At 40.5% G+C, this 72,089-nt stretch overlaps 1 protein-coding gene across 2 annotated transcripts; it reads left to right on the top strand.

Annotated features, from left to right (window-relative positions):
- Positions 1-31,879: 31,879 nt before the first annotated feature.
- LOC131245923 (ethylene-insensitive protein 2.2-like) lies at positions 31,880-65,566 on the top strand. Of its 2 annotated transcripts, none has more exons than XM_058245702.1 (8): positions 31,880-32,069; positions 34,297-35,192; positions 35,536-35,622; positions 36,132-36,242; positions 36,328-36,540; positions 37,380-37,556; positions 61,454-64,105; positions 64,765-65,566. In XM_058245702.1, exons 2-8 carry the CDS (start codon positions 34,944-34,946, stop codon positions 65,146-65,148), a joined length of 3,873 nt encoding a protein of 1,290 aa, XP_058101685.1. In that variant the 5' UTR covers positions 31,880-32,069; positions 34,297-34,943; the 3' UTR covers positions 65,149-65,566. The 2 variants fall into 2 exon arrangements, with proteins under 2 accessions (XP_058101685.1, XP_058101684.1); XM_058245701.1 differs by having other exon boundaries at positions 37,377-37,556.
- Positions 65,567-72,089: the final 6,523 nt, after the last annotated feature.

Genomic DNA, 72,089 nt, shown 5'->3' with positions numbered 1-72,089 from the left:
TTTGTCATATCATTTTATGTTATGAGCCTAAAAATGTGGCAAACCCAAACCCAAAGCTAAAGTGGATACACGCCACAAAAACCAGTGGAGATTGAATGCCTACAATTGAAAACTTCTCGGGGGTTACAAAAGTTTTGGATCAAGCGAATATTTCTTTTCCCTTCATCCAAGTCAATGTGACCTTATGAACATGTTGGATGGCAAGAAAACATCATGGTGGGCCCTAGGACGGTTTCAACATTGGCGTTATTGTCCCAACAGCTTTCTGTGGTGTGGTCCGCTTGAGCTTTGGATTTGCATCGTTTTTTGGCTTATGCCCTAAAATGATGTGGCAAAATGGATGGACGTGGTGGATATAACACATACAACCATGATAGTTCCAAAAAACTTTGCCGCATCCACACAGCAACTATGCAATTAGCCCTAAAAACTTTTACTGGAAGTTACTTTTAAAAAGGCAGAGTTGTCATTTAAAAAATTATTCTAACCTAAAATCAATTACCGCATCATGTCAAAATCAGTTACTGCTTTTGGCAAATACACCACTCTCAAAATAATTTTGTGATTAATTTCCAACTTTTTTAAGTGTGTTAAACTAACACACAAAATAGCATATTAAGTGACTAAAATCTGATTTTAAGATTTCCGTGACATATTAAGTGGTAAACAAAAAGCCCTTTGTGATTTTACGTTATTCAAGGTATTTGGTAAATCTATGTAATTATGTGCTTAATTTCAATTTTCAATGAAAAATAATTATTTTTAAAGCACCCCATCTCTTGACTTGTCACTTAACGTGGACTGCCATAGGTTATTTAGCTTTGTATCAATAATTTGAAATGACAACAATGCACTTCCTCTTCTTGAAAAATGACAATGTACTTTTGGGCCACCTCATAAGGTGTGATCATACATGTAAACCATTAATCTCGAAGTACTTGTCAATCCCTTCAAAACAAATGGTTACTTGTCTAGAACAAAAGTAGGACTGAAATCTTGACGTCAAAGTTGGTGTATTACTACACATTTGGACAACATGTGCGGTACTAACGATTTGACATTGTGGCCCATTTCTCAACATGTTTATAAACTCCTTTCATGACGTGGAGTGCACATCTTGTAGTACTCATAGATAGCTTTAAAAAAAGTGGTCACATGTCCTAAACGGAGATCAAAGCACGGATATTTTATACGTCGAAGTTGATGTATTGCTGTTGAAGTTGATGTATTGCTACACTTCAGGGCCACATATGTGGTAATAACTATTTGCCTTTATAGCTCAGTTTTTAAGGTGTCTCTAGACTTATTTCTCTAAGTGGAACATGGATAGATTCAAAACAAATAGTCACATATCCTAAACGGAAATCAGAGCACTAATATCTTTTATGTCAAATTTGGTGTGTCACACTGCCCATAGCCCAGATGTGCGGTAATAATGATTTGACTGTATGGCTGAGTTTCCAATGTATTTTTAGTCTCATTTTGAGATGTGGACCACACATCTTGCAATACTCATTTATAGATTCAAAATAAATAGTTGCACATCCTGAATAGAAATATGAGAGTTGAGATATCGGATGTACAAAATTATGCGTCATCACACACATTAACAATTTTTTTTTAAAATGTGAAATCCGACATCAATTGTTTGTCCCATTCTTTGACATTTTTTATCTCCTTTGGGAGATATTAGCATTCCATGACGTCTAGTACTTAGAGCTTTATGAAATCAAGAGGTCGGTCGTCCAGATCAGGGTATAGATCACAACAAAAATGGATGTTTAAGATGCCATATTCCTTTAGTGGACCACATTTCCTCATTCGCTGATCGGATTTGGATAAAAATTTATCTAAGTGGGTTTCTCAGTATGTTCTTTGAGATGATCTGGTCAGATTGGACCATGCCTAACCAAATACATCCAGATGAGATCGTGAAATATATATATATATATATATATATATATATATATATATATATATATATATATATATATATATATATATATATATATATATATATATATGATTCAATGACTTGGTTATTTTGATATTGACGATGCTCATTGAACACATCCGAAGGTTTGAAATGTTTAGATGGTGGTCCAATCAAGGAGACGTAAGCTATGAACATTTAAGATTGGTGCATGGTGAGATCAAAAGATTACCTATCACAATAAGCCTATATTCAGGCTCAATATTCGGGTAGTCTTAATTAGCATGGCACACCTACTAAATATTGGAGTCATTCATGAGATATCTTATGCGGATCTCACATGTGTATCCAATTGACTTTAGATATCTCCTTACCCACAATTAACCATTGAACTTCCTAAAATACAAAAGGGTTAAAACTTATAAATTTTGTCACATTCTTTCACTGGAATGCAGAAATGGAAAAGGGATTTTGACCATACTGACTTCGAAGTTTGGGCAAATTACCTAAAAAGTTACGACATTCCATATATCCCAAGAGTGGCCTTCCGACAAGCTTCTGAAAATTACTTGCACCAAAATACCCTTGTCCTTGTTTCAATAGTTGTACGGTTTTCTAGGGAATAAGAAGTTATGTCGTATTTAATGCCAAGAAAGTGATGTGTACGGAACCCTTTTTTGCGCGTGGGCAAGGACCAAACTCGTGGGGCCCACATTGATGTATGTGTATAATCCATGTCGCCCATCCTTTTTGCCGTGTCATTTTAGGGCTAGGGCCCAAATATCAGCCTGATCCAAAGCTCGTGTGGGTCACATAATAGAAAAAAATCATGATAATGGAACCCACTGTTGAAACTTTTTAGGCCAGGACTTTTTGGGTCCACGCCGAGCTGGCCGAGAAGGTAGACGGAATGAATCTCCCCATTGTAGGCCTTAGGCTATTGTACCAATGGCTATCCTGTCATTTGGTAGTAAAGGAAGTGAACATGTAACAACCGCGACCCATATAACATGAGAACCACGACCCATATGGGCCCACATTGAAGTATGTGTATAATCCATGCCGCCCATCCTTTTGTTGTATCATTTTAGGGTTACGACCTATATAACATGACAACCACAACCCATTTCACATGCAAACCACGAACCATGTTAATAACTACGATCCATGACAACCACGACCCATTTAACATCACAACCATGACCCATTTAACATGATAACTATGACCCATATTACATGACAACCACGACCCATATAACATGATAACCACGACCCATATAACATAACAACCATGACCCATGAAAACTACGACCCATATAACATAACAACCACGACTTTATGGGAAACCACGACCCATACAACGTAACAACCACGACCCATGTAACATTACAACCATGACCATAATTACAATACAATATGAATAACAGTTCTCTTCAACGGGCACCCAGCGAGCTGAAAAACTCCATTGAGAATGTCTTACTTTAGCCTGACCAAAAACTCTGTTGAGGAGGTCCGGCTTAAACAAGACATTCTCAATAGAGTTTTTCGGCTTGCTGGGTGCCCATTGAAGAGAACTGTTATTCATATTATATTGTAATTATGGTCGTGGTTGTCATGTTATATGGGTCGTGGTTGTTACGTTATATGGATCGTGGTTTCCCATGAAGTCGTGGTTGTTATGTTATATGAGTCGTGGTTGTCATGTAATATGGGTCAGCGACTCCATGAAAATTCTCAACAGAGTTTTTCATCTCGCTGGGTGCCCATTGAAATTGTCGAGTTGTCGGAGTTCGAAAATTGTCTTCAGAATTTTCTATGGAGGCTGTTGATCTGCAGGAAAATCATCAACATGACAACCACAACCCATATAACATGGATCGTAGTTATCATGTTATATGGGTCATGGTTGTCATGTTATATGGGTCGCGGTTGTTGCATGTTCAACACGACCCATATAACATGATAACTACGACCCATGACAACCATGACCCATATAACATGACAACCATGACTCATACCTTACGACAACCACGACCCGTACCGCATTACAACCACCTGATGCGAATTATGCTACTATACAGATATCGTTTGCATGATATCTACATATGTCATGTACTAACTTTGATGGAAGGTAAGGATCTTACAACCATGATCCTTACCACATTACAACCACGACGCTTGTGGTTGTCATGGTTCTCATTTCCTGCTCCTAGATTGCATGACAACCACGACTCATACATGCACATAAGATCCTTACCGTCCATCAAAGTTAGAAAAGTAACGTGCCTTTCTGTACCAAAGCTAGCCTGCATTTTTCGAATATGAGATAATTATTGATAGACTGCAGGAGCAAGAAATGCAGGCTATATGGGCCGTGGTTGTCATGAGGTAAGGTCGTGGTTGTTATGTTATACGAGTCGTGGTTGTCATATTATATGGGTCATGGTTGTCATGTTATATGTGTCATAGTTGCCATATGGGTCGTGATTATCATGTTATATGGGTCGTAGTTGCCATATGGGTCGTGGTTTGCATGGATCGTAGTTGCCATGTTATACGGGTCGTGGTTGTCATGTTGCCTGGATCATGGTTGTAGTTTTCAACATGTTCACTTTCTTTTCTACCAAACCATTGGTACCATAACTGAAGGCCCACAATGGGGTGATCCGATCCATCTGCCCTGTCGGCTAGCTCGTTGTGGGTCCAAAAAGTCCTGACTTGGGCAATATCCACGTCTATCCACCTTGTCGGCTGATATTTGGGCCTTACCCCTAAAATGACACGGCAAAAAGGATGGGCGACATGGATTATGGACGGCGTGGATGTCTTACTCCTAAAATGACATGACATGGATTATGGATGGCATAGATGCCTTACCCCTAAAATGACACAGCAAAAAGGATGGGCGGCATGGACTATGGACGGCATGGATGAAACACATAAGCACCGAGCACCAGTCATTGCCTGGTAGCGGGAGAGGTAGCCAATCCGTCACTTTCTTGGGAGAGTAGCTACTCCATCTCTCCAGGACCATACGACTTCTGAACCAAGGATCGGGGCATTTTTGTCCGAAAAAATATCCAAAGCTTGCTAATGGTCACTCTTAAGATAATTGGAAGGTTAAATCTTGTTAGGTAATTTGCCCAAACTTCGAGGTCGGTACTGTCAAAATCCCAAAGGAAAATATTAAAATTTTATTAGATTTGGCATATGTGTGCTAAATGTAGAAACATGGCAATAACAAGTTGCATCCCATACTCTAAAAAAGATAGAAATTGAGACAATATGGGTAAATATAAAAAATTGTCAATTTTCATATATTCTATGGTTCATGTTTACGAAACAAGTTTTTATGGAAAAAAAAAAGTATTTATTTTTAGATATCAGAACTTTATTTAAATAAATTACCAAACAAAATTTTCAGTACTTCTAAGTAATAAAATTTAGCTATCTAAGCTTTCAATACTTAAATTAATTTTCAGACCTTATTTTCAGTTTATCAAATGGCACCTTAGTTTTATAGGAGGATGAGAAGTGGAGTTGTACCCATAACAAAGCTCACCAACTCTTTATATTTCTTCCTTAATCATTAATGACTATAAATAAGTAATAATTATTTACTTTTGTAATTGTGTAGTGACATCACTTACATTTAATTATAATAATGATTTTACGATGTTGTTTGTTTCATCCAAAAAAAAAATGATATTTTATAGAGTAAAAATGTGATGATTACAATTTACTTTAACTGCTTACTTTGTAAGTGTATTTGACTCTCATTTACATGCCATAATTCCTATTTACACGGACACTAGAAATGATCATGATGTTTCATTTACTTCACATTTTGTAGGGAATTGGATGAAATTGGAAAACCAAATAGGCCCTTAAATCTTACTTAAAAGTATGGTACTTCATAGCTCCTTCTATTGTGCATTAATTCAACCACATTATTATGGGCCCGATCAAATGCTCTTTTAGATTATCCGAATGTCCAAATCCCTTGTTTGGAAATAAAGACCATTCATCAGCCACCTCTAAGCCAAACAATGAAACGAACATAGACCTATAAAATTAATAAACACTCTTAGCCCTTAAGGCCCGCACTAAAAGGGCCTTAAGCCACGTATGCTTATTACATAAGAGGGTGGATTGCATCCTACTCACACCCGGACAATAATGTGTGGGTTTTATTTATGCAATTCATCTATGTTTTTTTCAAATCAGCTTAAGGTATAAGTCTAGAAACGAGGTAGATCTAAAACTTAAGTGGACCACACCACACAAAACAATAATGATACTAACAACCACCATTGAAACCTTCTTATATGCCAGTGTAATATTTATTTGCCATCCCACCTGTTCACAAGATAACGCAGACTTGGACGAAGAGAAAACACAAATTTCAACTTGGTCCAAAACTTCCATAGCTTCCAGTAAGTTGTTAATGGTGGGAGTTTAATCCTGTGGTTCACTTGAGCCTTGGATATATCTCATTTTTAGGTTTGTACCCTAAATGATGGGGCGAAAATGGATGAACGGTATTGATAAAACCCATGCATCACAGTGGTCCCCACATAGCCCTACCTGGATAGATCATTGTCCAGGTGGTGGCAGGACACAATCCGGTTCCCGCGTAAAAAGCACCGCCATCAATAAAGCTCATAGCCGGCGTTGCTTTAGTGTATCTTGGAGCATGTAGTCTTTTTAAAAGTTCAGTTGAAAACAAGCTACGACGGCAATGCAAGCCTTTCTGGTCCCAAATCTCACACGCATGCTGTCCCATCGCGTTAACCCCATGCGCCGTATCACGCGGGGCACGCATTCTCTACCGGGAGCGGATTGAGTGCAGCCTCGGCCTTACCCAAGATGGTGCGGCCCTTACTGTGGGGTCCACCTTAGTATATATGTTGTATATCGGCTCCGTTCATCCGTTTTCTGGTATCATTTTGGGGTATGAGTCGAAAACTGAAGCAGATACAATTATCAGCTGAACCATACCATAGGATAGAGTAGTGATTGATTATTAATGGACTATAAAAAAAATTTGGATTAAGCTGATATTTGTTTTTCCCCATCATCCAAGTTTATGTGATCTCTTCTACAGGTTGGATGGAAATTAATCATCAGGGAAATATAACAGTGGGCCCTATTAAATTTTTAATGGTAGGGCGTACAATCACAAACTTTTCTCATAGTATGGTCCACCTTAGATTTGGATCTTCTTTATTTTTGGGCTCATGTCCTGAGATGATATTAAAAAATGGATGGACAGTATCCATATAGAATACATACACCAAGGTCGGCCGGCCCCATGGTAAAGGTCGCACCATCTTAGGTGATGCTAGGGCTGGGGGGCCAACCTTGATGGATGGGTAGTATATCCACATTGTCCACCCGTTTTCCAGCTCATTTTAGTATACGATCAGAAAAAATGAAGCAACTACAAATCTTAGGTGGACCACACTAGAGGAAAGGGTGGTGATTGAATACTTAGTATTAAAACTTCATAAGGCCCACCATAATGTTTATTTGTCATCCAATCTGTTGATAAGGTCACACAAAACTGGATGAAGGGAAGAAAGATCAGCTTGATCCAAAACGTTTGTGGCCCACGAGAAGTTTTTAATGGTCATTCACCATTGTTTCCTGTAGTTTGGTCCACTTGAGATCTGGATCAGCTTCATTTTTATATCATGCTTTAAAATGATCTGAAAAAACGGTTGGACAGTGTGGATATAATACACATACATCAAGGTGGGCCCCACGGTCAGGCCCCACCATGTTGGTTGAGGCCGGACCCCACCTAATCCGCTCCCTACTCCACCACATTGCCGTTATTCCAACTCTACCCATCACGATCTAAACGGTCTCTTGATCCACCAACCCGTAAGTTTGAGATCCGTGATTAATGATCCAGACCCTTCATCAAAGGGTATTCAGTACCAACATTAGATGGATGATGGTCAAAGATCTTGGAAGCTCCTTACCGTTAGATAAGTGGTTCAGAAATAGACGGTTGAGTCTGAAAAAAAAAAAAGTAAATATTAAACGCATAGGATCGTCCAATCTGAAAGAAATCCGGTAATACCCTGTCAACCATGCGGATAATTGGATAAACGGACTGGATCATAATCAGATGATGGATCTGGATTCTCACACAAGGAAAATGGATGGTTGAAAAGATCCGATTAACATGTCCACGTTCACTGTAGACAGTTGGGCCATTGGTGGCTGCATGGGCTTGACTTGCATGGAAGGGCACGCCCTGGGAATGTGCACACGCAGGAAGGGGAAGAGTACAGTGAGTTGACTCGAGTTTGCGAGAAGCTGCAGCACGGTTCTCACGATCACGTGCAATTTCTCACGTCAAAATCGCGAGTTACGTACCGTTCATGGCGAGAGCCGAGAGCAGAGGCATGGAAGAGCGGATCCGAGCTAGAATCACGAGCGTAAAGCCCCTCCCACACGGGACGGAATTTGATTAGGCGATGGGCCCGATGGAATACGGAAGCCAACCACATCGACGTGACCAGACTCGGTGGGCCCACCGTGATGTACGTGCTTTATCTACACCGTTCATCCGTTTTGCCAGCTCATTTTAAGGGATGAGCTCAATACTGAAGCATATCCAATGCTGAAGTGTACTACACCACAAGGAACAGTGGGGATTAAATGCCGACCATTGAAAATTTTATTGGGGGCTATAGAAGTCTTGGATTAAGCTTTTTTTTTTCCTTACACACACGCACACGTCCTCACACACTCACGCCATGGTAGGCTTTCACCAGAACCCTTGAAGTGTTGAAACTCCTGATAGTCAACCACCCGAGCAAGAGCAGGGATCCAGTTTTCAATGGTGAACGTCATTGTCCCACGGTTTCTGCAGTGTTGTTCCGTTGAGCTTTGGATGTGCTTCGATTCCGGGCTCGTGCTCCAAAACTAGAGTTGTGTGAACCGAGTTACCTTGGTTAACCCAAATTGGGTGACCTAATGAACAGATTACATGGTAAATAAACATTGGCCCTAGAAAGGTTTCAATGGTGATTTTTCTGTTTTCCCTTCGTTTAAATTTGGGTGACCCATGAACAGCCTTCATATCTAAGTTTGGGTGACCTAATGAACATATTGCATTGGGCTTAGAAAGGTTTCAACGGTGAAGGTCATTATCCCACAGTTTCTGCAGTGTGGTTCCATTAAGCTTTGGATGTGCTTCGATTCTGGGTTCGTGCTCCAAAACTAGAGTTGTATGTGAACCGAGTTACCTCGGTTAACTCGCTTGACTAGACTTTAAAAAGTTGGATTAGACATGGTCGAAACTAGCTTCGAGCCAAGTCGAGTTGATATTTTGGAGCTTGAAAAAATTTCAACCCGAGTCCCAACTAAACCGTTGAGCTTTGGATGTGCTTCGATTTCGGGCTCGTGCTCCAAAACTAGACTTGTATGTGAACCGAGTTACCTTGGTTAACCCAAATTGGGTGACCTAATGAACAGATTACATGGTAAACAAACATTGGCCCTAGAAAGGTTTCAATGGTGATTTTTCTGTTTTCCCTTCGTTTAAATTTGGGTGACCCATGAACAGCCTTCATATCTAAGTTTGGGTGACCTAATGAACATATTGCATTGGGCTTAGAAAGGTTTCAACGGTGAAGGTCATTATCCCACAGTTTCTGCAGTGTGGTTCCGTTAAGCTTTGGATGTGCTTCGATTCTGGGTTCGTGCTCCAAAACTAGAGTTGTATGTGAACCGAGTTACCTCGGTTAACTCGCTTGACTAGACTTTAAAAAGTTGGATTAGACATGGTCGAAACTGGTTTCGAGCCAAGTCGAGTTGATATTTTGGAGCTTTAAAAAATTTCAACCCGAGTCCCAACTAGGTCGAACTCAACTCGACTTGGGTCAGAACTTGACTCAAACTTGACTTGGTTCGAATCGATTAGACTAGGATCGAGTTCACTTGGTATAAATATTTTGAATATAATTATATATTTAAATAAATTATATATTATATATTATATATATTAAAAACTATAAAACCTAAACTTAAACTCAACTCATAGGCTTGAACTCGAACTCTGTTGGGGAAAAATATGACAAGTCCGGAGACCCAGTTATGGAATGAACCAACTCTACTGACACTGCCCGAGGGTCCGGGGTAATAGGTCGGACCGAGACAAGACGAAGCCTAAAGGAGAGACTAAGCTCAGATCGCAGGAAATGAATCCCGACCGAGACTTAAAGAGTCAAGAGCCATAGGCAAAATATATAAGACGCATAAAGTTGACTCGGCTAACGAGGTAGCAATGTCTAAAGGGGCCAATTAAGACCCGAATGCTAGAATTCACCTGACCGACCATAAAACTATCCCATATTAGAGCGGTTATAGCGTCGGCTATCGGATTAAGAAAGGATATCGGTTATGGATCGACTCCGTTTCATCCGACAGAAGGCAAAAAGCTTCATCCTTGCAGCCATCCGAGACTCATTTACTATTAGAGTCGGTTAAGGCCGAGCCGAGTAAGGAAGAGACAGTGTAAACCTAAAATATCGTCCCGAAAATCCAGTATAAGGATCTCTGATCCTGAGAATTTCGGGATCAGGTGAAATCCGTAAACAAATCAAATCAAATCTCCTAAGAATTGGGAAGAGAATTCCTGCACGTCGGGACTTCTCACTCCTATAAAAAAAGGACGTCTCCAGGATTAAAGGTAGGCAAAGAACACCTCAAAAAGACCTTCTTTCTTGTCCACTCATTGACTTAAGCATCGGAGGTTCCTCGGCTCTAGCCAGGATCCCCTTTACATCTTTCTTGTGCAGGTGGCGACGAATAAGGTGTATCAGGTTTTTTGCATCAACAAATTGGCGCCGTCTGTTGGAAACGGTACAAAAAGTCATGTTCTACGCTCTATTCAAAAGCTGTAAACGCGTTCTAATGGCGAGAACTAGAAGAACGGTTCAAGAAGAGCCAAATGAGGCCGTTGTCACTAGACCACCGGGTGTGAGCGTAGCCCAAGGAGCTCAAGATCAACTCGACGACCGCCAGGATTCCATTGCTCGTCCAGCAGCTCTGCTGCGCCAAGAAATACCCAGCGGAACCAAGGCAATGGGCGATTGGATAAAGAGGTCCAGAAACTCAGATCTGACATAAACGTCATGAAACAAATGTTGGAGCAGATGCATCGGTAACAAGTTCAGCCCTATGGTCAGACGACGAACGTCCCACGACAAGTCATCGACCCTGAGCCTATCACTCCGCGATCAGTCCCTTAGCGAAGTCAGCCCCATGGTCTGTCTAAGCCAGCGCCCGCTCATTCCGCGATTGTCGTGCTGCGCCCCACTGATCTCCGACACGAGATAGATCGACGAAGGCGCAGCCAGCCTCTGGTTGAGGGAATGATAAAAAGTGACGAGCCCTAGAAAGCTGACCTCCAGGACTTCAGGAAAGAAGTGCGGGGAGAGATTGCGGACATGAAACAGAGTCGGGGTGCACATCAAACCAGGTCCGAAACAAAGGCATCCCTGTTTGTGGAGGAGGTAATGCAGGCTCGACTATCGAAACGGTTTCATCTTCCACAAATTACACCTTTCACCGATAAAACCGACCCAACTGAACACATCGAATGCTTTTAAACATACATGGAATTGCATGATGCCTCGGATGCTGTGATATGCCGAGTTTTTTCCCTCACCTTAGCCGACGTAGTTCGAATTTAGTTCAAACAGCTGAAACTAAAGTCCATTAGCTCGTTTGCGGAGCTTAGTGATGCGTTCCTCACCAACTTCATTAGTGGGAAGAAGAAGTTGAAGCCTAGCGCATCTGAACAACATAGTTCAGAAGGAGGGAGAGCTACTAAAAGACTACATCAAGCGTTTCAATTTTGAGTCACTCGAAGTTCGGAAACATTCAGAGGAGACTGCACTCAATTCAATCATGCAAGGCGTTATGGACAAGCCGTTTCTGGCATCCCTGGACAAGAATCCGTCTATGACTCTGGCTGAGTTCATGACTCGGTCGGATAAGTACGCGGATGCCAAGGAAACACGGAACTTGCGTGAGGCCACCAAGAATGCAAAAGCCCCGGCCAAAGAATCAGTTAAAAAGGAAGTTGACTCGGTTGGAGGGAAGAAGCACAAGGACGACCGAACGTACGATAAACGTAAGTCCAGAAAACGACCCGACCGAAAGTTTTCAACCTATACCCAGGTTTTGATGGAGATTAAAAGTGAGAGATTCGTCAATTGGCTAGATAAACTCAGAGGCAATCCCAACCGACGGAGTAAGAATAAGTATTGCCACTATCATCGTGATCATGGGCATAATATAAGTGATTATTTTCATCTGAAAGAAGAGGTTGAAAGACTCATCCGAGAAGGCTGACTCAGAGAACACGTCGAAAGAACCAAGACGGCGGAAGAACGCCCGGGTGACGACCGACCCACGGAGGAAATCCGTACTATCATCGGTGGTCCCCGAGGCGGAGGTGACTCAAACAATGCTCGAAAAAATCACTCCAGGAGCCTCAGTCGACCTGAGTCCGAGATCCTGATCATAGCTCGACCTTTAAAAGAAAAAAGAGAGAAATTACTGTATCTCGTTCACTGATGAAGATGCTCGAGGCATTCACCATCCCCATGATGATGCATTAGTCATCACGCTAACCATCGCGAACCGAAGGGTGTTTCACATACTCGTCGACACAGGATCGTCTACTAACGTGCTGTTCACTCAGGCATTCGACAAAATGGGTGTTGAACGATCGGTATTTCGGCCGGTTTGTACCCCATTGATCGGATTCTCAGGAGGACAGACACTCCCAGAAGGAATCATCTCACTGCCACTTACTATTGAAAACCCTCCACATTAGGCGAAAGTAATGATCGACTTTCTAATAGTCGATCAATCATCCGTTTACAATGCTATACTCAGTCGACCCTCTCTAGGTCTCCTCCAGGCCATGGTATCTACATACCACATTTCCATAAAATTTCTGACTGAGCCGGGAGTAGGAGTCGTCAAAGGAGACCAGCAAGACGCAAGACGCAAGACGTTGCTACGCGATAGCCGTAAAAGCTCCAGCCGATGTATCCATGATTGAGTCACTAGATCCCCGGGTCGAAACTCACGAACGAGGACAACCGGTGGAAGACCTTATCTCAGTACCTTTAGTCGAGACAGATGAATCCAAAACGGTGCAAATTAGCTTGTCTCTATAATCACCCCTGAAAGACAATCTGATAGTCCTGCTCCGATGATATGCTGATGTATTTGCATGGAGTCATGAGGATATGCCAGGGATCGATCCTTCAGTGGTAACTCACCGACTCAACATCAATCCGACCTACCGGTCGATCCGATAGAAGCAACGTCCGCACGGCCTTGAAAGCTACGCTATCATTGAAGAAGAGGTCAGCAAGCTCCTCAAGGCTAAATTTATAGAAGAGATATACTACCCAGAATGGGTGGCTAATGTCGTACTTATGAAGAAAGCCAACGGGAAGTGAAAAGTCTGTATTGACTATACCAACCTAAACAATGCCTGCCCAAAAGGACAGCTTTCCTCTTCTGAGGATCGATCAGTTGATGAATAGCACTGCGGGGCACAAACTTCTTAGTTTTATGGATGCTTATTCTGGGTACAATCAAATTGTAATGCATCAATCTGATAAATCTAAGACTACCTTTGTCACTAACAAAGGTCTTTATTGTTACCGAGTGATGCCGTTTGGTTTGAAAAACTCTAGAGCAATATATCAAAGATTAGTGAACAAAATGTTTGCTCGGCAAATCGGGCGAACTATGAAAGTACACATTGACGACATGCTCGTCAAAAGTATATACGCAGCCGACCATATAGTCGACCTAGAAGAAATGTTCTTGATCTTACGCAAGTTTCAAATGAGTTGAATCCGAGCAAGTATGCCTTTGGCATGAGCTTAGGAAAGTTCTCCGGATTCTTGGTTAGCCAACGAGGGATCGAGGCAAATCCGGAGAAGATCAAGGCATTGCTCGACATGGAGTCTCTGAAAACAATCAAAGACATACAAAGGCTGACCGGACGAGTAGCCGCACTCAACCGCTTCCTCTCCCAAGCTACCGACAAATATCTCTCATTCTTCAAACAACTGAAGGGATGACAAACGGTGGATTGGACGGAAGAGTGCGAAGCAGCATTCCAAGAATTGAAATCTTACCTCGGATCTCCACCACTCTTGTCAAAACCTGAGCTAGGGGAGGCTCTGCTGTTGTATCTCGCCATGTCCGACGTAACGGTTAGCTCGGCTCTGATATGAGAGCACGAAGGAAGACAGCTGTCGGTCTATTACGTCAGCAAAGCACTATTACAGGCAGAGACAAGATATCTGTATCTAGAAAAGGTGGCCTTAGTCTTGGTAATCTCTTCGTGGTGGCTTCGGCCATACTTTCAAGCTCATACCATTGTCGTTATGACCGACCTCCCACTACGCTAGATTCTTCAAAAGCCCGAAGCATCCATTCGACTTACAAAGTGGGCGATCGAACTCAGCGAATTCGACATTCAATACAAGCCGAGAGTAGCAATCAAAGGGCAAGTCATGGCCAACTTCATTACTGAAGTGTCGATCCAATGACTGAGCATGCTACTGAGCCTATTGAGGAATCGACAACCTCTTCTCCCGAATCAGTGCCCGACCCAATCCCCTGGAAGTTGTATGTCAACGGCTCCTCCAACTCTAAGGCAAACAGGGTAAGAGTCGTCCTGAAAACTTCTGATCAAACCTACATGCAGTATGCCTTAAGACTTGGATTTCAAGCCTCGAACAATACAGCGGAATATGAAGCTTTATTGCTCGGCCTTCGACTCGCAAGCAGTTTGGGTGTTACTCATCTCAACGTCTTCAGCGATTCACAATTGGTCGTCAATCAAGTCACCGGTGTGTATCAAACACGTAAAGAACAATTAAAAGCATACATGGAGAAAGTCAAAGAGTTAATCGATGGATTTCAATAGTGTGTGGTTACTCGGATCCCTCGGCCAAAAAATACCAAAGCCGATCTACTAGCAAAACTTGCTTCTGTTGACGAAGACAACATACCCAGGTCCGTTCCAATCGAATACGTCATTAAGCCGAGTATCTCTGACCTGGTTAGCTCGACAGTACACACAATTGATTCGGAACCTACTTGGCTCGACCCGATCGTCTGATATCTCGACAATGGAGAGTTGCCCGAAAATCGTGCCGAGGCTCAACGATTGAAGATCCGATCATCCAACTACACCATTCTTAACGAGATGCTATATAAAAAAGATTTCTATACTTCTTTATTACGATGCTTAAATCCCGATGAAGCCAACTACATACTACGAGAGATCCACGAAGGGATATGTGGAAACCACTCAGGAGGGCGATCACTCGCACACAAGGTCTTATGTCAAGGATACTACTGGCCGACTATCCAACACGACGCTTGTAAACTCGTCCAGAGATGCGACAAATGCCAGTGATTCGCGGCCATTCCGAGACAGCCTCTTGAGGAACTAAATCCTATGAACGGCCCTTGGCCCTTCGCGCAGTGGGGAATCGACATTATTGGACCACTACCTATGGGAAAAGGCTAAACCAAGTTTGCTATCGTAGCAGTGGGCTACTTCATAAAGTAGGCCAAGGCAGAGCCATTGGCGAAGATAACCGAACAGAAGATCACGGACTTTGTATGGAAAAACATTGTCTGTCGGTTCGGGATACCCCGGACTATTATTACTGACAATGGGAAGCAATTCGACAATAGGAGCTATCGAGAGATGTGAAATAATCTTAGGATCAGAAATGTATACTCATTGCCCCATTATCCTCAGACGAACAGACAGGTCGAGGCGGTCAATAAGATCATCAAAAGTATCTCCGAACCAAGCTCGACCGAGCCAAAGGAGCATGGGCTGAAGAACTCTCGAAGATACTGTAGGCATACCGAGCCATGGCTCGAACGCTACAGGAGAAACACCTTTCTCCCTTGTTTATGGCTCGAAAGTCATCACCCCAGTCGAGATCGGGTTACCTTCAGCCCGAGTCAGTTCGTTTAATGAAGAGGATAATGAAGAACTCTTAGCCCTCAGACTTGATCTTGTGGACAAACAAAGGGAGAGAGCTCGGCTACGAATGGTGACTCGACAACAACAAGTAGCTCGGTTCTACAATGCCCGAGTCAAGGTCAGGCGTTTTCGAGTCGGGGACTTGGTCTTCCGAAAAACGTTCTTCATACCAAGGAAGTTGGCGCAGGCACACTGGGACCCAATTGGGAAGGACCTTATGTCATCTCAAACACCATCCGACCAGGAACAGACCGATTGGAAAACCTAACCGGGCAATTACTACCTCATCCATGGAATGCCGAGCATCTAAAAATCTACTACCCTTAGGTCGACCGAGTGAAGCGTTTGTGAAGACTTAAAAAAATGTAAACTGAGTCACATGAATAAAGAAAACCAAGTATATTCATTTATCTGTGTGTTTGTTACACCGAGTTACATCTTGCTTCGGCATTACATTGATGGAGTAAAATGGTTAAAGGTAAAAGAAAGGTTGGTCGTGACATGCGAGCTTCTTCCTCGGCTGTAGATACTCTCGAGCCTGCCCTGAAGCTTGGTCTGCTTAAAATGCTGGTGTAAGTACCAAAAAATCAAGCTCCAAGGTTCATCAGGAGCTAACTCAGGAGGTGGCTCAGACTCAGCTACTACCACCACTTGGTGCAACCTCTGGAGCTGCCTCGAACTTGACCTCGATACCAGCCGCAGCATCAATAGACCCAGCAGCCTCGACCTATGGACCTTCAGACCTAGAAGCACCTTCTTCGAATCCTGAGAGATCAAGGTCGGGAAAAGATTGCTTCATCAGCTGGATACAAGCTGTGTACCCCTCCTGATATAAGCGATCCATCTTATCCGAAAACTCTTGGGACTCAAGAAAGGCCTTTATGGCTTGGTCCTTGGCCTCATCTTTGGCCTGCTCAATGGCTGCTCTGGCCTCAGCCTTGACTCGGGCTAGATTATCCCTATAAGAGACATGAGCTTGACGGGCTCGCCGACTCTCCTCCTGAGCCTCTTTCAGTAGCAAGGCCGCGCGGGCACACTCGGCCTTGGCATCCTCAGTAGCTTTTCTGGCAAGACCCAAGTCGCCCGACAGCAAGCTGACCCGAGTCATAGTGCCTTCAAGCTGCTCCTCCAGCTAAGTGACTCGCTTCTCAGCATCAGCAAGATCCGAGCTACCCCTAAGCACGCAAGGGGCAAACTGCAAAAAGAAAACTTGAGGTCAGAACTAAGTCGCTGAGACGAGTGGTGAACTACTTAAGACAGCAAAGATCAAAGACCTTACCTCCAGCAGCACCTTTGCCGCGTAAGTAAGAACCCGCCTCGAGGAGGAGCTACAAAGGCCAGCATAATCCGTCTCTCCCCCATGAGAGATGGCCCAAGGGACCATGGCCGACACGTCCCGCTGAAGTGGTGAAGGCTCCTGTTGAGTCATCTCCTCCCTCGAGGTCTCCCCTCTCTGCTCCTCTCTCAGTTCCGAGACCCACTCTGCAACGGGTCTTGGATCAGGAGCCACCTGAGACTCGACAGGAACCGCGCCCACTTCTTCCGCCCTCTCTTCTGGTTCAGAGAGTATGACCACAGTCAGGATGACCACGGCAGAGGCGACCAGGGCGGATGGCCCCTTAGCCTTTGGAGTCATCTTCAGCTTCTTCGAAGGCTGAGTCTCTGATAGAAACGCCAACCTCGGAGGAGCCTTCATCTTGAAAGCTGGTTTCAGAAGGGGCTGAGCTTCAGCCATCTCTTTATCAGACAAAGCATAGAGTTAAATCCAGGAAGAATGTGTCAGAACAACCAGCGAATACCTATCACGGTCGAGTCTAAGCCTGAGAGAAGAAGATGCTCTGGCTGAAGAAGCATCTTCCAAGACCGATCCTCTGGACTTAGCGCCTTCAAATCCTTGATCCGAGTTATAGCACCGACTTCTAGCTTCGGCTTTTTCTTGGGGATATCTGTAAAACACGTTCAGTCAGACTCGAAAGTATCATAGCAAGAAAAGACAGGAAGGAAACGTCGAGTCACCTGCTTCAGAGAACGCTCGAGGAACACAATGTTCGAAGAGCCCATGCTCGACAGTCTCCCAGCGACCGCACGCCCAGAACCACCTCTCTCTCCTGTGCTTGTTGGAGGTAAGAGGGTCGGTTATTAACGGACTGCCCTTATTCCGCCAAGCGCACAAGAAGTACCAGTCGGCCTGTTGAGGGTTTAGTCGTACTTGATACAGATAAAGAAACTCATCGATAGTCAATGGAGGCTGCTCTATCTCAGCCCACAATACTGAGCATCCGAACAAGTTCCTCCACCCGTTCGAAACTATCTGCCCGGGAGCAATTTGGAGTTGGGAAAGAAAATCTCGAGCAACGGATTGAATGGGCAGATGTAAGCCATATTACATAGCGACTTGAAAAATCGTGACCATCCCAGCAGGAGGATGGTCGGGTAATTCACTCGGGAGGGGGAGACGAAGAATAACTGAGTTAGGGACATGGTACCCAACTCGAATTCTGTTCAAGTCCGCCTCAATTAAGACTGAAGGGACCAAACCCCTCTGTTCGTCTCTAGCCTCCCCTCCCTCCGCAGCCTCCCCTTCCTCGTCTGCCGATTCAACGGCCCATGCCGATCTTCTAAGAGGAACCGACTCACTGGCCCCCTTAATCTCTTCATCCTCTTCTTCCAGTTCCTCCCTAGGTAAATCGGGAGGGTTAGGTCTGCCTGGGGCAGCCACCAGAGACGCCTCTCCGTGAGAAGGGCCTACCGAAGCAGGATGTTCCACTAAAGTCCTAGACACTCTTTCAGAGAACTGGAAGGCTTTGTTAGCGCCAATCGCCATCTCCATCAACAATATGGGTGATTCGGAGACATTCCAGAGATGTCTTGTTTCGTCCTCATCACCGAAAATCTCCTCCCGGGACTTGAAGAATGCATTGTCATTAAGATTGAAAAGGAAAGGGAGGAAGAGAAAACCCACCAAAGAGGTGAAAAACACACAGACGGGGAAGCAAAAAGGAAAAGGAAGATGAAAACAATGGGAAAAATGGCGACAGAGAAGAAGAGGAATCGGGAGAAGGAGCTAACGCGTGAAAATGGGAAAGAGGTGTCCCGCTCCTCCTTTTATAGCCTTGCCACGTGGCAGAGGCATTTAAGGAGGAGTCGAATCGACTCTTGTTTCGACTCCTCCGCCCGACACGTGTAGCATGCCGACTGAAGCCATCATCACCCTCACCAAGCGTTCAGCGCTAATAAGTGTGAAAAATGCTCTGACAGCTGTTCGCTCGTGCGACCTCGAGCAACGGACCGATGCGCATTAAGGACGAGCTAAAGAGTATTAAATGCTCCATTATAACCCCGGTCTCCAGTGCAAACCGACTTAGAGATTTGTTACTCCTCAGCGTCAACACAATTGACACAAGGAGTAAGGGTGTAATATCCCAAGTAAATTTTGGTGGTATAATTTATTTATTTATTTATTTGGTTGTTCATTTTTTAAAAGAATTCTCCTATAAATATTAAAACTTGATACTAGTAACTATGATAGGATAACACTTTCCTTGGGTGAACCCTACATCATATTGTCATATATCCCTTATAACTTTTTAACCACTCATTCAATTGATAAACTATCCGTACACTTACTTATTCATATTTTAAGGAACCTAACCACCTGTTTATTTTTTTTTCAATCTTAAATTCTAAATATTTTATTATATAAATCAAGGGCCACAATTGCATAAGTCCACTTAACCGAATTCCTAACTTTCAGATTATGATATAATTTTCATAACTAAGATTCTTATCAGGTTAGATTTCATTAAACGTGATCATACATATCATAGGACCAATACCATAATTATGATTCAAATGGTATATGTTAAAAACGACATATATCTTTTAAATATTTTATCCGATCATAAAACCCTCCGTACATTTACCTTGAAATCACTAGATATATATTACATTCCATCTATAGGATTTTTGGACATCTCTATCATACCAAACAAAACGTCATATGATCAGATCCACCCATTTTTGGGACCCGAACAAATAGTTCGACATAACTATTATGATTCTTATATTTTTCTATAGAAATCATACCAATGAATTAAGATTCTAACAACTACAACTCAATCAATTTAGGCGTCAAGTAATCCTAGGATAAATACCCACATGTACAGACCTTTCTCAAAAAGTACTTTCTAGAGGCCCTGTCAAAAGAAAACCGTCTGGACATTTTGTAAATGGCTATATGAGAATTCCAATCATCTATTTTTTTTTTCCAAAAATGTCCATCAAGTGGGTACTTATTAAAATCTGACGGTAGAGATCACCCATGTTCAGTGACCCAATTACAAAATTGAATTCATCATTACGTAGCGCTTAAAAACCCTTAACTGGGAATTCGTTCATTTAAGTTAAATCTTCAAAATACGAGGTCCATCATCGATCTAAAACATCTAAGAGTGTAGATGTCCATGCACATAAACTATTCTTAAAACCATATTTGCACATGCCCATTTATATCCGAACTTATACCAAGACCTATTCACCTAATTTAAACCAAAATCCCTTATTTTCTACAATTAGATCCATTATCTCACCATCCATTGCAAATATGGATCATAACTCTCAAGTGGTCTATCTAAAAAAACTAACATTAATGGTTCATCATGAAGATCTTGTTATGCCCAACGCTCTTATCAGTCGGTTCTGAGAAAATATCTCTTACGAGACAATTAGACCCACAAATCAATGGTGATCTAGGCTTAGAAAGTTAGTTCCAATTTTATATTTTAAAAGAATGTGTGTACACTTATATATATTATTTCACCCTGTACATCACACAACAAACTCTTGTACTTTAAACCATCCACCCAACGATACAACCATCTAACCACCCATAGTTGAAAATCATTGGAACACTTGCCTTTGCATCTGAACTGACCATCCATAATATCTGTCATATGGCCACCCACAATCCTACCCATCCATCCACAACTATACCTTGGTGTCTAGCCATCGATCGTACAATAACTCATTTGCATATATCTATCCGTCCATTTATGCATACATTAATCCGTCCATCCATCTACATCATACACTTATGCACCAATGAATACTTCACAAATACACCAAACACATCACATACATACCTCTCACGTACACACAAGTAGCCATGCATGCATCATAGCTTACACATACATGTGGCACATGCATGTGGTGCACATAAGATGCATGGTGAATGTGTGCATTTAACCAACCCACGTTGCAAAAGAAAAAAAAAAGAAACGTTATGAAAAGAATTGAAAAACGGAAGCATAAATGCATGTGAAGTATTTAGATTTGTGCACGTGGTGTAAACCAAAAGAAAGAAAGAAAGAAAGAAAGAAAAAACGAAAGAAAACTGAAATTTTAAAAGACATTAATAGCACACGTGAGATGTTATCCTTATAAATAAGGAGCAAAGGAAGAGAAGTGGGATGTGGTGTGACGTGAGAAGAGAGAGGAGAGAGAGAAAGAAAAAAAAAAGGTATTGCTGGACATTCACGTTGGAAAGAGAGGGAGAGAAAGAAGAGAGAGAAAAAGGAAGAAAGAAAAGAAGAGAGAAAAAGGAAGAGAGAGGAAGAAAAAAAAAGAAAAAAAAGAAAAGAAAAGAAAATACATTTAAGAAAAAGGTGAGTTTTCTCTCACTTGATATTTATGGAAACTTTATATAATTTAATTTAATTCATTTTATTTGTTAATTCAATTGTACTTATAATACAAAATTGCTATCTTGGATGTACTTTTTAATTTGACGTAATTACTTACCTTGCTTCTTAAAATGTTGTTTAAATTATTATTTTTGTTGTCATTACTTTAATATGATTTCATTGAAGTTTTATAGTCTTATTGTTAATCCTATCTATAAAAAAAAAAATTTATTTATTTGCATTTAGATTTTGTTTTGTTAAAAGTTATTGCAAAATCTTGAGTTTATATATATTTTTTATATAGACCTTAAATCGTATAAATCATGTTGCATGCTTATCTTTTTAATCAAGATTTAATAAATCACGTTGCATGTTTATTTTTTATTTTTTTTGTATTTTAATAGGTTATGTTAAACGTTTATTTTATTTTTTATGTAAAATTTTAATTATCTACATACAATTTACATTGATTGAAAATTTTATTTTTAGTTATTAAATCATGTACATCAAGTATTATGGATTGACCGAAGAATAGTAGTCATTGAAGATATTTAGAAATATTTGATTTATGCAATATTAAAATCATGCATCATTAAAATAGTTATGAAACACCAAAAAATAGGTGAGGCGATCAAGTCCTCTGGGTTGAAAATCCCTAAAGCGTAAATAGATGGGGCGATCAAGACCCTTGGGTTGAAAGTCCCAGAAACCCAATTGGTACCTTTTGGAACCTCTACCGTACCCTTTGAGTAGGTGAGCATGTCAGGATTGCAAAAGGTTCCCACTGTCAGGTTCGGTAGGGTAGTAGTCTGACCAGCTAACGTACAAATGGGTCCCTCACCAAGTGCCCTTTGGATGGGTGAGCATGTCATGCAAGAGGTTCCCATTGCCAGGCTAGGTGTTGTATTGGCACAGGTGTTGGCCAACCGGTGTAAACTGGCCCTGGTGTTAAAAAGAATAAACCACACATGTTATTATGGAGTATAACATATATTGATTTCATTCATCCATTTTTCTTTGAATTTACATTGAAACATTTTGTTTATTAAATCTCCTCATTTGTTGTTTTGCCCAATTATGTATTGTATTTTTATACAGTTTTATTCATATTACATGAGATTATTTTGAAACCTGTATTGAGATTACTCACTAGGCTTCGCAGCTTACCCTGTTGGGATTTTAAAATTTCAGGATCGGGATCACATGGAGGAGCTTAAAGAGATTTTCTTATTTTCGTTTCTTTACCATTTTCTAAATAAGTATAATGACCATTTAGTATGACAACATTACGATGACATGTGTTTGATGATAATCTTGAATAGTCGGAATATGGACATTTTTTTTAAAATAAATATTTAATTATTAAATTTTTGGATTGTTATATTTTATGAATGAAGTTATTTTGCCAATATATGTGTGGAATATGAAATGTAAACATACAAAACATAAGTCATGCCTACGGGTACGGAATCGGGGTCGAATATACCCAGGTGCCGGATTTCGGGGCGTGACAAAGGGGGCTTATTGTTGGGGAAAAATATGACAAGTCTAGAGACCCGGTTATGGAATGGACCAACTCTACTGACACTGCTCGAGGGTCCGGGGCAACAGGTCAGATCGAGACAAGACGGAGCCTAAAGGAGAGACTTAGCTCGGATCGCAGGAAATGAATCCCGACCAAGACTGAAAGAGTCAAGAACCATTGGAAAAATATATAAGACGCATAAAGTTGACTCGGCTAAGAGGCAGCAATGTCTAAAGGGGCCAATTAAGACCCGAATGTTAGAAGTCACTTGACCGACCATAAAACCGTCCCATATTATGGCGATTATAGCGTCGGATCGAATTAAGAAAGGATATCAGTAACGGATCGACTCCGTTTCATCTGACAGAAGGCAAAAAGCTCCATCCTTGCAGCCATTCGAGACTCATTTACTATCAGAGTTAGTTAAGGCCGAGCCGAGCAAGGAAGAGACGGTGTAAACCTAAAATGTCATCCCGAAAATCCAGTATAAGGATCTCTGATCCCGAGAATTTCGGGATCGGGTGAAATCTGTAAACAAATTAAATCAAATCTCCTAAGAATTGGGAAGAGAATCCCTGCACGTCGGGACCTCTCACTCCTATAAAAGAAGGACGTCTCCAGGATCAAAGGTAGGCAGAGAACACCTCAAAAAGACCTTCTTTCTTATCCAGTCACTGACTTAAGCATCGGAGGTTCCCTAGTTCTAGCCAGGATCCCCTTTACATCTTTCTTGTGTAGGTGGTGACGAAGAAGGTGTATCAGGTTTTTTGCATCAACAAACTCAATTCGAAAGATCGAGCTCAAGCTCGGCTCAAACTTGGCTTGAGCTGGCCTAAGCTACTAATTAAGTTAAGCCGAGCTAGGCCAAGCTCAACTCAGTTCAACTCATGTACAACTCTACTCAAAACTAAGCTAGAAAACAGACTGATGACGTGGATAAAGACATTCATCTTGGTGGGGCCCCCACAGAGTTCAATCACTAGGGATGTTGATGGTGTTGGGTCATTACCCAATTCGCTTAAGTCAAGTGCGACCAAACAACTTCCAAACCAATAGGGTTTAGGTGAGTCCCAGTCAAAGCTTAGTAGTGAGTCCTTGACCATAGGGCCCACCTTGATGTATGCTCTTTATATCTACTCCATTCATCTATTTTTCTAATTCATTTTAAGACAAGTCTAAAAATGAAGCAGTGGACCACATGAAAGGAAAGAATGGTCATGGACCATTAAAAACTTTTTATGGGCTACAAAAGTCTTGAGTGAAGCTGATATTTGTGTTTTCCCTTCTCGCATGTCTTTATGACCATATTAACATATTAGATGCAAATAGACATTACAGTGGACCCTATTAAACTTTTAATGGCAGGAGTTCAATAACCCCCATTTCATGTGGTGTATTCCACTTGAGATTTGAAACTGTGCCTTGATATGAGCAAGAAAAACTGACAGATGGAGCAGATATACCACACATTCATCAAGGTAGACCTCCGGGCCACTTAGTTGTTACCCAAACTCACCGTAATACACATTCCTTTCAAACATGCTTTACATAGGCTCATCTTTAACAGAGGCTTACTTCCAATCAAATCTCATCACGTCAATACAAGCAGGTAGTATACAATCTGCATCCAGGTGTAAAACACTTGGTCTGTGGGATTGAATGGTATGAAATTGTATTTCCTGCATCGTAACTGATGTTGTCAGCACTTGCATTAAATGCAATGTGTGATGATGTTAACCTCAATGTTAACGTTAATGCAATGTGTGATGATGTTCTAAGAAAGTCATTTGAATTCTTGTATTAAATGGGATTAATTGTAACACCCATTTCCATAAACCCTAATGTTAACCTTTAAAAATAGTCCTAAGTTTACATATTTTTTCCTTTTATTTTTCTTTTTCATATTTACCAATTTAGCGAAAGAGAAAGAAATCAAACATAATAGGAAGTCCAAATATACATATCTACATATTCAAGTGGTTGTCGGCTTATATAAATCAATGTCTCAATGCTTACAATTACAGGAAATACACAATTTAGTATATGAAATCGAATAATATGCAGCTAGGCTTGAGTTGCATGATCACACTTCTCTTGAGCAAATACAGCCATGCATCCCTGATATTTGTACTCGAATCCTCATCTATCTGAACATGAGTATCATTTAAACCACATGCACTACCCGTATGATTACATATTTTCAAATAATGAGTGGTCAACTTAGTATGAGTTCCCCTCAAGATTACCCACTATCGCATTAGTTAAGTATAGTTAAAAACAACTAGATATAGCAGTTCACATCGTACGAAACATTGGAGAAGTCTTGTTTAAATGTATGAATGCATGCACATGCTCATCGACTTGGGGATGCACGGCCAGTTGGCAAAAAAGTCACTCAAGGAGAACTAATCACTCGAAACATTACTCAAAGGTACACCCTAATAAGAATTAGCCACCCGAAAAAAGACCATACAACAAAGACACCTAAGGCGAACTAGCCTCCTGAAAAAGTACTCTAAAGTACGCCCTAATGAGAACTAGACACTCATAAAAGTCCACATGTTGTGAAATACATGATTAGTCCAACCAGTATTATTCCCATTTCAAATAGTCATTTTAATAAAGCTCAAAAGTCACTATCGAGGGCTCGACACTCAGCATAGGCCGATAGCTTGGGCATAATGTCACATACCACTATCCTCAACTCATGAGACTCTAACAATAGAATGTTTAATGGTAATTTCCTCAACTAGTGGCCAATCATAGTTTAACGAGTGGGACTTACCATCGCAAAGTTATACGAAAATAATTCATCAAGCCACATAGGGAAAATATCCAATTAAAGCCACATGAGTCAAATATTAAACCAAAGCCACATAGGACAATGTTAAATTGAAGCCTCATAGAGCAAATCATCCATCAAAGGATACAATAAAAAGGAATTATCTGCAAAAGCCACATAGGCACAAACGATACAAAAGATGGTAAGTCCACGATAAAATTCAATTTACTCCAATACACAAAATGGTCACTATATTGAGGGTTCATTGTAATTACAATGTCACGCCCCAAAATTTGATGCCCAAGTTGGCTAGACCCAACCTTGAATCCCAAGTTGTAATTAAATTTTTAAACATTCTCAACCATAAATTTAATAAAAATTACAGTACAATAAATCAAATATTCAACCAATACAATGTTTAGACTCACTTTTAAGTTTTTCACTATACATTTTTCTAACATAAATAAAAAATATCACTACGACTAGATAGATGGTTAAATCATCACTCCGCTTCGTCCCTGACTAATCTCTAAGCCATGAAACACTTTTAATGTGGATGTGAGCATAACAACTTGTGGAATCATATCCAACCCAAATATGAAATTTTTATAATTATGCAAAATGTATAAATAATGAAAATACTTTATTTAAATTTGAAAACACAAATTAAAGAACCGAATCTTAAAAGATGAGATGAATGTAATACTGGAATTGTATAGATGCTCTAAATATTAAACTTTTCATGAATTTAATAAATAAATAAAATAAATAAATAACCATTATTTCTTACAACACTGTACCCAAGTGGATGGCCACGTTGAATTAACGCCCATGCACCGGTACCTCGTGATGAAGGACTCATTTATACATTAGATGGTCAGACACTGCTCTAATTGTACCCTTGACGTATATCCGCGTACACAATTGTACTCATATACCGTACACAAAGGATATTTCAATGGATCGAGTGAGTTCAAGGATCTTTCATTCAAGAGACACAATCACCCTACTTGCTGGCTTTAGGGTCTTTCGCTCAAGGGACACAATCGCCCTACCTGCTTATGCCTTTTAGGGACATTCCCATGACAACGCACCTGCATTCCAACCTTCATTTTTAATTAAAAATAAATATGTATATGATATGAGTGACTACCATCCATTCAAATTGGAATTATTAAATATGTCATTAACAAACTACATATCATTCATCACATATTTTTCATTATTATCAAATTATGCATAGAAGTCGTTGTAAGGTTTAACAGCCATTTAATAAAAAATTATTAAAATTAAATAATTACAATTTTAATTTCTAAATTTTATCATACCATTTTCCTGAAGATTTGTTCAAACATACAGTAGTGCATAGAAAAAGTGGATTGTAACACGAATCTCTTAAAAGACAACATAAAAAATCTTAAAATAAATAAAGAATCCAAAATTTTCATATTTAAATAATTAATTTAAAGTCAGTAAGGTTTGGTTAATTTTTAAAAAAATATATAAAAGAGACCTTAAAAATTTTAGGATTTCAATGTGGTGTAATTTTAATCGCATAGGATTATCGATGTAATTTTTGGAACAGTTATCAACTTGAATTGGAAGATTTCTTCGTGATTGATTTTATAGTATAAATTATTTAAAATTTCAAGTATGTTAAACCTAAGAATTTATAAAATATCAATTTAATCTAAATTCCTATATTATTAATTGATGGTAATTTAATTTCTTAAATTTAGAGTCGAAAGAAATAATGATAATTAATGCTTAACTTTGTAATAGAGATAATCCTCGATTATAAATTCATAATTAATTTTTAATATAACTTAATAATTATTTCATCAAAATTTTAATTTTAATTTTATTTAAATTAAAATTAAAATTTCTTTATAAAATTGTAAATCATCAAAGAGTAGGAACTCCTAAAAATAACCCATATTAAATCCGAAATCCAAATAAATTAATGTATGATTTAGATTTAACAATTCTAATTTAATTAATTTAGTAATACATGAATAAAGTTTGACTATTTTATAATAATTATTTACTTCCTTCTAAGAAATTAAAGAAAAATATCTACTAAATATATTAATCAGAGTCTCTCTCTACTTATTTCTAACCTTAATAGTTGAATTAAGAGAGATATTAATAAATCTTAATTCAACTTAATTCAATATCCTCTATTAGTACACTTTTTATAAGACCTGTACCTTAGTCTGTACCGTTCCATTGGCTTTTGCGGTCCTTCCGGTCGAATTCTGGCAACCTTCGCACCATATCCGACGTTTGCGCGTGATCCTAAGCCGAGACCTGCATACCGAAATCGGCTTGAACCGAAACCTATACCTTGGCGACCGCGCCGTCGCCGCGGCTCCAACGTCGCGACTCGTGCACCGAACCGATACCTAAGCTAGAAGATGTGGGCCTGCGTTCATTCTAAAGAAATGCCGCGCATTGCGAATTTCGAGGGAATCTCTACGATATGTCCCATCAATCAATCAATCAATCAATTACACTCCATACCTCAAGTACAAGTCAAGTACATGCAACCCATCTCTCTCTTTTCCATAAGTCAACTCTCTCTCCCTACCCATCCCTCTTTTACCAATTTTCAAACCAAACCATACCTCCCATCACCTTTTTCTTACAACCACCACATCTTCCATCCTTTTCATCCCATCACTTCTCTCTCTCCCTCATTTCTCAAAAAAACTCTCCTAAGCAACATCCCACGTCCAACCTCCCTCTCTCTCCCAAACCATAAGTGTGGCCCACCCTCTCATCTCTCATTCCCACCATCAAAATTCCATCATCCACCATTAAAAGCCAGGCATAAGAGCAAGGAGCCTAAGGGAGCAAAAAGGAGGCCTAGAGGTGGGTGATCTACCGTCTTTTTCAAAATTAAGGGCCACTTGTTGTGGGACTCACTTGATGTATGTGTTGTATCAATGGAGGGCCCATAGTGGCGGGGTCCCTCATCTCTATCACCGTATATCTCTCTCTCTCTTTGTTTCCTCTCCCTAGAATGAAGTGGGTCCCACCAAATCATGTTAAATCTACTCCATTCATCAATGGTGAGGCCCACCACATTTAGGCGAAATCCATCGTCCATTTTTGGGATGGTGGGAAGTCCCACATGCTATATATAACATATTATAATTATTTTATATTAAAACTATATATATATATGTGCAAGGTGGTGGGCCACGTACATGTGGGACCCACCATGGTGCATGTGTTGTATCAACACTGTCCAGCGTCCAGGGACGCTGGATGTGTAGCCTTGAACGGGTGTGGCTAACGTGGAGTATGTGCACTGACATGGGTGTGTACTTGCAAGCTAACAAAAAAAAGAGAGAAGAAAATGGTGGGCTACTCATGCAGGCCCACCTTGATGTATGTGCTCAATCCAAGCCATCCATCCTTCTCCCTCACTCATTTTAGACGTTGAGCCGAAATTTGAGGGCAATATGATTCTTGGGCGGGCCATACCTTAGGAAACAGTATTATTACCGTCCAAAACCCGCATTGTCGTTTTACTCGCCCAATCCTAATGGATATTGGACTCTGTTTGACTGTATCGAGCCGGGGAATACAATGGGCGAGGCAGATTTCCTCGATGTGGGCCCCACCTGTGAAAAACCACAGGAAAACTGGTTTTAAAAAAAAGAAAAGAAAACAAGCAGCAGCAGCGCTGCTGCTATCAAAGCGCACGCAGGCGCTGCCTACGTTTGGCGGATGGACGGGTTGGGCCTCACGACCCCAGCTGTGGGCCCCACCGTGATGCGTTTCAAACATCAACGCCGTGCATTGGGTGGGCCCTAGGGCAGTGGCCCCCCTACCAAAAATCAGCCGTATACGGAACTCAGGTGGGCCATACCATCTAAAATCACGTGAGGACATGCCTAAAATATATAAAATCACTCGATGGGGCCTACCTGAAATTTGGATGCGGCTGAAACTTGGTCTGAACCCTCAGTCAAGTGGGACACACATAATGGGTGGGCTTTCACGAGAGTGGATAGATATGATACATCCTACGTGTCGCTACAGGATACGTCGGGACTTTTAGCCTTTGGATCAGGGTCCTTTTCATTGAATCGAGCCGTGTATATGATGGGCCGAACCGTGGACTGGGAAAATTTGCACAAGGAAATATTTTAACCCTCAATGTTATGGATACCGTCCGTATTAAAAGAAAAGAGTCAAATGATAAAAGCGCTGTAATATTTTAATCTAAGAGTGAACCTTCTTGTGAATCCACAGATCAAGGTGAACATCATCATATAAACGGCACTGATCGTTAGAATATAACCTAGATTCAAAGATTTAAGTCCTCGCGTATCCGGCACCAATACATCGGGATGTACCCTTTCCGAAGAAAACGCAGTTCTGAAAAGGAGAAAAAACCTGATAATCAGTGGAGCGGATTGCCTACATAGATATACCTGTGCCAGGGTTGTGTGGGGCCACAGATATTTTCTTGACAAATCCACTCCATCCATCTGTTTTGAAAGATCATGATAGATGGTGGTTTTAAAAATAAGGTAGATCCAAAACTAAGATGGCCATACCGAATGAAACAATGGCAACAGAAACATCCACCGTTAAAACTTTTCCGAAGCTGACCGTGATTTTTGTATTCCATCCACAACCGTTCATAAGGTTATTAGCACTCAAATAAATGGTAAGAAAAAAAATTTCATCCTGATACAAAACTTCTCTCACCCCATGAGTTCAATAGCCACTGTTTGGTGTGACATAACCCACGTGAATTTTGGATCTGCTCAATATTTAGACTCCTTATCTACTGTGGTCCTGAAATACAGATGGACGGAGTAGATTTGTTACAATAATCTATGTGAGCCTCACATAGCCTGGGCATAACAACATTCCTGTACCAGGGTCACAGGTAATCCACTTCGGATAGTACATTCAGGACGCAGTTTTTCCTGCTAAATCCATTCACAGGGGCTTCCTGCACTCAGAATTTAAGTGGGGCCTACGTGATGTTCTTGAGAAATCCAGCTCGTCTACAAGATTTTGGAGATTATTTTAGAGCAAGTGATAACAAATGAGCAGGATCCAAGACTCAAGGAGTCACACCAGAGGAAATAGTAGTCCACTGTTGAAACATTTACATGGCCATAAATTTTTTATATGTCTTAGATTTTTATGTTTTCAGTTTATACAAGTGGTAATGACCTTATAAACTGTTTAGATTGTATATAAACATCAAAGTGGAGCCTAAGAAGATTTCAATGATAAGTATTTTCCCTCCTATTTTCTTCTGGTGTGGCATATTTGAGTCTTGTATCTGGCTAATTCTCTGCCAGCTGTCATAAAATGATATCTTAAAATAGATGTACGTGTCGATTTATTAAAAACATTGCGGTTGGACCCACCTAGATTCACAGCACAGGTAGGTCCTGGAAAAGGCTTTGGCAGGGAAACCACGTCCGGATACTCAGGAACAGCGATAATTGATATACGTGCGCTGGAAAATTGCAGGCGTGGCATAAAAGTAAATTAAAGTAACCTTCTAATTCCTGTGATTCTTAACCAAAAGATTAGCTGATTTGATATCATGGTCAGATGATCGATGGATATTTAATGGACGGTCAAAATGAAAAATAGCCGATAGTCCCAATTCACCGTGTTAATGCCCATTAATGAGAGGAAAGGATTGTTCGATAAATAGAAGCTTTGAATGATAACTTACTTACAATGGTACCAACATTTTACGGTTTAGTTAGTTAATCTACGATTCAGGTACGGCTTTTGAGAACCGAGTATCAAGCATCACACTCGGCCAGAGCATCAAATAGCTCGAGGTTTCGAGAAGGAGAGAACGGAACTATAACTGTCATTTTTGCGTGCTTTTTAACCCAATCGGAGGTTTCCACCTCATACTCTCTTTCCATTTCCTCCATTTTTGCCAGAATCCTCTCTCTCTCTCTCTCTCTCTCTACCTTTCTTTAAGCTGAAATCTCTCTCTGGGCTTCTTTGATGCCTGCTCTGTTCTACAGTTCTACTCTCAGTAGAAACTGCATCTAAAAAGAGTAGCAGCAGAAAAGGTGATTTTCTTTCCCAGCCCTAATTTTCAACTCCCTTGAGAAATCCGTTGAAATTTCATGCTTTAATATCACTTCTCTCCTTCTGTCTGTTTCGGGGTATCAGATCTGTTAAAATACACCCGCGGACCTGTTGCTCCTGTTTCGCTTTCCTGCTAACGGAATTGATTTTGGGATTCTAATGCTTGCTGGCTATTCTTGATTTCTGATTAGGGCTTTTGGATCTTTTCTTGAGGATACTAGGGTTTTGCCTCCGGGCAAAATGTCTAATTAGGGTTTTTTGTAGTCGGAATTTCTTCAATCTGATTCTGTTTTTGCTGGAACTGTAATTTGTTTGTTCATTTCTGTTGTTTGTAAGAGAATCGACTGTGTATATAGTGTCGGATTTTCTGTTGATTTGGTTTGTGTAATATAGTCATTTGATTTAGTTTATATGCCTTTTGATCTGCTTCAATTATGCTTTTTTCTTTAAATCTTACATTTTTTTTTTCCTTTAATGAGTTTACTTAAAGAGAGATCATTGAATGTTTAGATTTTAGAGTTTGTAGGTGGATATCTGATGGTTGAGATGTTGGGAACAACCCCCTTTTTTTGGTGGGGCCCGTTGGGACTTTTTGTGTGAAGTGATTATGTTGCATGCAATTTCTCAAAACGAATAAAAAAGTAGGGAAAAAAAAAGATTGTGTTTTATTCACATTAGCAGGTTAGTATATTTGGAATCTGTATTTGTTTATAACCGTTTGGTCTGTTGAAGTTAATGAAGATATTTGAATATCGATTACTCTGTATTGCTTATGATAATTATTATTATTATTATTATTATTATATTTTTTTAAAGATTTGGATAAGTCTTTTTTCTTTGATGAATACTGTGGTGATGATTTTATGGTGTTCTTTTTAAATTATTTTATTTTTCTATGATGTGATTTCATGTTTAATTGCTTTCAACAAGGAATGCTGTTATGCAGCAATTATGCACTGATTCCTCCTCATGCGGCAAACATGTCTGTTGATCTGGTGGGCCACCTCATGGATGAAATATAGGCCAAAAATTGCAGTGGGTGGCCAACTTTAATCGTCCAGTGTTGCGAATTTTGCTGGTTGAACATAGATTTTTTTTTTTTTCCTTTTCTTTTCTAAAGAGAACCATTACTTTTGGACACAGCTGATTGTATGGCTATAACAGCCAAAACCCCTTGGTTTTGGAATGTGGCCCATCTATGCTGTGGCCCACTAGACCAATAGTACATATCACAACTTCATGACAAATCTCTGCCATGTGTGCTTTAAGGAGGGAGCTGCATGCAAATTCTACTAGAGCTATGTAATAGAATCACTCGTTTTCAACTTATGAAGTACGTTTTATACTTAGATAAGTGCTTATAAGAACCCTAGAAATGCAGGGTTGGGGGATGTTTTTCCTCACAAACTAATATCCTATACATTTGAGGCAGGACCTGAACTGTTTTGGACAGAAAAGCCTGAAAATTTTAACCATCAGTTTGGTTTGTACACCATGTTAAATGCACAGTGGAATGAATAGCCATCCTTTCCCCTGAAATATATGGAAATTTGGACTCAATGCTCACATTCATGCTAAATTCGATACATCCGAAATGTTTTGTTACAAGAATGCAAGCAAGGATTGAGTAGTGTCTGCACCCACTTTGTGTAACTGTGTCGTTATTCTTTCAGGCCGTTTGTATTTAACAGAAACATTGTTCTTAAACATATCAACATAGAAGTTTAGTTATCAGTCCAGTGCATGGAATAATACTATAAGATACAGAATGATCTATTTTAGTTGACAATTCAATAGTCCTTGTAATGCTGCCTTTGGTATATCTTTGGGACAATTTTACGTAGTGAAGTCCTGATGGTGGGTCAGAGGCTTGCCATGTCAGACTTTTTACGTCTTTCTCATAGTGGGCAAAACACCAAAGAAGATGAAAGAAGTCTGACATGGAATCCCCTGTCAGAGTTTGTTTCTATGGAGGCACATGTTCATGGACAAAAAAGGCCAGCAGCCCATAAATTCATCAAATGTTACAGTTTACGCTATTTTTGATAGACACGACTTCCTACATCCATCCAGTTCTTTTGATCTAATTGACTGTACCCAAAGTGTTTAAAACAATTTTTTTTTTTCTTTTTTCGTTTTAGATTTTATTATTTTCTTTCAATAAGTTTTTTATTGCACTTTATTGATGATTGTAATCTGGTTTTCCAGGTGGGGAAGATTCACCTTTCATTTGAAATTTCCTAAGTTCTAAATTTTTATACTTCCAAGTCACAAACAGAAGGCTCACACGTCCAGATTACCTTGCCTAATCGTAGGACAAGATTGTAAGAAGGACCAAAAAAAGAAGAAAAAAGAAGCAATCTAAGATGTCTGTATCTTGTCAAATTTGCATATAAGCAGCAGTGATGCTTAAAGGTTTCCTGGATGCTAACTTACTGTTCACAGTGGCAGAATTTTTTTTGGCATGCTAGTGCGTTATCATGCAAACAAATGCGTTTTAAGGATAAGCTGCAATATTTGAACTCTGCGAGTACACTACGAGGATTTGTGAGACTTGGTATATTGAGGTCATCATTGCCTGCATGTGTTTCTACCAATCCCTTTGCTTCAAGGAAAGGGGATCTGTCTCTGGCATTGCCTTGGTTACATACGAGGATGGTTAACCATGGAAGTTGCAAGTGCCCAGATGGATAACTTGTAGTGGGATGCTTCAATTGCATCCCTAGAACAAAATCACAGATATTGACCGCATAATCTTGTGATTCATTGAGCTTGATACTTTCTGGAAGGATCTTCAATTACGCAGAGGTGCATTCAAGTATCACACCATTCTATCAATTGCGTGGCTTTAAAGCATGGATTCTGAGGCCTCAAGTGCTATTCGGGTTCCAGGTATAGTGCCTCGGCTCTTCCCTTCGCTTGGACCTGCACTTCTGATTTCGATGGGATATATCGACCTTGGGAAGTGGGCTGCAGCTGTTGATGGGGGTACACGTTTTGGATTCGATCTTGTGTTGCTTGTACTCGCTCTCAATTGCACTGCTATTCTGTGCCAGTACCTTGCAGCTCGTGTTAGTTTGGTCACTGGAAAGAATCTTGCTCAGGTATCCATTTTTCTTTTTTTAATGTACAATTTTAGAAGCTCCATTTGCCTAACCGTGAACTCCAAGAGTCTCCTCAAACATAGTTTTTATTTTTATTTTTATGACAAGTCATGGGTGTGCTCATGTATGAGAAAATTTTGCTGCCACTCCTTTTATTCTGATAAAATTTGGCACTTGTGAGCATAGTTAATTTGATGTTAAAATTTCAATTATAGCGTTTTGTAGTCTGTTCAGGTGCTGATTTACTTGTCTTTATTGTCTCTTTGGATTCTCTTTACACAGACATACACAACTTCTCTGCTGATTTTATTATTAACATGTTTTCTTTCTTGTGATCTAAAAGATATGCAGCGAGGAATACAATAGGCCCACATGCATGTTGTTAGGTGTTCAAGCAGAGTTATCAGTGATTGTTTCGGACCTGACTATGGTATTTGTTCTGTTCCATCTAAATTTAGAATCCAGGAATCTGCTTTTTCCAAAAGAGAACTGCTGAAGTGATTTGCATGAGGAGAGATTGAGGTTAATCGCTGCGTTGGCACTTGTGTGGGATCCGGGCCATGTTCCAGGTGGGGTTTGATGTAACATACCTTGTTGCAAAATCTAGGCTGGTCGAGGGATCAGGTTGTCTTCATGTCTATGTTGAATATAAGTCTTGATTTCTAACTGTCCATGCCTTTTACGAATGCCCACCTGATGAGTGGATTGTTCTTATTATGAGGGCATGTTTGCAGTCAGCCACACCTTAAGAATGGCCATGATCTTGCACACTTGTGCCCAAGTTGGCAAGTGTGCCGTGATTCACTTCTCTCTCCTCACAAGAATCATTGTTGCAGACTCTTTCTGGAAAGGTTAAACTGGAGAGATGGGCTAGTGCCTTTGAAATACGGAACCGTTTTTGGATATCTCTAACAGACTTATTTACGTTGACTGTACCAGATTCTTGGCATTGCACATGGGCTCAATCTTCTTTTTGGACTGGACTTGTTCATATGTGTCTTTTTGTCTGCAATGGATGCTGTGCTATTTCCACTATTTATCACCCTCTTGGTGAGATTGACTCTTCTATCTAGCATTGATGCCAATTAGTTATATATGCATATCATGATGGTTGTAACTGGTGCTTGATTTTTAGGACAAATGCATGATGGAAAAGCTGTTTGCGAGCATAGCAGGCCTTGCATTGCTTTTTTACGTGTTTGGAGTGCTTATCAGTCAACCAGAAATCCCCCTTAATATGAGTTGGAATCTTCCAAGTTTGAAGGGGGAGAATGCATACACACTCATGAGTCTACTCGGTGCGAATATCATGCCTCATGGTTTTTACCTCCACTCTTATATCGTGCAGGTAGATTTTATTTTCTTTTTCATGTCCACTCTCTTATGTGTATCTTTCACCTGTCTAAATTCTGGTATTCAGGTGGCCTTTGTGTCTTGAATCTTGATTGAATTGAAAACTGTTTCTCTGTGACCTTATGCTTAAGAGAGACCCATGTATGACCATCAATGGTTTTCTTCTTGGACTTTGACAACAATTTGGTTAGGAATCAGCATGTTATTGAATGTAAATTAATATCTCCATCTATCTCTATCCACCCATTTCTCTTCGTAGGTTGATGGGTGGGGGTGAGGGGAGTACAGTACCTAAAGGGATCTCTTAACTTGTTTAAATACACCTTAGCAAAGTAAAAGAAAAAGTTAGAATTGGGATCCTTTTGAGATGATTAGGAGATTAAAAGAATTTTGGTTTTGATATTAGGATTTGGTGTGGAAAAACTTAAGAGAATAAAAAACACAACAGAAAAAAAGAGAAAGAAACAAACTTATTGGAAGACATGATGCTTTATAATGTGATTTCCCTTCCTGACACCGATTTTTTAGTAAGGGATATTTCATGTTCAAATAATCTAGTGACGTAACTCTTGTTCCTTCTAATCAGACAAAAGCAAGAGAGATACAAAAGAGGAAAGATAGGCCAATGGCCTGAAAATATCGGATATTTCCCCCCCAAAAAAAAAAGTTCCCTTTTCACTCATTTCAAATCTGATGCTTAATTTTTGGGATGGTTATATTTGTATAGGACATGTTATTTTAATTGTACTTGTGCTCTGTCATGGAATTTAGTCACTTTCAGACAAGTGCTGCTCGTGTTGTTTCTAATCTTGGGTTCATGTTTCAATGCAGCAGCAACATAGACCTGCAAGTCTCTCCACGAGCTCCTTATGTCATGACCATTTTCTCGCTATCCTAGTTATATTTAGTGGCATCTTCCTGGTTAATTATGTGGTGATGCTCTCAGCAGCAACTGTCTTCCAAAGTGCTAGCCTGCTTACTTTTCAGGATATGCTTTTGCTAATGGATCAGGTTTGGTTATAATCTTTTCCGAGCTGTCAATTTCTGTGGTTATTATCGGAATGCTGTACATGAAATTGCTTGAAATATATATATATATATATATATATATATATATATATATATATATATATATATATATATATATATATATATATATATATATATATATATATATATAGTCCCATACTATTGACTGACTGTATAGAACTATTATGTGAGCTCACACATGAGCTGTCGGATAGAACGGCAGCTGTAAATTCACCTGCATTCACGTAAGAGAGAGAAGGAGAGAGTCTCCAAACTACTGCTTCTCTTAGGACTTGCGAGCACGTGTGCAAGTGAGACACATGATGTGTGTTTTATCCATGTTGTCCATCCATTTTTCCATATCATTTTAGGGCATGATACTAAAACTGAGGATGATCCAAATCTAAAGTGGACCACACTGAAGGAAACAATGGTGATTAAACACCCACCATTAAAAACTTTTTGGGGGCCACAAAAGTTTTTCATGAATCTATATATATATATTTTTCACATCATCCATGTCTATGTGTGACCTAATCAACATGTTGGATGGAAAATAAATATAATAGTGAGCGCTAGGAATTTTTTAACAGTGGGTTTTCAATCACCACTGTTTTCCTGTGGTGTGGTCTAGTTGATGTCACGCCCCGAAATCCGGCATCTGGGTATATCCGACCCTGATTCCGTACCTGCAGGCATGACTTATGTTTTGTATCTTTACATTTCATAATCCACACATATATTGACAAAATAATCTTATTCATAAAATATAACAATCCAAAAATTTAATAATCAAACATTTATTTAAAAAAGAATAAAATGTTTATGTTCTAACTATTCAAGATTACCATCAAACACATGTCATTGTCATGCTATCATACTATACTTAATGTTCATTACACTTATTTAGAAAATGGTAAGGAAACAAAAATAAATAAAAGAAAATCTCTTTAAGCTCCTCCATGAGATCCCGATCCTGAAATTTTAAAATCCCAACAGGGTAAGCTGTGAAGCTTAGTGAGTAATCTCAAAACAAGTTTCAAAATAACCTTATATAATATGAATAAAAATGTATTAAAAGATACAATACCTATTTAGGTAAAACAACAAATGAGGAGATTTAATAAACATAAATTTTCAATGTAAATTCAAAGAAATATGAATGAATGAAATCAAGATATGCTATACTCCATGATAACACGTGCGGTTTATTCTTTTAACACCAGGGCCAGTTTACACCGGTTGGCCAATACCCACGCTAATACAACACCGAGCTTGGCAATGGGAACCTTTTGCATGACATGCTCACTCATCCAAAGGGCACTTGTTGAGGGACCCATTTGTACGTTAGCTGGTCAGACTACTACCCTATCGAACTTGGCAGTGGGAACCTTTTGCAATCCTGACATGCTTACCCACTCAAAGGGTACGGTAGAGGTTCCAAAAGGTACCAGTTGGGTTTCTGGGACTTTCAACCTAAGGGTCTTGATCGCCCCACCTATTTACGCTTTAGGGATTTTCAACCCAGAGGACTTGATCGCCTCACATATTTTCTGGTGTTTCATAACTATTTTAATGATGCATGATTTTAATATTGCATAAATCAAATATTTCTAAAAACATTTAACGACTTCTATTGATCAATTCATAATACGTGATGTGCACAATTTTAAAACAAAATTGTCAATCAATGTAAATTGCATATACATGATTAAAGTTCTACAAAAATAAAAGTAAAAAAATAAAAATAAAAATAAATAAACATGCAATATAATCTATTTGATTTAAGAATCCAAAATTTATAAACTCAAGATTTTTGCAATAATATTATATATATATATATATATATATATATATATATATATATATAAAGCCAAATAATTTTTTTTTTCTTTTTATAGGCAGGATTACTACTAAGCGAATATTTAAGTCAAATTGAGGCATGTCAATTAAAATAAAGACAACTGAACGACAAAAATTAAAATGGCACGTTTAAAACTATGGTAAGCAATTAAAACAAATAATAAAAGTTAAACAAACAACATAACATATAAGATGGGCAAGTAAGATCTAATTATTTGAATAAATGAAAAAATGAAATAATAAAAAAAACATTATTTTTTTTCTTAAATATCAAGTGAGAGAAAAACTCACCTTTTTCTTAAAAAGTATTTTCTTTTCTTTTTTCCCTCTCTTCCTTTTTCTCTCTCCTCTTTTCTTTCTTCCTTTTTCTCTCTCTTCTCTCTCTCTCCCTCTCTTTCCAACGTGAATGTCCAGTAATACTTTTTTTTTCTCTCTTTCTCTCTCCTCACTTCCTCACCGCACCTCTCATAACAACGCACTCTACTTCACGTTTTTCATCACACCCACAATCCACTTATTTATACTTTTTTTTCCACATGTGAAATGAATGTAAGAAAAACGTTTCTTACTTCCATTTGCACTTTCTTTCATCACGTTTTTTTTCTTTTTGTTTACAACGTGGGCTAGTCCAGTGTACACATGCACCATGCATCTCATGTGCACCGCATGCATGTGCCACATGTATGTGCATGCCATACATATGATCGGTGTGTGTGTGTGTGTGTGCAGGTGATTGTTGTGCATGATGTGTTTGGTGTATGTGTGTAGTTGTGATGTATTCAATGGTGCATAAGTGTATGATGTAGATGGATGGTCGGACTAATGTATGCATAGATGGACGGATAGATATATGCAGATGAGTTGTTGTACGATCGATGGCTAGACTCTAAGGTGTACCTGTGGATGGACGGGTAGGATTCAGATGCAAAGGAAAGTGTTCCGATGATTTTCAACATATGGACGGTTAGATGGTTGTATCGTTGGATGGATGGTTAAATGTATGGTTGGATTCATTAGTTAATGGACAGTTGGATTGGATATGTCCAAGTCAATGGTTGAGATTGAACTAGTTGATCTTGTAGATCGACGGTCATATCGGACAAATGGATACGTCGATCAATGGTTAAAATTAGACGGTTAAAATTTATTTGGGTTATTACAGTTGAGATATGGATTTGCCTCATTTTTGGACTCATGCACTAAAATGATCTGGAAAGAGACATGGACGACATGGATAAAACATATACATCACAATAGGGCCATAGAGCGACTTACCTGATAACATCAGTGGACAATTCACGTCCGTGTGGGAAGTAGATTCTGTACAAGATAACGGGTGGGGATTGGGTACTACCCCCAGCAGGATCGGAAGCGGTTTGCGTGGTGTGCCACACACCACCGACCTCGGTGGTCGATGTCACCAAGTTCTGTGGGCCCCAACATGATGTATGTATTATATCCACGCCGTCCATTCATTTTGCGATATCATTTTAGGGCATCATCCCAAAAATGAGACAAATCCAAAGCCCAAGTAGTCCACACCACAGAAAGTAGTTGAGACAATGATTACCACCGTTGAGGCCTACCATGATGTTTATTTTGCCATCCAACTTGTTTAAAAGGTCACATAGACTTGGAGGAAGCGAAAAGTCAATATCAGATTGATCCAGAACTTATTTGACCCCCAAGAATCGCTACTGCTTTTCTGGGGTGCGGTCCACTTGAAATTTTGATCTATCTCTTTTTTGGGCTCAAGGCCTAAAATGGTCTCCCCAAATGGACAAAAGGTTTGGATATAACACATACATCATGTTAGGCCTGCAGAACTTGGTGATGTCGGTGGTGTGTGGCACACCACGCAATCCGCATCCACTAGGACCTAGCTAGAGGCAGACGATCATGTTAGGGCTTTGTTGGGCCCACCACGATGTATGTGTTTTATCCACGCCATCTATCCGTTTTAATAGACCATTTTACGACGTGAGACCAAAACTTAGGTAGATAAAAGGTTCAAGTGGACCACACCATTGGAAGTAGTGGGGATTGAATGCCTACTGTTGAAAGTGTCTTGGGGGCCACAAAAGTTTTGGATCAAGCTAATATTTATGTTTTCCATTCATCCATGTCCATGAGACCTTTTGAACAGGTTGGATGGCAAATAAACATCACGGTGGGACCTAGGAAGGTTTCAACGGTGAGCATCATTGTCACCACAACTTTCCGTGGTGTGGTCCACTTGAGCCTTAGATCCACCTCCCTTTAGGGCTCGTCCTAAAATGATCTATAAAAATGGATGAACAGTATGGATAAAACACATACATCACGATGGGCCCCATATAGCCCCTAACATGACCATCTGTCTCTAGCTAGGTCCTGGCGGTGGTAGTACCGCATCCTGAGTAACTCAGTATGAGTAACCTCTATGGGGCCCATCATAATTTATGTATTTTATCTACCCCTTCCATTTTACTGGATAATTTTAGGGCTTGAGCCCTAAAATGAAGCATATCCAAAGCTCAAGTGGACCATATCGCAGGAAACAGTGTGAAGTGAACGTCTAACATTGAAAAATTGTTGAGGGCTACAGAAGTTTTGGATCAAGAAATATTTATATTTTCCCTTCATCCTTGTTTGTGAGATCTTATCAACAGGTTGGATGACAAATAAACATCATTGTGGGCCCTAGGAAGGTTTCAATGGTGGAAATCATTATTCCCACCGTTTCCTATGGTATGGTTCACTTGAGCTTTGGATATGCTTCAGTTTTGGGCTCAACCCCTAAAATGATATGGAGAAATAGATGGACGGCGTGGATAAATCACATACACTCATGGTGGGCCTAAAAGAGTTTAATAAAAAAGCAAACCAGGGGAGTCTCATGGTTTACCTGAGTCATGGTTCACGAGAGAGATTTTCGAGACTCTCATTCTCAATGCAGATGTGTCTTAGTCGTGAGTGTAATGTAATGGTTCATAAGAGGGCTCGCATAAAAGCTTTGTGCGGCCTTGTGAGCAGGAGACCAAGCTTTTCTACATCTTGTGTTCTGTGGTCTACATCTCGTGCCCCACTAAGTGGCTGCTTTTCAACTTGCACTTTGTCTAACTTAGTTCTGATTTCAAATTCCCTCTGTTACTGAAATCATTTTATAATTTCTCCTTCTTTTCTTGTCATCTTTGCTTAATATTTTGGTGAAATAACTATTTTAGCTTTAGAAGTATTGCTGATGCATTCTTCTCTACCATAATCTGTTGTCAAGTTGTATTTGGTAATTGGGTTGTCCAAGCATTAAATGATACGGATGACTTAACTTGTTGGCACCTTTGGATACTAATTAGGTCACTGATGAAGCTTTTGATTGAATCTGTGGGTCCCACAGTTCAACAGGGCAACAGATAATAGCCTGATTTGTGGGCAAGCAGGTGGGTGCACCTGCGGACCCTATTGGCCGATCCGATGGTTCGGCATTAGAGAACAAGGTATCGAGTTTTTGAAGAAGTCGCTGGTAACATTGCAATTTTCATATCTTTTCTGTCGTAATTGGGTTGATCATTGGAGTATTGCCTAAGTAATTGGAGAGCATAACACGAGTCCTCTTTGAGACCTTAGTAGGTTTGGCTATCCTTTCATGCAAATCTCGGGCAAATGTGTTGTGAGGATAGATTTGCTTCACAACAAGCTTCTCAACCTCCTCCCTGATGAACTTCATGTATGATGCTTGGATCCTTTAAAAAGACTGGACTATTTGACTTGGATATCGGATTGGGGGAGGGATTGGATATCCTATTTCTAGTTTCCATTGCACATGACTAAACATTTCACTTGATTCTCTATCATTTTATCTCTTGCCCTTAGTTGCTGTCTCCTAGCTAGCTGCGGCTTCCTCTTTGAATTGTGCTTTCAACTTACAACCCTGCTTCCTGACCGCTTATGCTTGCTCACAGTATGAAACTCTGACGCTTTCTCGCTCCCGCACCCAAATTGTCTTCATTCCACACTCTGTGCGACTATAATTGGGCCTACTAGATTGCTTTGGATGGCCTCATTCTTAATTATATCCTTCCCAAGGTATTCCATAATGGAAACAGTGGTCGTAACTGCCATTGCCATTACTGTTATGATATGGCCCATAACAGCCGTACCCTGTAATGGCAGTTTCTTTTTTTTTTTTTTTTGGTTGACAAAGCCTATTTCAGCCCTACAATGGACTGTTACAGCCGTTATGACCTTGTAATGCGTAATGGTTACCACCATTGCCGTTATGTTATGGTTGTTACGTAACGTAACTGTTTTGGAATACCATGATCCTTCTTATCCATCTCAACATCCTCATTTTTACAATAGTCAATCTCTACTCATGTATTATTGCCTTCAAAATCCTCAACACTTTACCCATAGGACATGGTTTGTTGAATAACTGGCTTACAATGTTTGTGTTAAGTTTAATAGGCATGTGACAATCATGCAATACTCAAGAGGCACATCTCTACTAAATACACTCAGCTCTATTTCCATCATAAACATCCTTGTTAATTGCCTAAGCTTGTTGAAATATAGAACCAAGGTAATGAAATGCATCGCGTTGAGGAATCTCTTGATCATCAATATTAACTTGATCTTGTCTCTAAGACCATTCTTAATAATGTTGCATTCCAGATACTCCATCTTGGTTATGCTAGTTTTTAAGCCCCTAGATTCTAAAGCCTTCCCACAAGGCTCCAATTCAGCATTTGGCCCCTTTCTAGTCTTGTCTATCAATTCCACATCATTAGCAATGAATACATTCACTAAGGGACCTCATTTTGTACAACTACGGTTAATTCTTGTATACAAAGTGTGCGAAGGTAAGGGCTTAATGTCGATCCTGATGAAGATTCACTGTAGCTAGGAACTTAACACTCTCATTAGAGTTGTTTTCACTCTTGTGATGGCACACTTGTAGAACTTCAATGATGTCCATATATTCTCCTGGGGGATCCCTCCTCATCACCCACCACATACTCTTCTTAGTTACTTGATTAGAATATCGACAGGCTTGGCTTAGGTTTGTCCAAGCTCAACCCACCAAGTAAAATCTAGGCTTGAGCCTGTCATAGCCTTGTGACGGGCCAAAATGGATAGGCCCAATCTCGAATGAAGATGATTATGCTAGGCCCGAGCTCAAGCCTGATCCTTTCACCCACATTTGTGTAAGATTTTGGTTGTTCATTCAGTGTGCCTATCCACGCATGTCTTGTGGCCTCAAAGCCAATCTAGTCCGATTATTAGTTGGGCTATGCATTTATGAAGGAATGAAATCTGTGAAGTAATGCTGTAAATATGCGATATGCACACACACACACACATGGAAATAGTCTCCTGTCAACTAGACCGCATGAGACTTTGCGTGCGAGCAAACATGGGGGTGGTTCGGGTGGACTCCACCATGATGTGTTTCCAAATCCACTTCGACTAGCACGTGCATGTCAGAAGTTTAGTTGTAGGGCTAAAAAACTAGGGGGATGGGCATATGTTCAGCGAGGCAGTTGTTGGAAAGGGTTCGAGGGGAGAAGTAGAGAGGGGGAAGGGCCCGAAGAATGCTTCAACCTTGAGCCAGGAGGAGGTGAGATGGATTTAAATGACTTGGGGAGCAGACGACCCAACAATTAACGTTGTTTGTGATGCTCTCGACAATGTGTGGAAGGCTTTCCAGTGGTGCCTGGTAGCGCCGAACTAGGTTGGGGCATCCTTTGACGAGGTGGGTGTTTGGTTAAAATGGAAGTGCAGAGTGGAGCGTTTGGGATAGGGTTTTGAAGCACCTTAACAACTCAGAGGTCTTAATTTCTCTTAGACTCTAAATTGATGTCGGAAGGATAGTCCTTGTTGGGAGCTATTTCATAGAAAACCAACCTCATGGTCGGGGTTTGTAGGTGGGAGGATTGGTCGTCTCTTGGTTAGGTGGCGGCCTAGGTTTAACCGTGGGGACTGCCGTTGAAGTTTTGGGAAATAAGGGCATGCATTTAGGAGGTGGTTGTCATTGACCCTCTCTCGGAAGGCTGCTCAGAGTTGTAGGTCGCAAGGATCTTCTTTAGGCGTGGGTGTTTGGTTCAAACGGAAGTGTAGATTGGAGTGTTTAGGATAAGGGTTTTGAAGCACCTCAGCAACTTAGAGGTCTTAATTTCTCTTAGACATTAAATGGATGTCGGAAGGATAGTCCTCATAGGGAGCTATTTCATAGATAACCAACCTCTCAGAAGGTTGCTCAGAGGTGGGTGTTTGGTTAAAACGGAAGTGCGGAGTGGAGCGTTTGGGATAGGGTTTTGAAGCACCTTAGCAACTTAGAGGTCTTAATTTCTCTTAGACCCAAAATTGATGTCAGAAGGATAGTCCTCGTAGGGAGCTATTTCATAGATAACCAACCTCATGGTCGGGGTTTGCAGGTGGGATGATTGGTTGTCTCTTGGTTAGGAGGCGGCCTAGGTTTAGCCGTGGGGACTGCCGCTGAAGTTTTGGGAAATGAGGGTGTGCTTTTGGGAGGTGGTTGTCATTGACCCTCTCTCGGAAGGCTGCTCGGAGTTGTAGGTCGCGAGGATCTTCTTTAGGCGGAGAAAGGCCTCGCCAACCTTAGAGAGTTAGTAAAGGTGGTGGTTGGAGATTTGAAGGTGACTGAGAATTTCGAGAGAATTGTGCGGCAAAGGTCATTCTCAGCCAACCTCGTGGGAGGTGGATGGATTCAGACCAATGATGGAGATGGAAGCAAGAGGTGCCGAGAAGGAAAGGTAAGGTTAACAAAACGAATGGCCCGACAAACCACCTAATACAGTGCTGAAGGTGCGCAACGTTCAAAGGCCCGGGTTAGTCATGGGTGGAGACATGGCAACTTCTGATGCGGGGGTTGTTCTCTTGTTAGAAGGTGGCAAGTGCCACGAGGTTGCAGTGATGGGCACATACCCAAGGATGGTGGGAGACGGTGGGTCATTTATGACGACTGGGACGTGTGACTTCTCCAACGTCAGTGAGACTTAGTCAGTGGTGACAGTGAGTGACATGTCACCCTTGCTTGTGACAAATGGTGAGGCGAGAGAGACTGTAATAGAATTGGACAACGGAGCATTTATTACCTCAGGGCGCGTGGCTCGAGTGCTGACAGACGACAACCGGTGGAAAGGGAAGGTGACATGCAGGCGAACACAACGGTTGATGGCAAGAAACACCCTCGAGTAGTGATAGGTGGATTAAGGGAAGTGGACGATGGGGTTGATGATGCAGCTCAGGTGTGGAAGTCAAAGCGTGCGAGGCCGATCTTGTCATTGGGACATGCTCTCATTCTATTTAATGGGGACATGTGCAAAGGGGACCCAATTGTGAGGGGATTTAAGGGAAGGTGCCTATTGCTTGGAGCCCCAGAGAGACAGGGCGAGGAACAGAGAGGCTTGAAGAGACTATTGTTGCTTGTGCGACTCCTCTTCAATGAGTTAGGATCATCCTCGACGCCGAGCGTGTTCCCGGAAAACTCTATTCTTCTTGAAAGAGATGTTGGGGTGATGGTTCTCATAGTTAAGGAGGATGCTTTTGTTGGCAAGGTGCAAAGTGAAGTTGACTTGGAGTTGCTGGAGCTTTCCAGTGTTGAGGAGGAGTTAGCTTTGGAGGTGATGCTATTGTGGGTGTTATGTGATGGTGAGGTAGAACATTAGCTCACGACGAATGCTTCCCCCTTGGCTTTGTAGTCTACTCGAGGTCAAAGGGAGTTGGTTGCTTTGGCGAGAGGGAAGCAATGGATCCAGGAAGTGCTAGGGCATGTTGGACTGTTGATTGAGGTCACATTTGGGGATTGTGAGGAAGATTACGTAGCTTTGTTCCATCTTGTAGATGAAAGGGGAATTTAGAAGGGCCAGAAGGTTAGTTTGAAGGGGAGTCTTAGGTCTTTGAAAGGGAGGAGAGCTCAGAGGCCTCGAATGTTCTATTAATTACGAGGGAGGAGCTTCATCCAAGAGGGGGGAGAAGGGGAGGAAGAACAAAGATGGCGATCGATGAAGATCCTTAGCTGGAATGTGAAGGGGATGAATTGCCCTCTTAAGCAAGCCAAAATTAAGGACCTTTGCAAAGGTACATGGAGCAGTTGGTTGCCTTACAGGAGACTAAACTATGATCGATAAATCAACAGATTGTGAATGAAATCTGGAGGGGGAACTTGAAGGAGTGGATTGTTAAGGACCTAGTGGGATATGAAGGTGGCTTGATTATGATATGGGAGTCCAGTGTGTGGGTGAAGGAGGATTGGTGGCACGGTGAATTTTTGGTCTCGTTTTTGCTTGGGGATTTATATTGTGGATTTAGATGGGTTTTCACAACAATTTATAGGGTGAACTCCCTGAACTAGCGTGCTTGCCTTTGCAAAGATGTGAATGCTGTGGTAAGGTGGGGGCTGCCATGGTGCGTAGGAGGGGACTTCAATGTAGTTAGATTCTCATTTGAGAAACAGGGGCTGGGTGGGGTAGAATGAATTGACGACCTGTTGATGGGCTATTTTAGATTCAAGTGTTCCAACGGGCAAGACAATTGTTAGGTCAAAGCTAGATCCTTTTCTTGTTTCGTCAAATTGGGTGGAGAAATTTTCGTTGGTTAGCCAACAAGGTCTCCCTAAGCTTGTATCGGATCATTGCTTGATATCTTAGAGGTGGATGATGATGATTGGGGCTCTTGGCCATTCAAGTTTGAGCTATTCTGGTTGGAGTGGAGGGCTTTGCTAATATGGTTAAAAATTGGCAGGCGTCTATTTTTGTGGATGGTCATTTGGGTTTCATCCTATTCCAGAAATTGAAAATTCTTAATGGCACTCTCATCAGATGGGAAGTGCTATGTAAGCGGGAGCAGGAACTGAGTGCTACCTGTAACGATATACAACTATTGGATATCAAGGATGAAGGGTCGGAGCTGATAGAGGAAGAAAAAGGGAGGAGGGAGGCCTTGTCTCTTGAATATAAAAATCAGCTCAAAGAAGCAATAAAATGGAAGCAATGTTCCAGAGCAGTGTGGCTCAAGGAAGGAGATAGAAACACAAGGTTTTTGCATGATTGGCTAGTGCAAGGGCAAGAACAACAAGGTCAATAGCATGGTGATGGATGGTGTTAGGTTGGAGGAGAAATTTGAAATATGTAGTGCAATCATCTTCTTTTACAAGAAGCTTCTGTCAAGTGAAGGGAAGCCGAGGCCTCATTGGACAACCTCGACTTTTTGTCTATTTCTGAGGAAGTAGATTTTTTGGAAGAGGAGACTGAAGTGGCAGTGGGACAGCCGGGGAGAGACAAGATGCCAGGGATGGATATTTCCTGCTTGCATTTTTAAGGTATTATGGGAGTTGGTTAGAAATGATGTGATTGCGTTCATCTCTGAGTTCTTTTGAAGTAGTTAGCTTCTAGTTGAATCAGTCACCTCATTCATTGCCCTAATTCAAAAGAAATGAGCAAAATGCTTGCGAGATTTTAGACCCATTAGCTTAATTGGGACTTCATATAAGATTTTAGCAAAGGTGTTAGCCACAAGATTTGTGTCGATCCTCGGGAAAGTTATATCAAACATCCAAGGCGTATTTGTCATAAGTAGGCCGATTCTGGATAACGCACCGATTGCCTACGAATGTTTATTCTCTCCACAGGGAAGGAAAGAGCAGCATTGTGCGCAAGCTTGACCGGACCTTGAAAAAGAATATGATCATGTTGAGTGGGACTTTTTAGATTACATGCTAGGTTGGTTAGGGTGCGGTGAAAAGTGGATGAGATGGATTTGGGTGTGCATTAGCTCGGCCAATTTCTCTGTCCTTTTCAATGGATTGCCAAAAGGCTTCTTCAAGTCACTAGAGATCCCTAAATTTGTCTCTGTGTTGGTTTGGAAAAAGTGAGTGGCGATGATAGTGTAGGAGGTAGGTTGAACTTTGTTGCGATGGGAGGATTTCTAGAAGCTGAGGAGGGTAGGATAGTCATGAAAGTTAGCGAGATGAAGGTGCAGGGGCAAGGACTTAAGACACCCGAGGAACACCGGATGCTGGGAGGTGCTTGTGTCATAGCTTGATTGGGAGAGAGGAGGTAGGTGGAGGGAAAACATCTTTGGAGGTGACATGTGGCATGATGTGTGTTGTGGGAGCTCCGTCTCTATCATGCTCCTGCTCGACCTTGATTTTTTAGGGAGGCACAAATGCCGAACCTCACCTGAACCTGCATCTCATCGCCAAAGCTTCGAATGGGACGGACAATCAGGCCATGCATGGTGAGGAGTTTGATTCGGAACCTTCGCATCAAACCTTGCAACTTGAGTTTGAATCGGACGGTTTTGATGAAGACTTGCCATGATGCGATTTTGGTGTGGGCGGATGAAAGGCCTATGGACGTCATGTGTTTGGAGGATAATCCGACGGCCCTAGATTTCACCTTATCCTTGGCACGTGAGAATATCTTCTAGTCCTCGCCACGTGCGATCTTAGCAATGTCGTGTTCATCTTCGCCTATTGTTCTGCTTCGAAAACAAATGATTTCTCTTGATGGTATAAGGGAAGTTCGGGCTGAGTTTGAGAGCGAAGCTACTCTGATGCTAGATATCGGGCCTTCATGCTGAAACGTCTTCTGATTGCTTGATGCAAGGCAAGTGCGACACCTAGACAGATCTAGTTCTGGCGTACAAAGAAGAAGCTCTAGGGAAAGGTGAAGGTACCATGATTGCCCTGGCCTCGAATGAAACAACAGAGTTGGAGGGGGAACTTCTATTGGATGATAAGCCTACTAAAGAGGAACAGCTGGAAAAGCTTTGGTTGTAACTACGTCATGTGCAGAGAAGATGGGAGAAGGTTCCTGTCACGCCCCGAAATTTGGAACCTGAGTGTAGTGACCCTAATCTCGAGTTCTAAGGTGTGAATTAAAATTCGAGCATAGATTATTTGAGATTCCATTCCATACATCGCATAATTAAACTAATTCCAAATAAATTTCTTTAACTATAATTTAATTCAGACTTAAGATTCAGAAGTCAAGACCAATTCCACCAAATTTCCTACTAATTGAAAACTTCTTACATTGAATGTAACAAAATTAATCGACCTAAACTATGGGTGGTGCTTCTAGTAGAATGTGACCGTTTGGGTAATCTACTTTGCCTGTGTGTTTTTCTTCCTAAAAACCTGCAAAGAATTGTTGCGATTTTGGCAAGCTAAAAGCCCAGTGAGATCAATTTCATCACAGTTGAAGCTCTAATTGATATACGATATGATTTTATTCAATATTAGGTAGAGCTGACAATGTACCAACAAAGTAATGATGTAGATTGAATTTCTTATAGAGAGTTAATGAATAAAGTATGATGATCATGATATTATGCATGCACTAATGAATGTATGATGAATCTAAAGCAATAGATGTACACGAACTTGCATGCTACAGAACATTAGGAACCTGTCGCAAATAAACCATGCTCACCTAACCGGTACAACGAGGTGGCAAATCAACTATGCACCACTGATTTGTCGTCCAATCCAAGCACACCATGCACATGAGGTATGTAAGCACACCATGCACATGAGGTATGTAATGCTTGTGTCGTCCAATCAACCATGCTATGAATATATAAGCACATCTCAAACATACAATGCATTTTATGATTCAAATCCAAGCACACCATGCACATGAGGTATGTAATGCCTATATTAGGTAGTTTAACAACTAATCCTTAAATTTCGCTATTAATCAAGGGATGTGTTCCTAACGTTACGTGAGGTTTCTAAGGCAACATCTAAGGTTCCATTTTTCCTACAAGATGGCTATTTTAAGGAAAGAAGCATTGCAAGGGGCATATCCACACCCTTGAAAGTTGAGTAATGGCAGTTCAAGGGAAGCCCTTGAGTTGAGAGGGAAAGGAAATAGTCTTTCTTGGGACGAGAGGGTTAAACCCTACGCAAGAGGGTTGAACCTGAAACGATAGCTAAGTTCAAATTTGGAAGTGATGTTAATGTGCATCTAAAATCCAATTGAGGAGAGAGTTGAGGGAAAATATCCCTCACCTAAGATTACGAAACAAGGGAGAACTAGAAATATGTAAAGCTTTTAGTCGAATTAAATTCAACACTATATAATTTGAATAAATCGAAAAGAATATCAAGAGGAAATTTGTGCAAGGAATCACTCACATATTTTGTGTGGTTGAGCTAGCCTAGAATTGATGAACCCGACTCGACTTGGCATGACTCAGTGACAAATTGGTGTGTACTACGTACACGAGCTTTCCCTCGGAGTACTCTGACCTCCACCTGGCTCTTAAAACACCATTGGACCTAACCCGACTTGAGTTCAGCCCAACTCGGCTCGAACCGGCCTTGAATTAGTTCAGGATCAACAAGTTGACTCATTGAGTCAACTCAGCCTCGCTCTCTCTTCTTCTTTCTCTCTCCTTCTCTTTATTCCTTTTTTTTTTCTCGCCCTTTTCTTCTCAGCTTATCTCCAGCAAGGCTATGGACTAAACTAGAGGTGGGACTTATATTGATTAAGTTGACTCAGTTCGAGTTAGTTCTTCTCTCTCTGACTCTCGTTTTCTTTTCTTGGTTTCCCTTGATTTTTGTCTTTATGATATGGTCTCTTTTTGCGTCGAGAGAGGTTTTTAAAACCAACAAGGTCCTGAAATCCTCTGTACGCAGAGAGCTTGTGTTGAACAACCTATGTGGAGGAAAGTTCTAGCGACTTGATCTTGACGTCAGCTTAATTTGTTTATGTTTTCTTAAGCGCAGATCCAAATATTTGTTAAAGACATGATTAAACAGTGATCAGATGGGTCATCTAACGACCGGTTTTGATCATGGAATTGTGCGTTAACAATATCACACGGTCATGGTTTAAACAAGGATGACAGCGAAGCTATTAATGGCAAAATTTGAGTTAACTGTTCTTTCTTTGAAACAAAGCTACTGGACGACTTAGATGGTCCATATGAAGCCTATGGGTCTCACCAAATGGAGCTCTATCGACGCTTGTTCGGTGGTTTTCGATATAGGATGTTTTGGCTCTTTATAGCTAGTTACTGAGAAAATCGGAAGCTGCATTGTTTTCAGCACATGTAGTCCAGGTTAGATTAGGAGATTATTCTAGCCATGGATGGATGGTCTAGATTGATTTCTAGGAGGATTTATTTTTGTTGCTGAAGAAGTACAGTGGGTCCCACCACATCAAGGCTTTGGATTAGCTTGGGTTTCTAGGTGATCTTAGACGTTGGTTCTCTGTGACGCACAACTGAGATGATTAGGTGAAGTGTTGGATGCAATGATAAATCTTGATGGATAGTGCTCGTACATTTGAAGGGAATGAGGTTGATGGACGGAGGGCCCATGATGGACGGTTTACAACTTACATTGGTGGGTTTCGAACCTCCATAGAACGTTGAAAAGTCCCTCTTGAAGAAGATGAACAGTTTGAGAAGAACTTGGTTTCCTTGTGAAGTCGTTGGCAAGATTCTCTTGTACGGAAGATAATGTGGGGTCCACCACCGTAATCTTTGTAAGAAATCCACTAGTCATTCGTTTTGCCAGATCATATTGGGCTAAGGGCCTTGTGACGAGGTAGATCCAAATTGTAGGTGGGCCACACGATGGGATAGTGGTAGGGAATTAACTACTGTTGAAACTTTCTTGCCGATCTCAGTTTTCTTCTTTTCTTTATTTTATTTCTTTATTTTTTTTTCTTATACAAACTCATGTAGGTCAATATAGTGACAGATGTAAACAACCTCGTTGTTTGGATATTGGCCAATAATCTCACGTGGCTTGGGTGGCACCACACCCTCGCTCTCGTGTTACAATTCAGTAAGCATATTCTTGAAGTGTACGCTTGTTGTTGCATTTTGTGGCATGTGTTTATAAATAAACAATTTGTCAAGAATTTCCGTTTATTTATTTATTTTTCCTGTAGACGTTGGGTTTCGTCGCCCACGCTATTCCTTGGTTCATTTAGGCGTGGGTGAACTCAAGAATATAAATGTTTGACTTGGCGTTGCCACTAGCCAATTATCGTGGAGTTCTGCGGTTGGCTAGACCTTACGAATCTTTAAAAATTGGAGAGTTTAGAGATTTCCCACCTTATGATGACTCCTGATCTACAACTTGAATTTTTGAGTAAGGGACCTTAATAACAGAGAAGGGGTTAGGCACCTCATTGGCCCACACTTAGTGCGGTATCTATTTTGTGGGATTAAAAGGGGTTTTAGGAGATTAACAAGCTCTAGTGTTGTTTTATTTGATAGTGTTGAATGGGAAAAGTGGATTATTGCTAGTTAGCCATGGACAAGTACTCCGTAACTACTAGAGTCCAACTTGGAGGTGGAAGTGGGAGAACATGATGGTGTTCTCGCAGCGACCTGTATCCAAGAAGTTAAAAAAGGAAAATGGACCTAATTTCTATTAGTCAGCCATGGACAAGCGCTTTGTAATTGCTAGAGCCTAACTAAGTGGAAGTGGGAGAACACGATGGCGTTCTTGCAGCAACCGGTATCCAAGAAGAACTAAAAAAAAAAGAGGAAGAAGAGAAAATGGACCCAAGTCGGAGGTGGAGGTGGAAGTGGGAGAACACGATGGCGTTCTTGCAGCATCCGATATTTGAGAAGAACTAAAGAGGAGAATAGACTAGTCAAATTCGGGTTTCTGATGTGGTAGGATTCGGAAGCCCGACAAGCCTCAGAGCATACACTCGAAAATGTCTTGAGAACTAGGGGGTTGGGAAGAGTGTAATGATGCGTATACAAGATGAAATGCAAGAAATGCAGAGCGCGGGCTTGACTTTCGGCTTGGCAGAGATGGGAGTCAAAAAGATAAAGAAACTTGACACTTTTAATGTAAAGAGATGGTTGGAGCTCTTGACCCTTGCTCTACTTCTTTATTTGAGACGCCATATGACTTGGGTTAATAGGTGTGTGATAGATAATGGAGATGCTTGTGCGGCTAGGTAGAACGAATTGTTGCAAGGATTGAGATAGAGGTTTGAACTAAGGGATAAAGGCTAAAGGCAAAGGGTTGGGGGGTTGCTATGGCTAGAGGGAGGGAGACTTGGGCTTATGAGGGTTTAGGCGCAGGACAATAGGCTATGGAAGGGGTAAGGAAGATGGGTGGACGGTAGGACAACTAAGGGGCCAAAGGGCTAAGAGTAGTTGACTTAGGCTTGGGCTTGGGTTGCTAGCAAAAGGGTTGGCAGGGGTTGGAATAGGTTGGAATCTCTCTCTCTCTCTCTCTCTCTCTCTCCCCTGGGGAAATTGAAGGGCTCGATGCCCCATTCGAGGCTAGCCCAACAACTCCCTCTGGCAAAGATCCAGTTGGCTACCTGGTGTGCGGCACTTGGACTGCTGCATGCCTCATGGCTCAGCCTTAGCTTTCAATAGGTGTTGTGGTTAGGCTCCTTGGTGCTTTGGGTTTTGTGGCTTGGAATGGGTTTTGAATAGTTTTGGGCTTGGATTTGGACTTGAATTTGAGCTTGAGTTTGGCTTGGCTTTAGGGGTTAACTAGGCTCAAGTTGTGGCTTGGCTTAGAGTTTAGGTTTTTAGGGGTACGAAAGTCCGGAACCATTCACATCCTTTCCACTCCACAACAAATCCTTCAACCACTTTTGCTTTCCCCCATCTCTTTATATATTTTTGAAGTACATTCCGCATCTGCATACTACCACTACGGCGAAAACTACCCAACCCCCTCTCCTCTACCGTCACCCTCTTACCACCATCACCCCTTAGACCACTGCCCCTTACTAGCCTCCCATGTAGACCCTTCAAAAGTGGGCCTATTTGCCTCCCACCGCCTTATCTAATCCCTATCCCACTGTTCTCGTAATGACTTGTCAACGACACATCTGTAGTTGGGATCTTTATAATCGTCAACCTCCTCTACGTCCTCAAGGCCCCGCACTGGCCGATGCCAATTGCTCCCTAAACTCCCTCTCATGCTTAGAACAATCATCTCTAATCTATTCATTTCCTCAATACTTTCATCTTCGCTCTCACATCCTTTGGAATCATTGGGCAATTGACACTATTCTGTTGCACCCCTTCAAGTAGGATATACCTCCGCTCTTGTACACTTGCCCACAATAATTGCACTTGGACTTGTATTGATTGTTGGTGGGGTCGTGTTGCCAGCCAATATCGGGCTGCCTCCCTTTTCTAGGCATTTTCTACCAATAAAACATCATTAAGAAAATAGGATGTTACATTCAATGTAATAAATTGGAAAGATTTCATATTTTTCCTAATATTCTTAATTTTCTTAAAAACTTAAAGAGTGAAATTGAAATTAAGATCAACCAACACTCATAAATACCTGCAAATTAAATGCTAAATAACCTTTGATCAATCTGAATTTTTTAAATAAAAAATTTAATTATTTTTTAATATTTTAATTTTTTGAAGCTTTTTTTTTTTAGTATTTTTAATTAAAATTTTTCCTGTTTTTAATTAATTTTTTTTCTATATTTAGTTAAAAAATATTTTTCTTTCTAAAAAAATCCAAAAACCTCCGTCAATGTTAGATCAACCTCCAACATGTCTAATATGATTTTTTCATAATTTAATTACAATTTAAATGGATGTGATTGGAGAAATTTCAGATTCTTCTTTTAATTTTTCCCAATTTTGTCAAATTCACAAATTAGTGTGTAACTGATATTAAGTTCAACTAACACTCGCAAACACTTGTAAATTAAGGCTAAATAACTACAGATCAATCTGATTTTTTTAGTTTTTTTTTAAACTATTATTTTTTGATATTTTTAAATTAGAAATATTTTTATGAAAAAAATCCAAAAACCTCTGTTAATCTGTTGATCAACCTTCAACATGTCTAATGCGATTTTTTCATACTCTAATTACAATTTAAATGGATAAGATTGGGGGAATTTTGGATTTTTCCTTTTTTTTTAAATTTTTTTTTTTTTAAATTTCCAAATTCACAAATTAGAGTGTAACTGATATTAAGATCAACCATCACTCATAAACACTTCCAAATTAAGGCTAAATAACTGTTGATCAATCTAGATTTTTTGAAAAAATATTTTTTTGTTATAATATTTTTAATTAAGAATATATATATATATATATGTAGATTTGCCTCCAAGATGTCCATTATCATATTTTTTTTTTTTCACTCTAATTACAATTCAAATGGGTGAAATGGGAGAACTTTGAAATTTCTTTAATTTTCCTAAATCCCCAAATTGGAAGTTCAAATCCAACATTGAGCATGCAAAACATGTAAAATCATGGATTTCCATCTTAGTTCTAGTGATTCCAAGTGACTTGCAACAAAAAATGGATTAAAATAAAAATATCTCGCAGTTTGAAAATTAGGCTCATCCACTATCTGATCTCGTTTCCCGCATTAAAAACAGGTTCTTTCTCCAACTGATGGAAGGGGGTTAGTCAAATTTACCTCAAGAACAAATTAAAAATTTGAAAAAATTAGAGGTTTTTGAAGATTTTTAGGGAATTTTTTAAAGAAGAAAACAAAAGGGGTTGTCAGTTTCGATAGTATCGACGATACCAACAATAGTATCGTCAATACCAACAATAGTATCGTCGATACTAAGTATTTTTAAATTGCTATATTTTGAAGATATCACATTGTATGGACAAATTACCGATACAATGCGATATCTTGTGAAATATTTCAATTAATACCCGAAGTTCATAGACTTTCGGGCAGTTGCATATCGACCAAGGTTGATACTGTTAGTATCGGTTGATACTATTGATACTGCGAACGCTGGGTCACCTGATTGGTGTGGTCCCTCATCCAAGTGGGACACATAATAGATGGGTTGGATGTCTAAACCACATCTTAGTCAGCCGTATAAACCATTAAGGCGGTTTTATTGGGTGGGCATGCACTCTTAACTGTTGCTTGTGGTGTCGCCCACCTAAGTCATGGATTGGCTTGATATTTAGGCCTGTGGCTCACCATGGAAGGGTGCAATTGATTGATGGTCAATGTTCGAGGCACATCACGGTGGGGCCCACAAACCTTACCTCATAGTTCCTGCACACCCCCCATATATAATATATATTAGCCAAAAGGTCTCCTGCACACCAGATTGGTTTGGAGATGCTAGCCGGTTTAGGTGGGCTCCACCACGATGTTTATGTGAAATCCACCCTGACTACCATATGTGTCATCCCATGTTGAGCCCAAGGCTCAAATATCAATCCTATTCGTGATTCAAGTGGGCCATACTAAGGGAAACAATTTGGAGGGTGAGTGTTGTTTGTACACTGTTTCCAATCATTTGGTCCACCTAAATCACGGATGAGGCTGATTTCTCATCCCTAGGCCTAAGATTGGGTCACTGACCTGCTGGTTGGAGTGGATTTTGAAAATTCATGATGGTGGGGCCCACCCCAACTGCATCACCCATTACTTGGAATTTATTGCACTTTTACGTGGACCCGGATTGCAGTGAGGCAGTCACCACCCTTTACTGTGGTGTAAAGACTGTGGGGGCCCATCATGATGTGTGTTTTATCCATGTCATCCATATGTTTCTCTAGCTCATTTTAGGGCATGAGCCTGAAATCAAAGCACATCCAAACCTCAAGTGGACCACACCACAAGATACAGTGGAAATTGAACACCTATTGTTGAAGACTTCTTGGGGGCCAAAAAAGTTTTGGATTAAGCTGATATTTGTGTTTTCCATTAATACAGGTCTGTGTGACCTTGTGAACAATTTGGATGACAAATAAATGTCACTGTTGGCCCTATCACCATTGTTTTCTATGGTGTGGTCCGCTTGAGCTTTGAAAATGCTTCAATTTTGGGCCCTAATCCTAAAATGAGCTGGAGAAACGTATGGACGACATGAATAAAACACATTCATCACGGTGGGCTCCACAGTCTTAACACCATGATAAAGGGTGGTGACCTATACAATCCGTGTCCATGTTAAAGTCTTTATGTAAATTTGTGTAAAGGATGATGTAGTTGGGGTGGGCCCCATCATCATGTATTTTTAATCTGCTCCAACCAACAAGTCAATGACCCAATTTTAGGTCTAGGAATGAAAAACCAGCTCTATTAGTGACCCAATGGAAACTAAACAGACGACACTCACCCTACAAATTGTTTCCCTTGGTGTGGCCTACTTGAATCACAGATAAGGTTGATATTCGGGCCTTAGCCTTAGATCTAACATGGGATGATGCATCGGGTGGTCGAGGTGGATTTCAAATAGCCCAACTTGAGATGCTGACCACTTAAGACTGTAATTAAGTTCTCCTGTGGTCTGGTTTGCAAGGGACTCTCTCTCTCTCTCCCTCTCTCTACACACACCTACCCACCCACCCGTTGTGTGTCGGGGGGGGGGGGGAACGTGCCCAAACCCTTTGCTGAATTGAACTATTCATTCAATCATATAGGAGCAAGCCGTGGGGATTAGGGTGAATGTGCCCAAACCCATTGTTGAACCGAACTATTCATTCAATCATATAGGAGCAAGCCGTGGGGATGTGGATTGCCTATGAAAGCCTTTCGCAGAAACTTCTAGCAACAGGAAGCTAGGTGAGGCCCATTGTGATGCATGTGAGAATCCACCTCGTCCATTTGTTTTTCTAGATTATGAATGAATGGTTCAGATTGATGATAGGTCATTTAAAAGGTTTTTGTGGGGACATTAGAGAAACCCATCTACACATGCATATATACATGTGTCGGGGGGAATGTGCCCAAACCTATTGTTGAACTGAACCATTCATTCACTCATATAGGAGCAGGCTGTGGGGATGCGGATTGCTTGTGAAAGCCTTTCACAGAAACTTCTAGTAACAGGAAGCTAGGTGGGGCCCCACTATGATGCTTGTGAGAATCCACCCCGTCCGTTCGTTTTTCTAGATTATGAATGAATGGTTCAGATTGATGATAGGTCCAATGTTCGAAATATCGGTATCGCGTTACGTATCGCATCCTTGGGATACAGATACATATTGGTTATCACATGGGATGTATCGTTTATATTGGGTAACTTATCACACTTTTTGGAAAACGTTGAGAAAATGGTTGAATTTTTCAATGAAACTTTAGGAATTGTTAAAAAAGACCTCAATGCACTTTTAAATCATAACATCTCAAAAAAGAAGTGCACATAATAGGTTTCCTTTGTATAGGGTCTTAAGCTATGCGTTGTCTGACTGAACTAATGCAACTATATTCAAATTGAATGCATAACATTTAGAGTGTATATGATGATCATTTCATCAAACACTCATAAATACTTCGAAATTAGTCTTAATTGTCGAAGGGAAATTTTGGAAAAAAAATATTTTAATAAGTTATATTAATTTTTAATTAAAAAAATTATTATTATTTTCGAAAATTGACAAGGACCTAACAAATCAGTAGATCAACCCTCATACATGCTTGATTTCATGTTTTGGAGTGCAACATTGCAGGCAATTTGGGAAAAATTGGGGAAATTTTGAATTTTTCCCAATGTTCCCCAAATCGGACTACCTACACTCAAATTTTGAAATTAGAGTGTATGTGATGATTATTTCATCAAATACTCCAAAATACTTCAAAATTAGTCTTAATTGATAACTCGTTGAAGGAAAATTTTGAAGAAAAAGGAGAACATGAAGAACCAGTGGATATCGAAATCAAAGCTCTAATTCTATGATTTTTCTTGCAAAACATGAAGAACCAATGGATTTATACCCATTTGACACTGATTTAACATAATTTTAACAAAAAATAGGGGATCAGAAATTGAAAATGCTCACCGGATCGAACATGTGGGATATATCAGCACTACCTGTGCGTTTCGTATCACATAGGTGGGATACAAGATTTATCGTGGGAACATCAATATTTAAAACATTGGATAGGTCATTTAAAAGGTTTGTGCGGGGACATTAACGAAACCCATATACGTATGCATATATAAATGTGTGGGGTGCATTTCGTATCACATAGGTGGGATACAAGATTTATCGTGGGAACATCAATATTTAAAACATTGGATAGGTCATTTAAAAGGTTTGTGCGGGGACATTAACGAAACCCATATACGTATGCATATATAAACGTGTGTCACGGGGGGATGGTGGGGGCAAACCTATTGGATGGGTTAGATGTCTTATGCATGTAATAGGTTGCGAAGTTATCTGCCGAGGACACCGTAACTTGTGTTCCAACCAGTTGGACTTAAGAACACCACATATACATGTGCACATGGTGTTTTGGACATGTATTTAATGGTGTAACAGGCCATTAATTGATAACAATGCCATTGTCGGCTTGATCTCCTGACAGTTGACTAAACAGGCCCTAATCGAACACAAATCAAGCATGATTTTGTGGCATAGGGCCTGTTACATTTTAATACAATAAAAAGAAGATGGAAAAATGAAAAAAAAGAAGAAGTGATTGTTTACCTCTTTTTCCATTAATACTCAAAATGGTCCAGTCCGCTTTGATGTTCATCGAATCCTACTCAAATCCACTCCGCTTGGATGTTCATCAAATCCCTATTAAATCTTATGTTTCAATCATCAAAATAGTCTTAGATCTAGTTTAAACTTAGTTTCTATGCTTCCTTCATGGTTGAAATGAAGAAAAATTATTGTACCTAAACTAGTAATAAAGAAAAAAGGAATTACCTTATCTGAGCCAGATCCGATCAGTATTAGCTAAACCCCAAAGAAGGTGCCGAAACCATATTTGGTTAGAAACTTCCAAAAAATGTGGCTCTGCTCAAGAAGATGTTGATAACCTATGCTTCAGTGATAATCTGGACCTCTATCTACGAATTTCTCTCTATAATCACTCGAAATATTTGCATGCGTTTGGTGCAAAACATGCATTGTGACATGGGTATGCTTGCACTGATATTGATAGCCTGCTCTCAAGCTGTTTCAATTGTTTTGTTTTCCCCCATTTCAACTCCTGACTTTCTTTGAAGGAACATGATCGAGATGATGCTGTCTTGATTGGGCATATTGTTAAAAGGATTAATATATCAATGCTTATGCTTCTTTTTTTGCAGATATTTCGTAGTCCTGTAGCACCTTTTGCGTTTTTTGTTGTCCTCTTCTTTTCCAGCCAGGTCACAGCCTTAACTTGGACTCTGGGCGGGCAAGTTCTTTTGCATGATTTCTTTGGCATCAACCCACATATTTGGCTTCATCGTTTAACAATCAAGGCTCTTGCCATCATTCCAGCTATCTTCTGTGCATGGAATTCAGGGGATGAGGGGGTCTATCAGCTTCTCATTTTCTCTCAAGTTATATTGGCTATGTTGCTTCCATCTTCTGTGATTCCCCTTTTCCGGGTGGCATCGTCAGGATTCATAATGGGTGCCTTCAAAATCTCTTCCTTTGCGGAAATCTTAGCTTTGTCTGCCTTCCTCTGGATGCTGGTTTCAAAAATCATCTTTATTGTAGAGATGTTATTTGGCGACAGTGATTGGATGGGTAACTTGGGATGGTACACAGGCAGCAGTATGACACTCCCATATATTCTTGTTCTACTCATTGCTTGTGCATCGTTTTCTTTGATGCTTTGGTTGGCTGCTACACCACTGAAATCTGCAAGCGATGGACCAAATATGCAGATATGGAACCTGGATTTACAAAAGGATCTACCTGGGTCACGCGAGGATAGAGAGGAAAATGAGTTGAACAGGACTAGAGATGATGGAGAAGATCATCTGTCCGAGAAAGAAGCTTTGGATAAGTCTGTGGTCAGCCATTCAGATAATTCAGTTGAATTCAATCTTGATCTGCCCAAAACAGTTATGCCTTCTGATTGTGAGCCTTACCAATCTAATGATGGTGAGAATTATTCTCCAGTTTCTACCTCCCAGACATTCCATCTGGAAGAATCAACATCTGCAGTCGAACTGGCTTCAGTGGAAACGGTGGATGAGGTTTCTGCTGGTGCGTTATCGGATGAAAGGGCTGTGATAAGAACTGAATCCAAGGACCCAGTTGGAATGACGGGGGGAGTAGAGGGGGATATGCCAGCAGTTGTGAAGGATGATGATGAGGCAGATGTTTGGGAACCTGAAGAATCACAGGGAGGAATTTCTGGGAGTGTGCCCACTTCAGCATCTGAGGGTCCGGGATCTTTCAGGAGTGTTAGTGGGAAAAGTGAGGATGGGAGTAGTGGCAGCGGAAGCCTTTCAAGATTGGATGGATTGGGTCGGGCAGCTAGGCGTCAATTAGCTGCCATCCTTGATGAGTTTTGGGGACAACTATATGATTTCCATGGGCAGGTTACTCCAGAGGCAAAGGCAAAAAGAATTGATGCAGTTCTTGGAATGGAGCAGAAGCCCATTCCTTGCACAAAAGCAGATGCCGCGGGAGATGCACATGCCATGAAGTATTTTCCAGAAGCAGAAAGAGGATCTGCATTTCGTACTAAGTCAAGGGATTATGGATCTCCCATGCAACAGAGGGTGCCAAGCAGTTTAGAGTCATCTTATGAGGCTCAAAAGGATACCTCATCTTGGTCATCCTACTTGCAGTCATTGGATGCATATGTACAGAGTTCCGGAAGTTATCTGCTAGATGCCAGTGAAAGACGCTATTCTAGTTTGCGGCTGCCATCCTATTCTGATGACAGAGATTATCAGCCGGCTACAATACACGGTTATCAGATTGCTTCCTATCTAAGCAGGATTGCTACAGAGAGAAATATGGATTCCTTGCGCATCCCATTGGAGTCTACTACAAAATCTACGTCACTTATCCAAAACTACAGAGATCCACTTGCTTATAGCATGGGGCAAAATGGGCTTGGTTCATTACATGTATCGAGTATGCAGAATCCGGCAGTGTCCATAAGTAGCAGGTTACAGGCTGAAAGGCCTTACTATGATTCTTCTTTGGGAGCCAGTGAGAATGTTGGATCCTCAGCATCTCCAAAGAAATACCATAGCTTGCCAGACATTTCAGGGCTTGCAGTTTCTAATAGGGCGTCACTTTCAGAAAATAGAAATGCTCAATGGGGCAACTCTATCGGCCCTGAGCCATCTGCAGGTCGAATTCCATATGAGCGATCACTTTATGGGAGCACTGCATCCAGGGCTGCTGGAGTTCCATTGGCCTTTGATGAACTTTCTCCATCCAAGCGCTACAGAGATCCTTTCTTGCTTCCACCTAGTTCAAACTTGGAAACAAAATCTCTCTGGTCTAGACAACCATACGAGCAGTTATTTGGTGTTTCTGGTAAACCTCAGAGTGGGGGGCACGGAGTTCTGCAGGGAACTGTTTCGCATGCGGAGTCAAAGGCCAAGTTGCTCCAGTCCTTCAGATATTGTATCATGAAGCTCCTGAAATTGGAGGGGTCAGATTGGTTGTTCCGACAGAATGGCGGGTTTGATGAGGAGCTGATAGATCAGGTGGCTGCAAGGGAGAAGTTTCTCCATGAAGCAGAAGCCAGAGAGGTGAATCAGGTTCATGCAGATGACTCTCCTTGCACATCTTCTGAACGGAAATTCAGTTTGAGGAATGAGGCAGGTCTTGACCGGTATCTAGTTTCTTTGGTGCCTCATTGTGGAGAGGGTTGCATTTGGCAGGTGGGTCTGATAGTGAGCTTCGGCATATGGTGCATTCGTAGGATCTTAGAGCTGTCACTCATGGAGAGCCGTCCGGAGCTGTGGGGCAAGTATACTTACGTTCTGAATCGTCTTCAGGTAAAAATCTCCATAAAGCTTGCATTGCTCCCATAGAAGATCTTTTCATCTGAATTTCTGTTTCCAATTGTTTTACTAGAAACTCTTCAGTATATCATTTGGTGACAGAAATTGAACTGTGGAAAAACCAGTTTGTTAACAATGTCATATCATTGAAGTGGCTAGTTTAATGCCTATTTGGATGCACCCCGGACTAAGAATGGAGCCTAATGAGGCCCACCCCATGCATGTTTTTCGGAAGCGGAGCTGTTTGGCGCATCCTGCTAATGGTGGATGGCTTATGTTTGAAACTCTCCTGTTCACAAATGCTGCCAGCCAACATTAGAATGTCAATGATAATGGGCTGGACCCGTTATTGTTGCATTGTAATTCTCGCCAGTGAATGCATGGTTCTGCCTGCATCCTTGGGTGTGCCCCAAGCACTCCTTGAGAGCTAGATGTAAAACCATTTCACTTCATTGTCAATCTTGTTTTTACAATCATGCTAACTCTTTTCCCATGATATTTCTATCCAGTGCCGCTCGGTGGGATTATCTGGGTTTATTCTCAAAATTCTCTCCTCATGCTCCATTATTACCCTTTGAATCAGTGTAGATTCCATTTTTTTTAATTTTCCTGTGATTATGGTAGTACGGAATATGATGTCTTGCCTGCATCAGGGAATTCTGGATCTAGCTTTTTTCAAGCCCCGGTCCTCCATATCTCCTTGCTTCTGTCTGCAAATTCCATCAATAGCTGTGAAAAGGTTTGGCCCACCGCCACCGGACGGACTCTCGCCAACCTCTGGGAAAGCAGGCCAGGGTCGGTGCACAAGTGCGAGCATGCTCCTTGACCTTATTAAGGATGTTGAGGCTGCAGTTTCTGGCCGCAAGGGCAAAATGGGCACTACAGCAGGCGACGTCGCCTTCCCCAAAGGGAAAGAGAACTTGGCATCGGTTCTGAAGCGCTACAAGCGTCGTTTATCGAACAAATCTGCTGGGACCCATGAAGGTGGGCCTGGTGCCCGCAAGATTCCCACGTCGGCCTTCTCTTTCACCCCGTAGCCTGTGAGGTGAATCTGTAGCAAGACTGAAAGATATTGTTTTTCTGGCATGTGGTTTCAGAGGTTGGTTTCTGCCTCCCTCTCTCTATGCCCATGTCTATTATATACATCTGTAAACTATCTTCCGGTTTTTGTAATTGCAGTAGGGGGGAGGGGGCGTAATTCACCAAATCGTAAGAAGCAATGCCAATCAACTGAAAAAGATTAAAAAGGGAAATACAATTGTGTTGTTGTGGAATTGAAGGTTATTTCGTTATTCTGGGTCATTACTCTTTTTATTCAGTTTATTTATTTCTATTTAAAGAAGACTGTAAGATATCTAAAGCCTTAATGATGCTTTCCATGACCCTTCTGCATAAATGAGGAAGGAGATGAAACAGAACATTTTTTTATATTTTTAAAACGTATAATGGCCTGCATTCTTATGTTCTTTGTAAGAAACTAATTCATTTACATCTATATCCGGAGTTGTGGGTCCCCTTCTCTATTAACTTGTGTACCGTACACTTCGAATGATCATAATGGTTCATTCATCAGACGGCTCTCCATCAGTGGACAATAGACCCAAAATTAACATGATCGGACAATCCTGGCCATGCCAAAAAAAAAAATAAAAATTGAAAGAACGAAATAGAAGAAAAAAACATTGAGATAACACTTCGGATGATTAGGATTGATACACCGCGAAGAAAACACTTGAACACTGACATTGAGTTGTTTGTTTAGGATTGTCAAAGGAGTTGCTCAGGAGTGTGTTGCCGCTGCTGCTGCTGTTGCTGATGTAGATGTTTGTACTATTGTCATTCTTGTTGTTCCTATCATTGCTGTCGTTGTAGTTGTTCTTGCAGCTGCCGCTACTGCAGGTTGTGCTTAATAGGTGTTGTAACCACAAGAATGGTGTTTTTTGCAGCAGTTGAGGCACAAGCCAGCACTATCATCTTTGACATGCCTAACCGGATCCAATCAATGGGGTTTTGCTCTTGAATGTGAAGCATCGGTCCTAATGAAAAGCTAGAGACGCCCAAAAGGTTCCATTTTGTCTAGCGATTGCACCCCCACCTCTTGAATGTGTTTTTGAGCATCATGACAGAAATATAGCCAGGCAGGCTGGCCCAGTGAGCATCACCGCAGCTTGGGCTCCCAGGCTCATGGGCCAGGCACGTGTAATAAATGATTCAGTTGTCTGCTTTACAGTAACAGTAGAATGCAAGATCTGCGCTATGCATCACTGGAATTTGTAGAATGCTACGAAGATAATGTTTCAACACATGCCATAGTTCTCGAACTTGGTGAGTCAACTCAATCGACTTTACCAGATTTTAGTCCAGTCTCTGCTAGACTCGCTCCTGAGCTTGACTCAAAAGTTTGAACAACAAAAAAATAGGCATGGTCCACATAAAAATGGGCCTATATAATGCATGGCTCACATCAAGGGTGGGACCTACATGATTGATGGCCCACATCAAAATGAAGCCTAATGATGGACTATCCACTTCAAGTGGGCTCCACATAATGGATGGTTTACAGCAAAGATGGGATCACATGATGGCTGGTGGACATCAAAGGTGGGCCGGCATGATGAACGACCCATATTGAAGGTGGGGCCTCACATGATGAATGGTTGACATCAAGGTGGGCCCACATAATGCACAGTTCATATCAGTGTGGCCCCGCATGAAGGACCATCCACATCAAGTGGGTCCCACCAGATGGATGGTCCACATTAAAGGCGGGACCCACAGTGGATGGTAGACATCAAAGGTGGGCTGCATATGGACGGTCCACATCAAAGTGTTGCCTTGTATGATGGACCATCCACATCAAGTGGGCCCCACCTGATGGATGGTCCACATTGAAGGTGGCACCCACAGATGGATGGTGGACATGAAAGATGGGCATGCATGATGAATGACCCATACTTAAGGTGGCGCTTCACATGACGAATGGTCCACATCAAGGTGAGCCCAGTTAACATCAAAGGTGGACTCCACATGATGGATGGTCCACATCAAAGTGTGGCTCCGCATGATGGACCATTCAAATCAAGTGGGCCCCGAATGATGGGCAGTCCATATCAAAGGTGGGACCCACATGATGGATGGTGGACATTTAAGGTGGGCCCACATGATGGATAGTTAACATCAAAGGTAGGCCCACATGATGAACGACCCATTTGAAAGTAAGGCACTGCATAATGAATGGTCCACATCAAGGTGGGCCTATGTAATGGGCGTAGTTTGCCTCATATGATGGATGATCCACATCAAAATCTGGCCCCTCGTGATGGACAATCCACATCAAGTGGCCCCACCTGATGGACGGTTCACATCCAAGATGGGCCCTGTATGATGGTGATGACCCACTTTGAATGTTTGGCCCACATGATGGATGGTCCACATCAAAGGTGGGCTCCATATGATAGATAATCCACATTCAATGTCTGGCATGATAGATGGTCCAAGTGCCTTAAAACATGAAGATTGTATCCATCCATTCTTTTGCCATTTTGGACTCGGTCCATCTTTGATGAGGTCCACCAAAACAATCATCTGGATTGTTCTTATAACGAAGTTGTTTGTTGTAATTTAAAAAAAGAACATTAACTATTCTTAAAAAAAAGCTCTTATTTAAACATTTAACCAAACATAACGTGCTTATTTCAAATAAGAGTTTTTTTCTTTTCCCAAACAAGTGCTATAACAAAAAGAGTAGTTCTTATTGAATTAGAGTAGAGATGCAAGAGGGCCTAAAACTACCTGACTTTTTTTATATCAATAAATTTGCTTTAATGGGTAAGCCTTATAATAGATATCGTCCTCAACTTTGGCACTCATGTACAATTATCTACACTATGCAAAGTTTGGGGTACATTTTAGAACTATAATATATCTAGAATTACAATGATCAAGAGATCTTAACTATTTACACCCATTTTCGCCCCGGTAGGGCCAATCAAAAGACTCTATATGTTGATACCATGTAACTGCAACTGACAAAAAGTCTAAATCTCACCTAAGAGTATTATTGCTCATGTTTCCTTCAGCGATATGCATTCTTCCACAAATGCAAAGGCATGAGCCCTTTTGCTTGCCTTTTGAAGAGCAAATCAACATAGGCTATGTGCCCATGATTATCGTACTCATTAATAAGACAACGTGCACACCATCTTTATAAGAGACTCATTGAGAAAATACTTCATATCAGAAATCTAGCGATGATTCTCTCAACGAGGTTGTCTCTCACTGTCTTTCCAAATTGGGAGACCTTTCCAGAGACGTTCAGAGAGACTGTAGCACTTCAAAAGTTTTCAAAGATTCGAAAATCAGATTAATGTCCAAGTAAACTCATCCATGGTTTGGAACCAAATTGAAAAATATTGACTGATCGGTCTGATAAGATCTTTCTTCCTATACCCTAATCAAAATTAAAAGAATGAGAGAATTAGATTCAAAATCTAGTTTGACCAATCCCCGATTAAAGGTTTGAAAAATCTTAATGTGATGGATCATGTCTATCTACTCCCTTCAACACTCCAAACCATCAAGATGGTGGATCTTATGTGCGAGCAACATCGATTTCTTAGAGGGATCCCTTTTGATTAGCCCATGAGATTTCTAGAACTTAATCTGGTAGCCCAGATAGAGAAACTTTTAAACTTGCGTCGGTTGTCTAACATGACACTACGCTATGCGGAAGCTTATAGAGCTTAGAATTATAGCTAAGTCCTTCTGGGGGGGTTTGAATAGGACCACTTAAAAATATATGCTGATTAAAAGAAATTAACACTTAGGCTTCCAAACCAAGTGAGTCCAAGTACATAGACTATAATAAATACAACTAATTGAGCAACTAGTCTATGTGGGTGAGATAACTATATCAAGTGTGTTGTGCAATCAATAAATCACCTAAAATATACTCTATTCATGCATCCACGTTTTTTTCCTAATTTAACCCACTTACATCATAGAATTGCATGCACAAATAGAAAATCACAATACAATGATATACGGTGATTCGGTTAATTACTTACTCCACTACTGGTGGATGTACTCTCCTTAAGTATACCGACCTTCACTATCTTTGAGGTTTTCAATACGTTCACCTCTAATATTTACAATGATTTTACAGGTTTACTATAAACCTATACATATATACCCATGTTGGCAAGGATTCTATATAAATACCTACACGTACTCACCCGTATTGGTGGAACACGTTTCCACCTGTGTCAGTGGCTCTAGTGGAGACTTGGTTTTTTATCAGCTAACTAATAACTACTATGGTCCTAATTCAAGGACCTGCGTATACTCCCATTGTAGGCGGTCCTACACAAGGACCTATATGTTTACACCTGTGTTAGTGACCTACGTATACACCTATATCCAGTGGAGATACGATCTTACACAAGAACCTACACAAGTTTGGGTTACAAACTCTATAATCAATTATATATAAGGAAAGAGTATGTTGACCTTAAAATAACAACCAACTTATTGGATTAATCCCGGTTGATGTGTCTTTTTTGAGATCTTCTTCAATCTTAATCGACTTTTCAATTGCTCCCCCAATCTTTGAAATTGATCTTCTTCTGCTCCAAGAATTGTCTACCTTGAATATGACGTACCTATGAGGCTACTAAGGTAATGGGAGGATGGTTGAATCTTTTATAACTATTGGGATAAGTATTTTCTAATTAGGGATTCACTTGGATGGGCATTCTAAAGGACATAGATAAAGATATACTTATAAGTTTGTGTATAATTCTAGAAAATAGGAGAAAACATGAATACCTTCATAATGAAGCTTAGAATGCTCATTAGAGTGATTAATCACAAAAAGGGTATCATGAATCTCTTTGGTTTTGAGTTTAGGAGAGGAATGGTGAGTGGGAAATCACCTAAGCTTTAATTTCACTAAAAGTCCATTTTGTCTAAGGTCCGAATGCCCAGTAATAGAAATCAGTTTGTAATGGCTAGCAAACGGATAAATAACAGTTAGTTCGATTCGATTGATCGAGCCTTAGATTTGATTGAAATCTCCTTCAATATGATCGAGTAATTTCAAATAAATGTAGTTTGCTTACTGAATGTTTTTAACCATATTTGATTGAAATCGAGGGGAACCTTCAATCGAATTGAGTCCCATCGACGGATTGTCGATTCGATTGAGATTCACTTGAAGTTGCTGAATTGGGTTGTTTGTTTATCAATAGATTTAAACCTTTAAATCCTAACTAGATTATGATAAAATAAAATCTTAAAGGTATGAGATGATTAAGCAAAGATTTACCTATTAAGAATAGATTATCTAGACGCTAGGTTATTTTGGACTTAAAGGGGTGTAAGGTTAGGGACACCAAGGCACTTCAATATACATGTTTCTTTACTCCATGATGCTTTAAGTTTTCATGTTTCTTCAGTCTTTAGCTTTCAAGGGCTCAACTGACTCATTGACACACGTGATTGACAAACAAGTATACTTACAATCTCCTCCTTTGCCAGTTACGGGACAAAAACCAATTTAGACCTTGTTATGGTCCATTTCAATGATAAACAAAATAACTCAAAATTTTACATGTCAAAATTACAAAGATTTATAAATAAAAATACAAGACTTGACATGTAAACACATGCAATGCTCCCCCAATCAAAGGTTTCAGAATCTTGATGTGATGGATCATGTATCAACACTCCAAACCATCAAGATAGTGGGATCCTATGGACAAGCAACCTCGATTTCTTAAAGGGATTCCTTCCGGATCAGCCTGTGATGTTCTTGGAACCTAATCTGGTGGCCTAGACCGAGAGAAACTTTTGAAATTACATCAATTATCTAACATGATGCCACGCTACGCGGAAGCTTATAGAATTTAGAATTATGGTTAAGTCCTTTTTTTTAAAGAGGAGGGAGGGGGATGGTGAATAGGACCACTTAAATATATACACATTAAAAGAAATTAACACTGAGGCTTCAAAGCCAAGTCGTTCCAAGTACATAGGCTACAATAGATATAACTAATTAAGCAACTAGTCTATGTGAGCGAGATAACTAAATTAAGTTTGTTATGCAATCAATAAATTATCTAACATACATTTTATTCATGCATCCATGTTAATTTTTCAATTTAACTCACATGCATAATAGAATTGCATACACAAATAGAAAATCACAAGTACAACGATATATAGTAGTTCAGCTAATTGCCTACTCCACTCCCGATGGACGCACTCTCATTAAGTGTAATGGATTTCACTATCTCAAATTTACCTCTAACTTTTATAATGGTTTTGTAGGTTCATTACACACCTATGTTGGTGACAGTCTGTAATATCCTAAAATTTTACTATTCTGGATTGTCAAAAGTCCTTAATTTTTTTTTTTTTTTAATAATTAGCCCACGTCATCACTTACTGACCCTTGATGCTCGAGGTGAGCCTATACGTAGGTTATACCAGTAAAGAACCGCACAAATTCGATTAACCAACCATATGAAGCCAACTAATCCGCGTGATCACTTAAACCTCAAGTCTAGCCTCGTGAATTTTTCATCTAGGGCCCAAATCTAACTGACCCATCACTGACTAATTAAGAAAACCGTAACTAAATTAAAGATCTACCCAATGCCGAGCCAGCTAAGGCCCGGATCTTAACTAATGGACCTAGTCAACCTATTTACTCCATTATCTTAAGAACCAACAGTTTAGAGTGATCATGACCGAATCACCATTTTTGCTAATTTTAAATAGGCCACACTATGAACTTAGTTAATCCAAACCCTAACAACTGCGCCCAACAAATCTCCCTACCTAATTCATTCAAAAAATGCCCCAATTACCCGAACGAGCTCTAGACCGCTCGTTAGTGGCCCACTAGTTTCGAAATTATAGAGTAATGTCCGTCTCACTTGGCTTGACGTCCATCGCGGGTGGTGAACCAAGAAAG

Source organism: Magnolia sinica, chromosome 5 (assembly GCF_029962835.1).
Source record: "Magnolia sinica isolate HGM2019 chromosome 5, MsV1, whole genome shotgun sequence".
Lineage (NCBI taxonomy): Eukaryota > Viridiplantae > Streptophyta > Magnoliopsida > Magnoliales > Magnoliaceae > Magnolia > Magnolia sinica.
Note: the sequence above shows the minus strand (reverse complement) of the source record. Positions and strands in the feature narration are given on the sequence as shown.

Bases quoted from the DNA above. Each gene is read 5' to 3' on its own strand.
- LOC131245923 (XM_058245701.1), top strand. From the start codon at position 34,944: ATGGATTCTGAGGCCTCAAGTGCTATTCGGGTTCCAGGTATAGTGCCT. The intron at 35,193-35,535 runs GTATCCATTTTT...GTGATCTAAAAG, and splicing joins CTGGAAAGAATCTTGCTCAG to ATATGCAGCGAGGAATACAA. The intron at 64,106-64,764 runs GTAAAAATCTCC...TGCCTGCATCAG, and splicing joins ACGTTCTGAATCGTCTTCAG to GGAATTCTGGATCTAGCTTT.